Genomic DNA, 72,089 nt, shown 5'->3' on the forward strand with positions numbered 1-72,089 from the left:
AAATGCGCTTATTTTGCGTCATTGTTGGTCTTAATCAAGCCAACCCAATTCCCTGAGAAATCCCACCAAACCCTTGATGTTGCCGGCGATCCGAGATAGCCCTGGAGGGTCTACTCCGGAGTAGTACGCGAGCAGCAGTCTCGTCTTCCTTCAAGACAAGCAGTACATATGATATATCTAATATATAAAATTCTCGTGTCACGGTGTTCGAACTTGAACTCCTCCGAAACGGCTTGACCGATTTTTACCAAATTTTACATGCGTATTCAGTATGTCTGAGAATCGGCTACTATCTATTTTCCATACCCCTAAGTGATAAGGGTGGTCCACCTCCTAAATTTTATTTTTAATTTTTTAGACAATTTTTTTGGCTTTTATTTTATTATGATACAGCATACAAAAATACATACAAACCTAAATTTTCACCCCTCTACGATCAACCCTTATCTTACATTTGTTAATTAAAAACTTTAATTTTTTTTGCAAAACAACGTTTGCGGGATCAGCTAGTAAACTATATATATTTGAAATCTATGCGAATCTTTATAAAGGTATGTTCACACAACCTTGCGCCGCATTGTACGGTGGTATTAACCTTGTCCCATGCGGTTTGCATCAGGCCTTTATGTTATTCGATATCCCTGTTCGACTCTGGTTTAGGACATGTTGTTTATTATTTTATTTTGTTACTTCATCACATTTTGAATATCATTTCAGACAATATTTGAATAGCTGGATATACTTCCACAATAGATTCTCCTGTTTAAGGGGATCTCTCGTCCTTGCCATATCTTGACAGGGACAATTATTTGTTTAATTTATTCACATACCTTTTAATTACTTCACTCTTATGTCCCTCTCAATATCTCAAACTCTTTCGTGCTTATCCATTCCTTATTAACTTTCATACATCTCTCCTTTCCTTTTACCGTTCCTCCAAGACTACTACTTTACATTTTTTACTTCCATTCTCTATACTTATTTGATATTTTGCAGCATTATAATTGATTATAATATTTTTATTATTATACCTTATATCTACATATTTCAGCCAGAGTTTTAAGATATCCAAAGCTGAATATACTTTTGCGATAGATTTCCAATAGGACCTATTTGTTTTTATTTAGAGGTTCCTGTTTTTGTCGACCACTCGTTCTTTATGACAATTACTTGCTTAATTTATTCACATACTTTTTTTCCCACTCTTCTTATGTCCCTCTCAATATCTCGCACTCTTTCGTACTTATCCATTCGCTATAACCTTTCACATATCTCTTCTTTTCTTTCACCATTCCGCTTGGAATGCTACTTTACATTTTTAATTTTTTTTTCGTTTTAATTTCCTATTTTAACTTATATCTATATCACTATATTATATCACATAATTTCTTTATCACACCTCACCTCCTTTTGTTTCCTAACTGTTATCGTGTTTTCGTACCATTTACATTACCTTCGTAGAGTGTTCTAGAAAGGTCTGCCTTCCTCTCTACTCATCAATGAGACAATGTTCCCTTCTTCTATTCTTTCGTGTTACTGAAACTGGTATTCAACCCTTAATGCCTTAAAAGCGAGACCGGCAATAAGGTGCACCACGGTCTGGTCCACCACTGGGACACAGGTTCATCAGACCCTGGAGCATCCTGGAGTCTAAACTTACTCAGCTAACACCCGTACCCCGTGAGCATCTGGACCAGAACTGCCACAGGACTGGTCGGAAGAACCCTGCATTCAGTGCCATGGACCTTAACATGTGGTCTGTCTACCTTTTAGATGGACGCTCTATGTTCTGCTTGCTGATCTATCGTCTCCTCATGAGAAATTTGAGACCCCGGTAGCCATCTTTATCAATAATACATATTTATTCTAAGTAAGAAAAAGACCAATATTTAGCCACTTCCGCACATGCAGTGGTAGTTGTGTAACAAAGTGCGATAAATTTATCAGCGGGCTGGCGGGCGGTGCACTTTGTTGCACGACTACCACTGCATGTGCGGAAGTGGCTAAATATTGGTCTTTTTCTTACTTAGGATGGACTTCCGCAAGGTAACGCCTGACTCCATTAAGCATATTTATTCGTTTTATTATTTGACATAAAAGCTATATTTAATAAAAATTAAAATTGACTTTACCTACCTATTATAGCATGATTGTTTAAAAATGTAACAGTTTAAAAAAGGGTAAACATATAGCTCATTTCACTAAAAATTAAGGTGTAGTACACTCTACTCAAAAATCTAGAAATAATAAGTAACTTAATGATGATATATTAGGGAGACCGGGAAAGTAATGTCATTTCTGTCGATATATTTCACAGAAAATCCGATTGATTTCTACCACTCCGGCATTGATTTAGTATACTAAATGACAAAAGGTTGTTATAAAAATTAATTAAAAGGTGAATATATTGTTGATTAGAAATAAAAATCTTGTTAAAAATGTAGTCGTGTGAATCCCCTAATATTAAGAAAAATCTTTTTCTAAATTCTAATTACCACGTGTTACTAACCTAATAAATTATTTTTTATTATCTGTCATTTCATTTATGTATTTATTATTTGTAAAAAAATTAAATATATTTCAAATTAACCATTTTATACAAAATGGTTGCTAAATAGCTGACAAATGAACTATAAATACATTTTCAATGCTCTCATATTTATAACTGATCACCCTGTATACAATATATCAGATATAGACAGTTAGTATGAGTTTTTTTCATAAAAAAAAGTCACTGGAAATGCGTACACGGATGTGCAGATACGAGAGATGAAGGACGATACCCAAGCGTACAGATTTATAAACAAATATGGATGTCCTGTATGCAATAGCCAACATGACGTCATTTCCGTCTAAAAGGTTAATTTAGTTATTTTGTAATTAACGTTCTAGAACAGAGATCAACAACATGCGGTCTGCTAAACATACTTCTGCGTCCCTCCGGGTATTTAATTTAATTTATTCAATTGATTTTATATCATCAGTATGTTTTTGTAAAATAATTGTAACAAGATGGAGGTATATACTAAGCAGAAACAATTAATCGTGTGTAATTACCTCATAAATTGAAGCCTATATTAAACGGCTTGCATCGAAAAAACAGAGTCGAACTTTCTCATAAAAAATTTCAATTAATTCCGTTGTTTATTTTCCTGTATTTTTTTACATTTTCGCATTTGCAAATTTGTACATGAAATATCTACTTTATTTAACTTTACTCTTTTAATTCTATTGTTTGCGTAAAACTTTTAAAAAAAATATTAAATTGGCCCGTTGGTTAAAAAGGTTGCTTACCCCTGTTGTTTCCTTTCCTTTTCATTTCCTTCATTAACAATTTACTAATTTAATATTTTTCGATGAATGTCAATGTCATTAAAAATAACTGTCTAGCACAGAGTTCCCCAAACTATTTTGTGTCGTAGACCCCTTGCTATGTTTTTCCGTGTTGGGTAGACCCCCTACTTACCTGATATTGATTTCCTGTGAATTTCTAACTGTAGTGAAGTTCAGTGTTAAAAACTTAAAGTAAAAACACATGTTAATTTATACATTTATTAGGTTTTTACAAGTTCAAAATGTATTGCGACCACAAAGCGAATACCAACATCCTACAACTTACACAATTTTATAAGCATATATGATAATTTTTTTACTTCATAGATACTTTTATAAATAATGTAAATGTTTTGATATTATAAAATAAAAGAGTATGATGTAAGTAAATTGGTACTATCAGTGTACGAGTATGTATTGAGATTCACTATCGTGGACTTCCATTTTCATTTCATGGACCCCCAAATTTTTTATCGCTGACGTAGACCCCTTGCAGGTTGTCATAGACCCCTAGGGGTCGATATAGACCACTTTGGGAATCACTGGTCTAGCACCATATCTAGTATAATAGTTCATCTGTACATTAAAAATCACTACATAGCCCAGCATATTGGCAAATGGTTGGCCACATACCGCGCAGAACAGGCCGCTCGGTTCAGGCTTCTAGTATCTAATCAAAAACGAAATTGAGAATATCTGGCTTCAAGTAATTATTAAAATAACTTTGGAATCGTCGTGTGAATTTTAATTCTATTTGGGAGGCGTATGTCCAATATTGGACGGAGAAAGCAACAGACATGTCTGTGATTCTTGCACAGCAACACGCCTCAATTTTATTCTTCTTTTTCACCAATAGATGCCCATTGCAAGTCAAAGGTTTCTTCTAGCAGAGATGTTGTAAATTAAAATATGTTATGGACGTTGAATCTATGGGAGTCATACACCTAGGTGAACAAAGAAACAAATTCGGTTTTCGAAACAAAATGACATAGTGCTTTTCCGCCGTGTACCAGTCAAAAGGTAAGTATAGAATATTTAATGGAATCAGGCGTTACCTCGCGGAAGTCCATCCTAAGTAAGAAAAGGACCAATATTTAGCCACTTCCGCACATGCAGTGGTAGTTAGTAACTCCTTGTGATGCCCCGTGGAGGGGTGAAACACGTGTTGAGTAATTTGGTGGTGGCGGTTGTGTGATTCGCATTGTTTACCGCATACGTATTTATCAGCGGGCTGGCGGGCGGTGCAATTTATTGCACGACTACCACTGCATGTGCGGAAGTGGCGAAATATTGGTCCTTTTCTTACTTAAGTATAGAATAGTTATAGTGTAAATATAACGATGTCAACTGGTGACAAAAAAATCGACCGTGTTTGTTTTTCCGTATTACCATAATTACATATTTAGCAAAAAAATTTCTACATCAAGAATTTCAAGGGACAAGCCACAAGCTGGCGGGCCCTTGAAGTGGCTTGCGCTGAACGATCTAGATGCTCCAGGCAAGGCCAAGACCAACCGGTTCTCAACTATTTATAGTCAGGGAGCCATTGATGATATGATTTACGATTTTTTTATATAGTAAAAGCTACTTATGTGCGCTTTCACAATTCCTATTTAAATAATAAAAGGCTTCCAGTAGGTATCCAACCCAATATCCTATGTATAAGCCTTCAAATGGACTAATAAAAAAAATAAAACAAATCTACAACCTTGGCCTGCTCTGGCTTTGGAAAATTACAAAGAATCTGTGCAAGTTCAAACACTGATTGCAAACATAGCCGAAATCACGAAAGGATTAGCGTGAGATGGGATTCGAACAGCTAGAATAAAGTGACATTCAGGACTTGCTTGAATCGCAAAATGAAGATTTGACTAAAATCGATTTGAAGGAAATGTTAAATTCACAGCCCCTTCAAGAAGAGACTTCAACAAGCACTGAAAATGTGGCAAATTCATTTGAAATATCTATTTGAAGGTTTAAGAATGTCAAATGAACCTTGCATTTCTTTATGAAAATTGATCCGTGTACGGAACGAAGTCATATTTTTAAGAGGCAAATTGCTAATGCGATTGCCGCTTGTCATGGCACTGAAGGAGCTTTTAAAAACCACCAAGCAAGAGAAAATAACAATTTTTTTTTTAATTTCTCTCCGGTTTAGCACGTAACAGTGAAGAAGTAAGTCTCTTGATCTATTTTAACGACGCACTAACAATGTCCAGTTTTTAAAATTACGTTTTGTCTGACCACTTACTTATCCCTACTCCATATTGTAATCCTCAGGTTGTACGCCTGGGATACTACTGCTCTATAGAAAAATTTATTATCATTTGAAACTAAAATCATAACTAATACAAAATTCCTTTATACCGTATTAGATTTTCTTACCACTTATAGTTTTATACGATGTGAATTACAATTAAATTTTTTAAAAAGATTAAATTATAAAACAAAAATATTTTTGGTTGGCTCCTAGACTAAAATGATTTTATAGTCCAACGTTCATTTGTCAATCAGTTCGTGACTATGCAAAAGATGTGTTCTCATTACTCTATTTAATCTTTTTAATTAAAATATAGATATTAATATAGAAACATATTAATGTACTTTGTTCTATATCTTTTATTAAATTCTAACATCCTTTCTCTCGTTGCGAGGTTCCCTAATGCTTTTCTTTATTATGATGATACCTACCCAAACGTCAAACTAAACTGTTTGACAGCTCGTTTATGTTGAGAGTCACCAAGAGTTGAAACGACCTGCCTGGGTCTATTTTTCCTGATAAGCTGAACTCTGGAGCCTTTAAGAGTAGAGTGAACAGGTTTCCTTTGGATGGGCGTGTACCACCTTCGTCTTCATCTACATATGCCATAAGATGAGATGAAAGACAAACGCCTATTCCATTAAACCTATAAAAAATGGTAAGAGAGTGCGCTTTTAAAATTCTAATTAACTAGTATGTCATATATAGTCATATTAAAAATAGATTAATATAATACACTTCACTTGATACAGTTCGATTGAAAATCAGTGTAAAACCTTTGAAGTTTTTTTGCTGACAAATGAAGTAAACATACATACCTTAAAAGCCCTTATATCTATAACCAATCTCCCTGTATAAATACATAAACCTTTTTAGACCAAACAATGCACGAAAATCTTGTTCCACAACAAGTCGAATATCCGTAAACAATGCTATTACTTAATTAAGTTCACGTAACTTGCTTGCGGATTGCAACTTATGTACGAAAAAGAAATAGTAATTAAATTATTTGGAGCACCTTTCATCTATATATATATACATATAAATAAAATTGGAATGTCTGTTTGTAATATTAAAATATACGCTTTTTACTAATCACATATAAATGTGTGTGTACATTTATATGTTATTAGTACATATACCAAAATCATATATTTTTTAAATTTTGTCTGTATGTATGTATGTTTGTCCTGGCTAATCTCTGAAATGGCTGGACCGATTTCGACGGGAATTATACTGGCAGATAGCTGATGTAATAAGGAATATCTTAGACTAATTTTATTTTAGAAAAATTATTAGACTACAAAAATATTTTTGTTAAATACCACGCGGACGAAGTCACGGGCACAGCTAGTATAAAATTAATGTACAACTTCATAAAGACATTACCGATTTCATTCATCTTTTTAGTACACTTTGTAGATGGCTTTTACTAAAATATAATTAAATAATTTTAGATAATATAATAGATTAAAGCTTTTCTTGTTTGACAGTACGCCATGAACTTCGCACGTTTGACAGTTTACAAGCTGAAAACGTATGTTGTCTTTGATTAGCTGTATCTGTCAGTATATATCAACAACAATTTTTTTTTCTACTAGAATGTGACAAGCCAATAATTTATGACAGGACAAAGTCTCTCGGAATTGCTAATCTGTATATATAAAAATGAATGTATCTGTCGGTATGTCTGTATTTGATTAGATTAAAAAACCATATATGAAATGTCGGTGAAAATTTGATAAATTAAAATCAACCATCGGAAACGTTTGTCAAAAATATTTTTTTCATCATTTTTTTTATAATTATCAGCATATTAAAATTGACTTTTTGTTCAGATTTTTAAATACATATATAATACACCAATGCGTGAAAGGGTACATTACATACATACATACATAAATGTCATATAATTGTAAATTTACTTCATATTTATTATATCATATCATATATTAATTTACTTCATATTTCTTTATTCACATGCGTAACATAGCAAAGTGAACCGATACACCTTGTTTTATATACAACTTCAAATAGTTCGTTATTTTACGTACTGTACTGCATTAAACTCATATATTTCAGATAAACATATAACATATTTTAATTTTTAAATATCTTTTTAAAGTAACAAATATTCTAATTATAGTTGGATCAATTGCAAATGGAATAGTAAAATAAAATTTTTCATTTTTATCGACGTTAAACGTGTATTAAAATGGTATGAAAATAGGTTGTAGTCCGGTGAAAGCCTTCAACCTTCTCTATATGCACACTGAAACTTCGACTCGAGAAATCTGCAAATGCCACCGCGTCGGCAGTATGAATCAAAAATATTTATTTTAATTATTTATTTAAAATACTTTTACAATATGTAACATATAATGGCAAACTGAATGCTGATCTTTCACTAGCAGTTAACCGTTAAGCGGCGGAGAGATAAAAAACAATAAAATAAAAAATAAAATCAGATTTAGAGGTAAAATGATCACATAAAACAGAGTTCCCCAAACTTTTTTGTGTCGTAGACCCCTTGCCATGTTTTTCCGTGTCGGGTAGACCCCCTACTTACCTGATATTGATTTCCTGTAAATTTCTAACTGTATTGAAGCATAGTGTTAAAAACTTAAAGTAAAAATACATGTTAATTTAATAATCCTACAACTTACACAATTTTATAAACATATACCATAATTTTTTTACTTAACTCTATAATAGAGTTCCCCAAACTTTTTTGTGTCGTAGACCCCTTGCCGTGTTTTTCCGTATTGTGACCCCCTACTTACCCGATATTGATTTCCTGTAAATTTATTTGTTTGTCCCACATTCTTATTTATAGAGTGACGAATTGAACAAGTCAGTGCAAGGTAGCGAAGCACTGAGACTGCGACTCTCAGATTTTTACAAGTTCAAAATGTATTGCGACCACAAAGCGAATACCAACATCCTACAACTTACACAATTTTATAAACATATATAATAATTTTTTTACTTCACAGGTACTTTTATAAATAATGTAAATGTTTTGATATTATAAGATAGTATGATGTAAGTAAATAGGTACTATCAGTGTATGTGTTGAGATCCACTATCGTGGACCCCCATTTTCATTTCATGGACCCCCAAATTTTTTTTCACTTTCTGTCATAGACCCCTAGGGGTCGATACAGACCACATTGGGAATCACTGACATAAAACATCTGTAAATATACTAATGGATGCTACTTATTACATTTGTAAATAAATATACCGTAATACATGTATTTAAATAAATAAAAAGTTCATAAAAATATAAGACTTTCTAATAGATATATAGTATTGTTTTTAATATCTGAATCCTGAGACATCTTAATTGAAATAAGTAGATATCGAAACCGAGGCCTTGCATTTTCCTACCTAAAACAAGGTTAAATCTACTCATTGCTCTATCCTCTCAAGTAAACGGAATTTCTAAAAACAACAGTGGCGTCAAAATTGAAATTGTAACTCTTGTCTAATATATAAAATTCTCGTGTCACGGTGTTCGAACTTGAACTCCTCCGAAACGGCTTGACCGATTTTTACCAAATTTTATATCCGTATTCAGTAGGTCTGAGAAACTACTATCTATTTTCCATAGCCCTAAGTGATGAGGGTGGTCCCCCCCTAAATTTTTTATTTTATTTTTTATACAAATTTTTTGGTTTTTATTTTATTATGATACAGCGTACAAAAATACATACAACCCTAAATTTTCACCCCTCTACGATCAATCCTTATCTTTAATTTGTTAATTAAAAACTTTAATTTTTTTGCAAAACATCATTTGCGGGATCAGCTAGTATCATATATAAACATGTCTCCACAGAACTTCGTTAACATTTGATAGGCTTCTTTGAAATCAATCAGACTAAGGCTTCGTGGAAAGAAACATATAATGAAAATAATGCGTCTTGCGGCACAATCACGTTTACGTAACATGTAGGCATCCGTTTTTTTAAGCAAATGGAAACTGGGAAGATAATAGTGTACATATTGTTCTATGAAATAAAACCTCTTTCGTTCGGTTTTTATTATGTCAAGTTTTTCTTAATATAACCTTTCGGTGTTTTATTGAAGTGAAAATATTTTTTTTGTTATAGCAACAAGTTTTGTTTCTTTTTCTATTATTATGAAAATTCGCAAATTTTTTTGTGTAAAAACACACAAGAAATCGCAAAAAAAATGTTTATTTATTTCCAAGTTCCTCATTTGCTCTCAACTTATATATGACACATACACATTATCTACAAATATATAGTGAGAAATAGTGTTGTCAAAACTCATGTCAAAATTCGCATGACTAAAAATTAATTATTGTTTATTATCTGTGCCAGCAGACTTTATACAGCCAGAAGCTTTTATCCCGTCGCATTCTAATTAAAAAAAAAATAGTATTATATATTTCAGAGCGATCATTTTATACAGGGTGATTTGAAATATGCATTTTAACTCTCTTAAAGCCCTCTAGAATTGAGATTTGCGATTGTAGGTAGCGGGCTCAATTCTCGGATAATAATTATCATAATTTAAACTTTGTGCATTAATTATATAGGATTATATGATCATAAATAAATTTTCAGGGGACGGGTAGCAACTTCCTCTGATTTCTGCCGCCTGCTAAGCGAGTCTATCTTGGTATATCTCTCCATAGATGTCTTTGGCCTTGCAATTTACATCTATGGCCTGAAACGCCGACAAAACTTTCACTTTCAAAGCTTGGTTCTACCAAATGGGTTATAGATTTTCTCCTTTAAATTGTATACACTTATATCCAACCATCCTGTGTATTAAATACATTATTAATGATATATTTCACGGTACAGATAGAAAACTTATTATTAACTAAAAAAATGATCGATTTTTTTACGAGGCAAAGACTTTTTGATGTTTAGTCTTATCATTATATAGAATACATTAAAAATATATATAAGTAGTCATAGACATGTGTATCGAAGTGGTCCAATTTCTTTATTGCAATCGATTATGTAACACCTAAGTACAAGTTACCGTGTCAAACCATGTGCCTTATGTAACAGAAGCTAAATAATATGCAATTTATTGCCTACAGTCTCGCTTGCGACTGGAATACAAATAGGGGTGTCATGGCCGCCGGTGCGAGCATGCGGTGAAAATTGAGTTTTTATTGTTCGAAGCGTGAAGGGCCATGGCGTACGGCCATTTGTAATTGTGGTTATACACCAATACCTCGCTGTGCGGCGTTTTATTTTACGTTTTATTCGAATTTGCGTCGCTACTTAATTAGTACTAATTGTCACTGTGCGTCGTTAGATTTTCGAGGTTGCGTTGTTTTGGGTTCCAGTCTAATTTTTTATATTTTCTTTTTTTTCTAAAAGATGGCAACACTTTTGTTTCTAATTGCGCTATGCCATCAAAACTCGGGATTCCCCCCTTTTCTAACTAAAAATCAACGCAATTTGAATACAGTTTTATTTTCACTTTGTTTTGCTAATTTTAAGAGTTCAGTTTCAATTACGTAGTGTGTTGTGCTTTTTTTTAAAAGAGAATAATAAATTAATATAAATTTTGTTTGTGTTGTTTCTGCTTACAAAAATGGTAAATTTATTTATTGGCAGAGTTAAATAATTTTTGTTTTTTAAATGTTTACTTTGGTCAATTTTCTTTTTAAAAAGTAGTATTTTCGTGACCCTGGAACCTATCTTCGATCTTTACATGGTTTGCTATAGAAAATCTTAATTCACTTTGCGGCGTTTCAATTTGCGTCGTGTTTTTTTTAACGTAACCACGACGCAAAGTGAGGTATTGGTGTATTTGGTGATGTTTAAAACTGTTTACCTTTATAATAATCTTTATCAATATTAGAATACAGCTTATTTTTAAATAATTAGAAAATAGGCGATATCTCATGGGATTGACAAGTTATAGTGACAGCGGGTTGAAACCATAGCGTGCTGTATTTTTTTAAATGGCTCCCGTTATTGAGGACGTGTCATTCCCTCATCTTATTTTTGGGACAGGGATTTCTTATTTTTCACCATCTTTCTCGGTTTTTCTTCTTAATTTCTCGGTTTATGTCTTTCATCTTTCATATTTTGTATCATTCTCACAACATTCATTAACATTATATTCATGTTTCGCCTCTCGTTCCTCGCTATATTTCTTGAAACTTTAACTTTCTCATTTTCTATATAAAAATTATTTTCTAAATATTTTAATTAATTCAATATATTACTTCTTCATAAACGGATTTGTTATGCTTACACGACTATTCGGAACTCATAGTGCAATAAGGCTGGCTGTTGGATTCTTAAGGCTATGAACTGGACCACAAACCGAAAACCACTTTTTTTTCTTCGAGTAGGATTCTTCCGCTCCGTGAACTCACTTCCGTAGCAGTAAAAGACCCCGCGCTAACAGTAATAACTTAAATAGAAACAATATCATCAGATCATCACCTCCAAGATCTACCGGCCTTGAGAAGTATCCCAGAAGATCATCACAATCATTTATAATATTCTGCTTAAAATTAACATTTACGTCAGTTCATAAAGCGCCATCTAGTGAGAAGAACTAAAAACAAACTCGATGGATTCCGTCATTTTTTTTTGATGGTTGTATTAACAATAAGAATCTTTCAAATTAGAACAATTTGGTTCCATGCATCTTTATGTCTGACATACTCTAAAATAATATACCTTTTGGTAGAGCGTGTGTTTAATATGTTTCATGAATTGATCTATAATGAGAAAGAGTGTGCATGGAGCCTAATCTAATATATAAAATACTCGTGTCACGGTGTTCGAACTTGAACTCCTCTGAAACGGCTTGACCGATTTTTACCAAATTTTATATGCGTATTTAGTAGGTCTGAGAATCGGCTACTATCTATTTTTCATACCCCTAAGTGATAAGGGTTGTTCACCCTTAAAAAAAAATTTTTATTTTTTTGACGAAATTTTTTGTTTTTATTTTTTTATGATACAACATACAAAAATACATACAACCCTAAATTTTCATCCCTCTACGATCAACCCTTATTTTTAAATTGAAAATTAAAAATATTTTTTTTGCAAAACAACGTTTGCGGGATCAGCTAGTATAATATAATAATTACATCGATAGGGATTATTATTTATCATAATTTTACATTGATTTTTATGTACATATATAAGGTTGTCATAAATATATTGTGAGTGTGGTGTGGGTATGTTAGTGTATGAATTTATTGCCTGTAAACTGGTGCACCCATATAAATGTCTTGAATAGTCCGTTTCTACACATGCACAAAACTAGAATCATAATTAATTTGTATGTGGAAGTAGGAGCGAAGTACACTAACCTTTTCCTTCCTGTCCTTTTATTATCATCTGACATCTGTCTACCGTTCGTTTTCCTTTCTTCACTTCAAATTATCATTTTTTTCCAACCCATGGTTTTTTAAACATATCTTCTCTACTGGATTCTATATTTAAATTTATTCATTTTATGACTTTATTTATTTGGTGTTAATATTTACGTTTTTTTTTGTTGTTTTTAATTCAGTCGTAAATAGCAGGTGGGTTGACAAACCCATGACTACTCATTTTAAATAAATTAAATAAAGTTATTTAATTTTTAATATTTACAACAATATACATATTGTATACTTTTATTTATACGTTTTAATATAATTTCTGTGTTATATTACCTTTTTAAATATTAAATTCGTTTTCAATTACAACACGCAAAAAAATATAAATTTAATAAAGAGTCGTTCGAACTATCTAGATCAGTATTTTCCAAACTTTTTTGTGCGTTTTGTGCGTAGAATATTGAATTTATCAGAGGTGTTCAAACCTCTGATAAAGTCAATAAATTGTAACATAATAGATTTTTTTGATATTAATTACTTCTTGCACAAGGAACATCACCTTATCACCTGTGGGTATATCGAAGTGATATCGACCGACCTTGGTTTTCACTGAAAAGTAGGTCTGTGCTCAACCGCCCATCACGTCACGTGATTTGGCACCGGATCCAAAGACGCACTGTGAATTCTAATATGCATCTTCATTCGTAACTGAGTTTATTATTTTTATTTATATTATTAATATCGTTATATCACACAAGACAATCTCTACCGTATAAGTAATGGGATTGTGCAAATATATACGAGGGTTAATCAAAAAGTTCTTAGAAGTGCATATATATGAAACCTTTTTGGATCAAGTTCGATATTCAAATTAAAGAGTGTCTATCACACTATATTTATGCAGACTGTCACTTGTTTTTGTCAGTTCGTTCGCATGTAATAAATTTTTTTGTTAAATCACTCAACTCGTGTTTCACCCCTCCACGGGGCATCTTCAGGAGTTATGTTACACCGACCAGAGTCACCAAGACTCTGTTTTTGGCACTAATTTAATGTTTGTGTCCACCTCATTAGTTTCTGTCGTATGGTGTCACGCCATTTATCCCGAAGGTGGGACAGCCTTATGGTGTCAAGCGTGTTAAAATCAATTGGCAAATAAAACAAAGTGTTGCCTACATATTTATTTATTGAATAAATTACAAAAACAATCGCAGGCGGTACACTCGCATAGAATCAACTTTATCAAATTATTTATTGAATAAATCCTATATCCTTAACGTAAACAAATGAGAGGGCCGACGGTAGCGTGCGGCGGCACTTGTGGCACAAGCACACTGGAATGGTCCGCCAGAACCCGTGGCAGCCGACAACGAATAATACACATCGAGTGCTACATAGCGATACTTCTGTTTTAGTAACGTACACTGTGCAAATAGTGTACATTGCGCAAATAATAAGCTAACATTGCGCCAACAGTGTACTCTTTGCAAATAAGTAGGGTACACTGCGCAAACAGTGTACTCTTCGCAAATAAGTAGGGTACATTGCGCAAACAAATACTCTATGCAGATAAGTAGTGTATGATGTTCAAAAGAACAATGTACACTGTACAAATAACGTACTCCGCGCTTCCAAGTACTGCGCTATTCAAAAGGATAATGTAAACTTCGCAAATAACTAAAGTACATTGCGTAAACTAGTGTACACTGCGCAATTAGTTCCGGTGTACACTCGATAATCACGCTTACTAAATATACATAAAAATTCGCTCCACGGTAACGCCCCACTCGATGCGCATTCGTTGGCGGACTGTACCTACACTAAGCTAACTCCAAACACAATCACAGACTAACAAGCCGCTAACGTAATTCAGGCACAAACACTCTAACACTGGCAGCTCTTAAGGACATCTTCAACAAGCTAACATTGCAGAAGCTTTTAAAATGATATTGGCATTTGCTTGCGTACAATAAATAAGGATACTTTGAAACTCATACAACCCAGTTTTAAATGAAAACATATATATGTATATGTATAAAAAGATTTGAATTCCACCCTCGAGAAAATTTGTCACATCAAGCCATTTATTTCTCACGTACATTTTAATATTCTCAACTCTAAATATACACAAGATATCAATTTGTACATAAATTTATTATAATTCACTTGTTATTAATATAGTAGCCTGTCCCATAAATCAACGTAAGGCCGTAATCTGGAATAGTGCAGCTATAGGATAGACAAAAAAAAAGAAAATTAATAAAAAATAAATTTCAACTTCGTCGTAATAATGTTATATTTTTAGAGGGTAGTACAAGAAAGTGAATTTTCAACACCGTCATTTATAACAAGACGTTGTTTTCTGTGGGTAGTACAATACCCGGCGATAAACATTGCACATCGACCTTTGGAAACAGACAATCGGCTAATTTCGGCTTCGTAGAGCGTTATCTCTGTCGCTCGACTGACAGAACGTATCACACATGTAGTGTCGGACAGAGATAACGCTATACGAAACCTAAATTAGCCGATTGTCTCTTTTTGTATTTCAAGTTAATTAAGTACCTCTATTCAACACGGCCGCTTAACGTTTAAAAATGCATAGTTTGACTAAAAACTTAGCATTTTCTTTCAAAATAATTGCTATGATACAAAATTTTTCACGGTATCGAAAAACAGAAAACTAGAAAGATAGGATGGATAGGATGCAAAAACTTCATATCTTTTTGCAAGACAATATTTTTAAAATGCATAACTTAGCCCCATTTACTTAATTTTCTCGGACTACCCAACACATACCAAACTGTTTAGTCCTTACGTCGATTTATGGAACAGTCTGTACAAATTTAATTCATTTAAACTTATTCTCCGATCATTTAAATTCATAACGCAGATTTTAGTTACATTTAGTGCAAGCAATTATAATTCCGTTTTCAAATGAAAATATTTAATCAACTGACAATAAAAACTAATTTATTTTATACTGTAATGCAGCATGCTTTAAACAGGGTAGACAGGATAGGAAAGATGAAATTAGGAAATGACTTGTATAACTTTTTTGCCATGTGGATATTTGCATGTGGTAGACCTAAAAATGTATTGTAATATTGCAGAACAGTAGGTAATTAAAAAAAATAAAACTAAAAAAAATTCTTACAGAACTGCGGGTAGTTTGAAATTGCAATAAAATTAAAAGGTTTTTTAAACAGTGAGCAGTTGGAGAATGAAGCAATAGAAAAACTGGGTAGTTCAAAGATGAAGCAATGGAACCAAAAAGCGATTTAAAACAATTTACTGTTAAAATAAAGCAATAAAACAAAAAAGAGGTTTTTAAACAATGAGTAGTAAGAGGAAGCCAACAAAAATAAAATAACTGTGGGTAGTTCGAAGATTGCTAGTAATGGAACCAAAAAAATTGTCGCAAAACTGTGGGTACTATTGAAATTATTGAAAAAAAAAATCGGTTTTAAAACAGTGGGTAGTTGAAAAAACTTTCTTTCTGAACTGTGGGTAGTTGGGGAATGCAGAAACACAAAATCTTTATGAACAATGGTTAATTTGTATATGATGCCTAATATACACGCGCAGTGTATATAATATATATTCAAGATAGAACTTTGGGCGTTTCCGAGGCACTAAAGGCTTTATTGTGACTGTAAGAAAGCACATTCTGATATACGCTGAAAAATACAACAATCAAAGACGAGGCAATTTTACTCATTTTTTTGTCAACCCAATATCATACACGTTAAAAACTGAGATATTCAATAAAATATTCTCCTAAATATTTTGGTAGAATTCCGAACACAACCCACTGTATAATACAATGAGCTAAAAGCATTTAATACCGCGGTATATTTACTTTTACTTCAATTACCGATATAGTACATTTAAATAAAAATATTATTGCAATAATATTTCGAGCGAATTCTGGCTCTCATCTTCTATATACACTAAGAAAAGTGTAATCTCTGATGCATTGATAATAAATGCCAAGATTGCATACCGCAGTAATAGGTGCACATATTTTTTTGTTTGGAAACGTAACTATTGTAATCAAAATAATTGCACAATTTATTATGCGTATTTATTTCATTGCAAATTATACCGCGGTAATAGGTGCTTACATACATGATGCTTGCATACGCCAAAAATCACACTTTAGTTTAAAAAAAGAAACATAAATATGTGACCGCATATCTTCTGTGGGTATTATTAAATTCCGCAAAGAAGATTGTGTACTTCGTAATACAAAAACTGAGGGTAGACAACATTTTGCTGTATGAGGCACTAGAGGCATTTTTATTGCATGGAGAGCCAAGCGAATTCATTTCAGAACTTTTGTATACGCTAGACGTATGAAACTGAAAGGTCTTCCAGCGGCGACCATGTGCCAGTAGACGCGTTGTAGATAGGCCAACCACTAGTTTGTCTGACGACATGGTCAAGACCATTCATTGTAGCGACCTAAGGGGGGGTGGGGAGGAAGATGCTTTTACCAGGGCGTCCAGAACATAGGTTCATGAAGATGGCTGAGTTTGTCCATGGATTAGCTTGTGTTACGTATCGTGCGGTAAGCTTGTGATGTTTGGGATGGTTTGGGAGTGGAACAGTGGGTTTTGGTGCTAGTGGATGGCGATGAGGCCTGACTCCAGGAGTTTGTGGATCTTGGCTGCGATGTCCGGGTTGCGGAGGTGGTCCTGCAACGCGTGAGGGTCCTGCTGCATCTGCTCCAGTATACAGCGCATGGCAGGGTCGCTCAGGATCTGCTGGACTTCGGGGTCAGCCATGGCCCGTTTGCGTACCTGTCAGTTTTCCATGTTAATCAAAACTTCTCCATTTTCCCTTACCGACTTTCGGTAAAGGAAAGTGGGTTTTACACAGAGTGTAACATCATAACACAACTTTTGATTTATTACACTAATTTAAGTACAGTCATAGCAATTAAAAAGTTATTTGACCACCCACCTCTTCAGGGTTGGAGTTGAGTTGTGTCGAGCAAGCTCGGTAACCTTCCAGTGCCTCTGCATTGCTGGGGTCCAGTTCCAATGCTTTCTGGTACGCTGTTAAGGCCTTAGAGGGTTGTTGCATACCCTAGAAAAATACACAGAATCAATAACATGTTAAAACGCCAAGTCACTTAAAAAAAATTCTGGTACAAAGTTTTCTTCGTCTCTCAGTCATCTTAAAGACTATGTCATCATCATTTTAGCCTTAGATGTCCACTGCTGGACATAGGTCTTGCCCATCAAAAGTCATCTATCCACCTAGTGGGTGAATGATCTGTGGTCTTCACTCCATAACACAAAGATACAAGTGGCCATGTCCCATCTGCTGGACTATGTCTGTTGTTTTCATTCCTCTATGGAGCTCCTCATTCGGATTTCTTCATCTTACGTCACTTTCTCATGACTGTAGGTACCTACAAAATGTAACCTGGACTTGTAAATATCAAATAAAGATTGTTAGCTCACCTGTAAAATCTTGCCCTTTCTGATCCAGCCTTTAATGAATTTGGGGTCCAGTTTGCAGCACTGTTCACAGTCTTTGAGGCCCAGGTCGAACGCTGCCAACTTGGTGTAGCACGCTGCCCTGTTGGAGTACAGCTTGGCCTCATCCGGGTTACGTTTTATCGCCTCCGTATAATGCTTCACGGCAGTGCTGTAGTCACCTGGAATTGCAAATTCAAGACAATAGTTAAATTTAGTGGTACTCTAGGGATAGTAAAAGGAGTAAGGGCAAGTAAGGGTAAAAATGGGAGGATGACTAAAGTGTGGTTGGAGAAGAATTTATATATATACATAGAGAGAGAGAGAGAGAGAGAGACACTAAAAAAATCATTAGAAGTATTCAATGTACTCCATATATCTCTCAAAAAGCTGGGGGAGAATTTTTTTTATTTCATTCATTTAACGCAGAATATAACGCAGCCAGACTGGAAGAGGCAGAAATAGAACTGATCTTTGGTAGTGACTTGGATGCAGTATCCAGATCCATAGGCCTCCAAGGTTTCATAAAATCTTTTATTAACTACTGCCTAAAACAGCTATGAATTTTATTTACCCTTGTTATAAATTTTGTAATGAACGGACTTCATGCCTTTAGGCATTCACAGTTTACCATTGGTTACTGAATGTTATTTTAAAAGTCAACTAGTTATACAAACATCTAATATATAAAATTCTCGTGTCACGGTGTTCAAACTTGAACTCCTCCGAAACGGCTTGACTGATTTTTACCAAATTTTATATTCGTATTCAGCAGGTCTGAGAATCGGCTACTATCTATTTTCCATATCCCTAAGTACAAAAATACAACCCTAAATTTTTACCCCTTTACGATAAACCGTTATTTTTTATTTGTTAATTAATTTTTTTTTTTTTGCAAAACAACGTTTGCGGGATCAGCTAGTATACTATAATTATAACAACTATATAAATAATTACTTATAAACAAACATTTAAATAGGAAGATATAATATATGTACATATATCTATGTCAGTCAACAGTTTCGAACAGTCTTTATAAACATATACCGATTTACTGACTCACTAATGATGAGGAAAGTCAAAGAAGAAAGAACAAAGACTCATTAGTGCAAAGGACAAAGTGATAAAAGATTAATTACATGTCTGTTATATATTCATCATCTCAAACACTTCAGCCATAGGATATTCACTGCAGGACCTGTTGGCAAGCCAACCTGCGCCTGGTATTCTAACCTTATGGCCACCTGTCTATTTTGTATTGTCTTATACTGTGAACCTGAATAAATAATATAATTTATGTATTATATTGAATATTACCTTTTTTAAAGTATTCATTGCCAAGTTCCTTCTCCTGTTCCGACTTCACCGGATCAATATATGCCTTCTTCTCCTCTTCTGCAATTCTACGCTCCACCTCACTAAGCAGCGTCTTGATCTCCGGAGTTCGGTGTTCAGACATTGATTTCTCAAAGTATGTCTTTGCTAATTTCCATTGTTCCATTTTCTTATATGCGTTACCTGATGATAAAATTAATATATATATAAGACAATTTCTATTGACTATGTCGGTATATGCTTTACCAGGAACCGCAATGTATGCCATCATAACAATATTATTAACAGCGCCATCTATAACATATTAAACTTAAACAACAACTGCTTTACTGACATTAAATAAGCGCGGCACAATACAAAATGTAATTATTAGAGAAACTAGTTTCTTTACATATATAAATAATGCTCCCATATGTGAACAGTCACCATATATGTCTGTAACTGACTTCATCCTATTTTCAGATAAGACAAAGCTCAGACAAAACTAAACTAAAGCCTCCTCCAAAAATTTCCAAAAAGATTTGTTGACGACCAAAACAAGATCATCATCTTGTGAGTGATGTCCTTACTTCATTTGCATTCCATGATCATCATTCTATAACCTTAAGACTCCAGCAGGCATCTCAACTATCATATTCGATTTAATCACCTTTAAAACACAAATATTCTAATCCACAGTACACACCTAAATGACAATTTTGATTAACAAAAAAAGAATTTATTGTCCAGTCAACTTCAAACCAAAATCAAGTAATAAGGTAGACAAAAAATCACCCCAGTATATTGATAAATATGTTTGACATTTATTTAATATGTACTTCAGAACCAAATTCACCTACGTAGCTCAAAGAATCTCTCTTTGAAAGGTGACAATGGACGGAAAAGCAACTGTTGGTGATTGGGGTCGATAAGTTCTCAAGTGGTGATTAGGACCCGGTAGACAATGCGTGGATACACCCCCCACTAGATGGATCAACGAGATAATATGGATCAAGGGAAGATGCTACACTCTCGAACTTTGTAACCTTACAGTTGGTGTCTATAAACTGACATGAATAAATGAATTCAAATATGGAACAACTGCAAATATTCATACACTTTACAACTAACCTCACTTAAAACAGAATCGAAAAACAGTTTTATTTAAAAGAGAATCAATTTGTTTTCTTTATAACATATTAATCATATGTTAAAATATTATTCATATATACAGGTTGTTCAATAAATCAACATGAAGCCAATATCAGGTAGCAACTGACAGGAAAATTAATTAAAAATTTGCAAATACACAAAATTTGTCAAATTTTGTATGATATATAAATCAAAATGATATATGTATGTAAAAAATATGTGCTTTAATAAACTAGATAGATTATGATTATGTCTAAAATTATTGTAATCCGAGAATAAATTCCTGCACATTCTTCTTTTGACCAGAGACTTCACCAGACTTGACTATGACATTGGTCCAGTGGAAGACATATCTGTGCAGCATTTATTGGATCATGGGCGCCATTTGAGAACCTTCGAATGCATGAGCAATATGCCCTACCTACTGTCACCCTAATGGGCTTGTTCTGTGGATCATCACATTTCCATAGCTATCTCAATTTTTTTAATAATGGCTTCTTACATGGACCCAGTAATATCATTACATATAACTTGTTTCCAACCATCACATTGTATGGAAAGCATACAATACTTGGAGCTATTCACATACCTCGTTTCTAGTTTAGCGAACCTATCTCTACACCTAAAATTCTCTTGTCCTAAACTCCTCTTTCTACCTTACCAAATTTGAAACAACAGCTTTGGAAGCCTTTTTCAGAAGAGAACCAAATGTTCACTTTCAACAAACCTAAATCCTTCGCATTATAGACTTCACTATTACCACTTATTTGCCAATGGTGGTGGAACTATCCATGAGTCTGCAATGAAGCTTCATAAAAACTTCTATTTTCAACAAAAAAAAAACTTCTTGCATTTATAGCTATAAAAGAGGCAACAGCGCATAAAAGGTTGAAGAACTATGATCTATATATAACAAAATATGAGTAAATGAATCTTACCAATTCGTGTGAATGCCTTGGCTATTAATTTGAAATCAGCCCTATTCTCTCTACCAATATCAATTGCTCTTTCGCATTCCTTAATACACTTCTCATATTCCTTCTGCTCAAAATACACAGCCGCCATGTTTGTGTAGAAAGTTATATCTGTAGAATCATACTCAATAGCTTGCTGGTAATGTTTGATTGCGCTATCAAAGTCCTTCTTCTTGTAACATTCATTACCCAGGTCTTTCTCCTGCAATGCCTTTCTTCTGTTCTCTGGTACATCTTCGTATTTGGGCTTCGGCGGTTCCTCTTTCTTTGGTTTAGGAGTTGGCGGCTCGGGTTCCGAAGCTGGTGGATCAACATCCATAGGTGTACCTAATTCTATTCCTAGGATTACACTAATTGCTGATATAATGCGAGGATCAGATACATTGCCTTCTAATAGTTTTTTGTCAAACGGATTTACAGCGAGTTTCTGTGGAAATAATAATTTCTTACATTAATACATGTCCAGTTTTATGTAATAGTATGTTAAACCAAAATTTTAATTTAACTCATGTAAAAAAGGTTACATTGAATATATTTTTGACTAGGTCATTGAAGCTTGCATTTCCATTGATTTGGTTCAAGGGTTAATTACTTAATATAAGCATTGACAATTTGAATAATTTTAATGTTTAACCCTTTGCGGTCAGATGTTGTGTGACCCTGCAGCGCTTCGTGTTCTGCCATGCCCTTCATCAAGTTTTACTGTCTATCACAGTAGTAAGCTAAACAAGATAACTTAAACTCTACCATACAGGAAGTCTAAAGAGGGCCCTGCATCTAGAACTTCACAGTTTCGTTTAAGTCTTCTTCAACAGACCATGGTATACAGTTTACAGTGATTCTACAGCAAGAAAGCATTTTCAAATTCTACATTTTTACAATTGATTTTTTTTTTTCGTAAATAATATTGCCAAGGAACAGTTTTTTGAAAATTTTACCAATCTCATTTTATATATCCACTAATTCATAAGTATAATACATCAGTAAGATCATGTAAGTGACTAGTAAAATCTGAGATGACTTGTTGAAACAAAACCATGAAGAGTGTTTGGTCCACAAAGGGTTAAAATCATTGTAGTGTTTAATCATATCTATTTATAACAAGCAGCACTATAAGTAATGTTTATATATTACTAGCAATATATACTAAACCAGGGGTAAGCAACATGCGGCTCCATTAAACATGTTTAAGCATCCTACCAAACAAATTTAATTTTCTATTGGAGTTTGATAAGCAATAAAGATTGGAAATTTCAATTATTGATGATTTTCATCAAACCATGTCTCTGTTGATCAGTGATCAAAAATTACCATTGGTCAAGACTTAGCGTTGCTTGATAAAAAAGCTGCATATATATAGCTACCTCTATAATTCAAGATGTTATGTATGTCTTGATTAGTTAACAACAGTCCTAAATTTTTCATTCATAATTTATGAGTAAAATCGTTTTTCTGTTCTGCTCTTATTTGCTATAATTTTGCATAAAATTTGAACCTTATTTTGTTAAAACTTATGTATTTTTTTAATTTTGATATTATAAATAAAGTTCTTGAAATTTATTAAATTTGTATGCTCTATTCACATTTTAAATCAGCTGTTTACTTTATAAAACATTTTTCTAAATTCTTTATTTAGATTTGATTCTTGTCTAAATTTTAATAGAGGAAAAGAGATATTTATCTTATAGCCCTATTATACATTAAAATCACACTACATAAGGTGTAATCGAAAGATATGGTAAATGAATTTTTATACCATGAACTACTGCATCTATGTCCATTTAATTGAATATATTTGAGTCTTATTCACTGAGATAATCTGTAGCAAATTTGAACTAGTTACAATTTGTCTATCAGCTTCCATAGTAAGAGGAGTGAGGTTATACACCCTATATTTGTTGCACATACACTTTTAAGTAGGGAAAACATGACAAAAACGCTCATGACATTTAAAAATTAGTTTATGGTGATAATGTGATGATTTGAAGACTACAACTGATTTTAGCTATTCAAAAGCAAAAATGAACATGTCAAGGAGCATCCTTCAACCACAAAAAATGTTTCAATCAAACAGGTGATTGATGATTCGGGAGGTGTCTACAATGTTTCCGTACCGATGTAAGAAGAAAGAGACAAAGAAAATGGGCCAAGGAATCCTTCCATCACAACAATGCACATTGCTACTGATTCACAAGTTTTTAGAAAAAAACATTTTATTTGTCCACACCCTTCTTACACTCTAGATTTAACACCATCCAATTTCAGGATCTACCCAAAAATAAAAACTGATAAGAAACTATTTTGACACATTTCTTACATTGAAAGAGCTATAACAGAGCAGTTGAAGGGCCTTCCAAAAGAAGCATTTCAGAAATGCTACCAATCGTGGAATCAACATAGAGATAATTGCATTGCTAGCCAATGGGAGTACTCCAAATGAGATTCATTAACATTTGATGCAAAATTATTACTTTGCTTGTAAATAAATTAGTCGCCTTATTTTTTGATCATACCTTGTTATAGGAGAGGAAAATATAGTTTATTAGCGACACTCACCTCTACTATTTTAACATATTCTGGATCCTTTAGCCACTCTCTGGTCTGTGGATTAGCCCTTAACTTCTCAAAGACCTCCGTCACTTTGGATTTACTGGCTTCAGCATGTTTTCTTACTTCGGCGAGTCCCGTAACCAACTGCTGGTTACCCGGCTCCAGTTCCAAGCCCTTCTCGTACACGGCTATAGCTTCCTCGTGACGCCCTAAATACGCCAGTGCACTACCTTTCCTGGAGTACCCTTTACTCCACGAAGGGTTTAGTAGAACTGTCTTGTTCGCGTCTTCAAGCGCAGCTTCATAGTTCTCCGCTTTAGCGTGTGCCGCTGACCGGTTGCTATACAAAACGTGGTTGTTCGGATCCAATTTAATCGCATCGCTGTAAAACTTCACAGCGCCTTCGAAATCACCGGACGACAAAGCTGCATTACCCTTTTCCTTCAACTGGTTCACCTGGAAACGATGATTTAAATCATTTTATGTGCATCATAGTTTGAATAACACCGCCGTTTTGATTCCGACATAACCTACCTGTTCCATGATTGTGCACTAAATTATATTATAAATAACAATGTGACCGATAACACTAATTGCTTGTTTGGTATATTAAGAAACGGTTTCTCCCTTTGTTCGACTAGCAAGACGATCAAACGTAAATGAATTATGAATGAATGAACACTGACACTTCAAATTCGAGAAAATTCTCGTCCGAATAATACTCATAGAACGCTACTGCGGCTCGCAGCGTTCCGTTTCACTTACACTTTTAGTTTTTTATACCATAGGCATTTAAGTTATAAAGGAATTGTTAGCTTCACATATGTATTTATAAATTTGTATACCATTTTAAATAAACTTTTGGTAACTTGTTTTCTAAATCAAATTTTATTTTCAGGGTCTTTAATATTTTCCACTATTTGGTATTGGATAGAGTAAAAATCAGAAAATAAAAGAACTTATCTCATTTGTGAAATGATAATGACGTAAGGATATATTAAAATAAAAACATTACGTTAAAATAAATTTGTCGTTTGAACTGTACGGAAGCGTTTTCTTTCATTATTATTTCTGTTACTATACGAATCTGCCAGTTTTTGAATTGATTTCTATTTAACCTGTTATCTGGTGTTTCTATGTGGGTATTTTTTAGACACCGTCGTTGTGTATCGGACAATAGAGCAACAACGATAATAAAATGATAGTATTTGTCAACCGAAAAGACGACATTACGTTTTGTATACTTTTTAAGGAAGTAGCTATATGGAAACTCTGTAACAGTAAAATTTCTATTTAACGCTTTACTTAATCGGTCTTGCGGATAAAATATAATAATAGGTCTAATTATATTTGTCGCAGCCTCTGTTCATAAAATTGAAAGATAACGCGTAAGTAATTACAAGTTTAGGCTTGAAATCATTTGAAAATATTAAAACATCTCGTTAGATGGATTTTGTAAATCAAAATGTTGTGTAAACCATTTTGTTCAGGGTGTAAATTCATTTAATTAATGTGTTATTTAATTTTACAAAGTGCGATTTATTATTTTATGCTATTACGACATTTAATTTATAATAATTGTTAATGTAATAATTTTGCTAATATTTTTTTTCTGATTTTCAATTCAAGTTCTATGAGCGTTAGTACGCTTCATTTAATATATGGCAAGTGAATATAACAAATGACATTGTCACAGATTACAGAAGGAAAAAAAGGGGAAGATAATGAACGCGGCTTTAAATTTTTTTATCTGTCATACACTAGTGTCACGCTAGTCGCTATTTTGTGTTGGTGATTGTAATTGGAGCCCGGACATTGTGGGAAATACCGTGTGGATAAATCGATGGCGGATTGATTGTTTCTTTGCGACGTTAATTGGCGGGTCCTGTCTGTGACTCATCGTATTTCCCGTGCACTCGTCACTATGGACACCGACGATGGTGAATCCTCCAGCAGTGGGCCTATGTCGAGTCTGAACAGCCTCTTCTCCTTCACCAGTCCCGCTGTGAAGAAGTTGCTCGGCTGGAAACAGGTAACATGAGAAAAGAAAAGCCTACACCTAGTCATTTTTGTTATCATTTCCTAACTTATGTTATTTTATTTCACTATTATCACTAATGATTTCATACGCAAAATTTACGTATCTGTGAAAAATATTACGAAATTTTCACATATATTTAATTAGTAATAGATATAATGTATGTAGTGATGGATGTATCAAAACAGTTCTTTCACAGTTTACATTAATATTGTAATAGAGAATTCCACTGTTTAGTAGATACATTTCCTTTAAAGTTTTATCTAATACTGTTACTTTTTATAATGCCTGAGGCATTTTTAACATTGTGTAAGAGCTAACTTTTTAACTGCTAATAAATCTATAGTGTGATATGATTTTTAAAGCTTTATACTTTATATAAAGTATACAATATACAGTAATATTTTTGTATTGCCTGGAGTTTAATCAGTTGTAGATATAATATTAAAGACCCAAAAGTTTGACACCCAAAAAGCCAACTATAATAAATACGTATTTGTAATAGATTTGTAGACATTTAAAACAGTCCACTTTCCTTTTATACAGACAGAAAATAAGTGTCCAATGTTCTATGGTTTCAATACAGTAATGTAGTAACAAAAAATTATAGATGGTAGTGGGCGGTATAAAGCGAAACTGGAAAATCATCCTAAACAATACCCCGAGCAGCTGATAATACCTTAGCCAAAAAGCTGGTGCAGAGGTATTGGGGTATTTACTCTCACAGTTCATTGATTTCTAACATGTCTGAGTATTTCGACTGACTGCATGATACAGAGGAGTGAAAAAAAGTCTGAAAATAGTTAAGATTATAGATATATTGTATTATTCCTCTGTCTTGAGTTAAATCCTTCACTATTAAAGATTGTAACCTTTCTTGGATAATTGTGTTGCTTCATATTACACCATCTGTATTGGTGTTCAGCTGTGTGTATTCCTTCTGCTACCATAGTCTTCTTGTCTTGTCTCTGCGGGCTGGTTTCAGCAACTATGTGGCACACACATTTTGTAATGGGGTTAGCCTTACTCAAGCCAACCCAACTCCTAGAAGAATCCAATCAGACCCTTGATGTTGCCAGCAATCTGGATCCTGTGGAATGCAACCACGGCACACCAAAGTAGTTTGTGGGCAGCAGTCTCATCTCTTCCTGGCAAGCCCAAAGGACCGTCATCAAATGTATATAGATATTTGTTAAAAAGACCATGACTGGTTAATATCCCTGCCACCGTGTTCAGCGAGGGTCATAACAGGAGTAACAGGATGTTGGAGTGTTGGCAGCTTAGTGTTGTTTAGGTCTGACTAGACTAGCTCATGAGGCTGCAGCCGTATGGTCCCTGCCTAACTAATATTCCGAGGATCAAAGCTTTTTTTCAAGTTGTCACTTTGTTTCTGTCTTATTTATTTTTGATTTAAGTATGTCCAAAAGGTGCCTTTTACAAAATAAATTTTATTTAACTAACCATTTTTAAATTAAATTAGGTTTTGAAACTGTTACTGCATTAAACATTATTGTAAAGATACTAATATAATTTTTGTAGCAACTAAATATTTTTTGTGATACCACCTACAATCTGAAGTGTCTTTTGAAGGTAGCACAATAAAGGACATCATTTGAGAATGGACCACTTTAGATTCGTGGTCAAACAGATCCTATAGAGCAGTGTTTCCAAACATGGGGTCCACGCCCCACAGGGGGGCAATTTGATAATTAAGAAGGCCAATTAAAAAATGGACTTGACATGACTCTAACCCTTTAGCTTTGGGTTATTTAAATGCAATGCTAAATATTGGTGACAAATTTAACAAAGAAAGCAAATTCTTAAAAAAATTCTGTAAATAATTATTAGGTATAATTTTGTTTGACATTACCAAAACATGAACTGGGTAATTAGAGTTGTCAAGTGAACATCATTGTGGATTCACCGCAGGGTGTGCTAAATGCAACAAAGTGCAACCAAATGTGCAAGAAAACTACCGTTTCCATCTTCATATTTAGCTGAATGTGGATTTAGTGCTGTAAATGATTTACTGATAAAGAAAAGAAGGCGTTATATAGCACAATGTGGAGACTTGACTAAGTAAATTGGAACCTAATATAAAATCTCTGTGCAGCAAGCATCAAGCGCAAGGATCGCACTAAATGAATATAGAAAAATCAATATTAAAATTATTTTGAATTTTATTTTTTCGTTATATGTTTTGAAAAACTTATCATTTATATTTCTTATGGGAACAAATCAATTTTCAAAGGTAAAAATTATGTATGGGGGCAAAAAAATTATAATGTTAATGTTAAGGTGGGGCATGGCCTAAAAAAGGTTAGGAAATACTGCCATAGAGCTTCTCTATGTGCCAGTCACTGATAAGTGGTGATTAATATTTTATATAGATATAATGAGGTTTTATATATTATGTGGAAAAATTGAAGGCTTTCGTGGATTACAGAAGCTAAGTTACTCTAAAGTAGTTTAAGATAAACATCTTTAGCACTCTACCATCTTAAACTAGCGTAGTCAGTGGGTGAACAGTATTTGAAAACAAAATAGATATACCTGGGTATCTAGTGACATTAATTTCAATCTTGAGGGGCCAGAAAGGGTTTCCTAATGGTTGATATGACTGGAAACTGATTTTGGGTCTTGAAAAGCTCTAAAAACACATTGTTGATAAGGAAAAGAATGTGTTTCTTATAACAAACTTTTATGTGACTATGTTTTGTTATGTGTAGCAATGTGCTATATAAAGTCATTAATATTTTAGTATGAAGTATATAATTTCTCTATTTTCTTTTACTTCTTTAAATTGATCAACAAGTCAAGCATTTAAAAGATGAAAATCTAGAAGTTAATAAGCCTAGATGAGTTATTGATGGCTATTGCATTTAAGCGTTAAGTAAGTTTCAAACACGTTTTGACTTTTGCATTCTGTCAGTCTAAGATGGGCTTGCTTAAATTTGTTTAGGAGTCCCAGGGTTTGTTATGTATTAACTTTTCTTACTTCAAAATTAACTTAACAAAGTTTATAATCATGAGTCAAAAGTAACATATTAGTCTTGGTCTAAACCGGTTTGATAAGTGAATGTAGAACCTATGTTTACATTGTCAAATTGAATGTATTCTTGACTATAGATACAAATATCAATATAAAAATAGAAAAGAAAGAGAACAGAAGATGCTTAATTTTATTAGGAGACAGTGTCGCATTAATTCAAATTAGAATTGTGGTAACTATTTATAACTAAAAACCTAGAGATATACTGAAAGATGTTATTATCTTTGCTTTATGGATATTTATTAAATACCTATTTTTACTGAAGGCTCACTTCAGTACTTTGAGTCATACAAGAAAATTGAAGTTTTTTGCCAAGTAAATAGTTTCGAATCAATTTAAATAAAATGTTTATTATCTAAAAAAATTATAGATTATGTATTATTTCATTGCACTGCACTCAAACGTAATGTATAAATTAAAATGATGACAGAAGTAGGTAGTAAAGTAGAGGAGTAGTGAACAAAAGTGACAATGGCTTCCACATACAAGCATTGTATGAAAGAAATTCCAAATGAGAAGAGCAACAAATCACATGATAGTTGACTACTGCCTAGGCCAGATAGAACCATTTATTGACTCAAATTTGCTTACAACCGTAAAAATAGGTATTCCACATTTGATAATGTAAAATGAAGATTTCTATGGAGATGATTGTTTATATATATTTAATTACTTTGCAGAAACCAATGTATGTTTTGAAAAAGTAATATTAAAGTTTTATATATATGTGTGTAAATATATATACATTGTTCAAATTTTTAATGAGTCAAATTGGGTCAGTCTGCAAATCTAGTGTTAAAGAAGTTGATATGGTGATTGCTTGTCAATATAAATAGTGATAAATTATAAATAAATACCTTAATAATGTCTTTAAAAACTTTGTGTGCGAAATCCTTCAAGGGTTTCATTGGACAGATATCTATACAAATAAATTTGGAGTGTCTGTTTGTAATTGTAAAATAACAGCTTTTTACAACTGCATATATATGATACATATACCAAATTTACAATTTTTTAATATTTATCTGTTGGTTTGTTTGTTCCGGCTAATCTCTTAAATGGCTGGACCGATTTTGATAGAACTTATAATGGTAGCTGACTTATTGAAAAAATTAGATACAAAACATAATTAAATGTGATGCAGTATAAAAAGTATAGGTAATCAGGAATGAAGATGTAGAAGTAAGGCAACGTGGGGAAAGAGAGAATGAATTTGTGAAGAAAGAAAGGAAATAGATTTAAAAAAATCTGAAAATTTATAAATAACCAAAAATATAACAACCCTGCATAACACATTGCACGGGAACAAAAAAAAAGACCAGAGAGAGAGAGATATGACATCATAAAAATATTGAGCAGCAACTGAAACCTCCCTAGGAAATTGTAGTGAAAAGTGGAAACAAATGCAGGCAAATGAATGTTGAATATACAAAAAATTAAACATTATTATTTAAATGTATTTACTGAGTGCATCACCTCTCAATCTAACCGAGAGATGTGACTCATTTCAAGCTGTTGACATAAACTACCATATTAACATTGTTTTACAAGTTCATTATTTGCATTATTTATCTAATGCAGTGTTTTAATTATCTGGATAGAAGATACCTATGTTTGTTTACTATCTACAACTGTCTTAGAAATATCCACATCAATTTTTTTTAAACTGTTTTATTGTTTCTTTGTATCTAATGAAAGCTGTTAGATTTTGACTGCCTTTGTCAAAGATCACAATGGTAAACCTTGGCTAGAACATCGGTTCATCTAGAAGTGATTTTACCACTTCACGTCTCCAATAGATTCATTCGTTACTTTGCGGAAGTCCATCCTAATTAAGATTCATTTATGTATTTATCAGTGAGCTGGAGGGCTGTGCACTTCATTTCACCACTGCTGCTTAGCAAAAGTAGCTATATATTAGTCCTTTTCTTACTTCACGAAATAATGATTGCATGAAAAATCTTTGTATGAGTTTGTTCAGAGTGTGTTTGGAACCTCTTGTAGCCTTAAGTTGAAGAATGCTATTATAAGAGAGTTGATTCTATTTTATATTTATATTTACATTGTTGATTTATTTTAAATGGGCTCTTCGCCTATTAACACAGTAAATGATCTAAAGTGGAGTCACTAATGCTACCAGTAGTGTAATGAATTAAAACAAGAGAAAGAGTAAGAAACACATAATTGAGACAAATATTAAGATAGAAATGTGATTATGAGTTTAGTTTATATATCTACATTAAAGAAAGTGGGAATCACCCAATCAACCAATAGTACGCCAAATATTAATCCCTAGTGCTGTCTCTATCGCACCGTACCTTCCACACGCAGACCTGTGCGGGTTTACTCACCTACAAGTTGTACTACACAAAATATATAGATATAGCAGCAAAATAAAGAGGCAAAAGAAGCAAAGGAGCATAGGAACAAGCCAGAAGAGAACCAAGAACCAAATTGATTACCAACAATCAACTAGTAATATTGAATACAGTGTTTCTTATATCTTTGACGAACTTTTACTTTTCTATAGATGTGATGTAAGAGATATAAAGGGGTGAATTGTATAGCTCCTTTGTCACCAAAGAATATTAAAGCCTTTATATCTATTCCCAATCACATTGTACTAAGTTAACCCTTAATAGCCTGATTTACGAAAGTGATTTTTTTTAAATATTACTGTGTTTACTTGAGGGTCTAGATGAAGGGAAAAATAGATTTTTTTTTAATTTCGTTGGAAAAAATATTATACAACAGTAAAATTCGTACAGCCAACCTATAAAAAAAACTAAGAGTAATGTGAACATTCGGTTTAAAAGATTGGTATTAAAATTGAAACTCGAGGCTATTAAGGGTTAAAATATACTGGAATGTGACAGGCCCACAACTACTAGCAGTATACAACATCTGCAGGGAGGGACAGATAATAAATAATTTTAATGGGTAATTCGAATTTCGAATATGTTTTTTTTTCTATTAACATTACGTCGTTTATTGTTTCTGATACCAATGTTTTTTGGTAAGGGTTTACCATACATCAATTGACAAACAGAAAATAATCTACAAATTCACTCCGTTTATATCTATAATTAAACATCCTGTATATTAAAGTTTTAACATATTATTAATGTTATTTTCAGGGAGATGAGGAAGAAAAATGGGCGGAGAAAGCAGTGGACAGTTTAGTTAAGAAACTGAAGAAGAGAAAAGGTGCGATAGAAGAGTTGGAGAGGGCGCTCTCCTGTCCAGGGACACCTTCCAAATGTGTCACAATACCAAGATCTCTAGATGGACGGCTACAGGTTTGTAGAATCATAAATTTAGAAAATTATTTATTTGTTTATATTATTTATTCAATATTTTTTATTGTACACTTCAGAAAAGAAATATGTATGTAATTAAAAAGAAAAAATACAATGGGCGGTCTCATCCCACAAGGCAATTTGATATAGACAACCTTATCATATTATTTATTTAAACAAAATTTCAAATTTAGTATTTGTATGATAATCATTTAAGTTTTTGTGCATATATTATTTATACATTAATATAATTGACAAATATAAAAAAAAAACACTTTCAACATCAACAATCAACAATCAATAATAATAATGTTTATTATTTAGTATAAGCTACGAGTAAAATTTAAATCTAAATTCAAAATTCAAATTTTATTCTAAATAAGTTTAGTTTGAAGAAATCTTTAGATCTAGTTTTTTGAGTGTCTAGAAATCTTTTCTACATTATCTATCATTGTTGTCTTTCAGGTATCCCACCGCAAAGGTCTCCCACACGTGATTTACTGCCGAGTGTGGCGCTGGCCTGATCTCCAAAGCCACCACGAGTTGAAGCCCCTCGAAATATGCCAGTATCCGTTCAGTGCTAAACAAAAGGAGGTTTGCATAAACCCTTACCACTATAAGAGAGTCGAAAGTCCAGTTCTCCCGCCGGTTTTGGTGCCAAGACATTCGGAGTTCGCCCCTGGACACTCCTTACTGCCTTTCCAGAGAACCACGGAGCCAGCGATGCCTCATAATGTATCTTATTCGGGGTCAGGGTTCCCACCTTCAGCCTCGTCAGAGCTTCCAGATACACCACCACCAGCGTACTCCCCGCCATCAGATGATACTGAACCACCCGGGGAAGTGGCACCGGTATCTTACCAGGAACCACTTTACTGGGCCTCCGTGGCTTACTACGAACTCAACTGTAGGGTAGGTGAAGTCTTTCATTGCAACTCGCATTCGGTGGTCGTTGACGGGTTTACTGACCCATCTAATAACAGTGACAGGTTCTGTTTGGGGCAGCTGAGTAATGTGAACAGGAACTCAACGATAGAGAACACTAGACGTCATATAGGTAAGGGGGTTCATCTGTACTACGTTGGAGGGGAGGTTTACGCAGAGTGTTTGTCTGATGCTGCTATATTCGTGCAGAGTCGCAACTGCAACCACCACCACGGCTTCCACCCATCCACCGTCTGCAAGATACCACCAGGGTGTTCTCTGAAGATATTCAACAACCGCGAATTCGCCCAGTTACTATCTCAGAGTGTTAATCACGGATTTGAAGCTGTATACGAGTTGACAAAAATGTGTACCATTCGAATGTCATTTGTGAAGGGATGGGGGGCGGAGTACCATCGTCAGGACGTGACATCCACACCCTGCTGGATCGAGATCCACCTTCACGGACCGCTCCAGTGGCTGGATAAGGTTCTCACTCAGATGGGGTCCCCACATAATGCCATCTCGTCCGTGTCTTAGCCAAGCCTACATACGAGACATCCCCACCGTATCTCCGCATAATCTCACAAACAAGTTCCGTGCATTTTTATAATCTGTTTTGGAACCGTGACGGAATGTCAGCGATAACGTCGAAATTTCCTCGTCATTTGATATCATCATCATGCACACTCAAGGCATAGGTCTTCACCCCAAAAATCGCCACACCATGACCTGGTCTTGTACTTCCCCCGAGAACCTTTCGTCTCAACGGCCATCGATTGCACGAGCGATGTGCCACTGCCATTTCAGACGGGCAATTCTTCTACATCACCATTTGAGATACTATCAGTATAATATCAGACTTCTCATATCCTCATGGCGGTCGTGTAACCTTGCATTTATTATTTTTAATTAAAGATAATTTATGTTAATACATTTATAATTATTTTCTTCGTCGACTATTCCGTCGCGGTTGTAAACCTATATTTTTATTTCTCTGCAAAAAATAATTTCAGATATTTTCAAACGTATATGAAAAAAAAAAGATATTTTTTTATAATTCCAGACACATCTGCAACATAGCACTTGTTCTTGAAACTTAGCTCAAACTATGTGTCCAAGTAAATAAATGTAAGACGTACAGAAATATTTAGTGTTATATGTAATTATAAATAAATTAAGGGAGTGAATATACCGCTGAATGTTTATGACAAGAAATAAGAGATATTATTCGGTGTATATAATGCCTTTTTTTAGTGTTGAAAAAATATTTTTATCACTGTAATAGAGGCGTAATAGACGTCCTCTCACGTCGGACGTCAAGTGTCATATGTACATCATGTACACAGATAACGTACAGGTTTTTTTTTTTTTAAATAAGACTTGTTTATGGTCAGTTTGACAGCGAAATTATAATTTAATATGATATTATTAGATCATGCATTATAAATACAAGTATATTATACAAATTTTTGTGGCGCCCAATGATGTGATAAATATATATATTGGTCATGTAAAAATGTGTGTATAAAAATAATTATATATACAAAAAACGTAGCTCAAACTTTAAAAAAAATGACAATTTAAAAACCAAAATCGTGACTAAATTGCGTTTAATAATATATGTATGTAAAAAATAATTTTTATAATTGGGTACAGTCGAGTACATAATTGTAGAATTCTTTTTTTTTTTGTTATGAAATCGTTTTGAATGTAAAATTTCTATGGATTCTGTATATATTGGTGGAATTGACTAAACAGTTAAAAGGGGCCACAATATTTTTTTTATTTCTTCTGTATCTAGTTTAAATAATGTATGTGTTCTTTGATAGGTGTAAGTAATTGTGAATTTATATTATATATCGGCGTGTTGAGGGTGCTCGATTTTGAATTGAGAATTACAGTACCCGGCGATTAATGTTGCACATCGACCTTTGGAAAGAGACAATCAGCTAATTTCGGCTTCGTAGAGTGTCATCTCTGTCGCACGACTGACGAAACGTCACACATGTAGTGTGGGACAGAGATAGTGCTCTACGAATCCGAAATTAGCCGATGGTTTCTTTTCAAAGCTCGACGTGCCATATTTATCGCTGGGTACTGTATATTTCGTATAGTTATTTTAGTACAGTCGGGTGGAAAAATCTTTCTGGGACTTATTATTTTTATCTACCCAATAGTACGCATGTCATTACTAATAGCTGATATCTTTAATGTATTTAATTAGGTTATTTTTTTTGACAATAAAATTATTTGTTACTTTGTTGCTTTTGTTCGCGACTGTACTATAGCGAATTGTGCCATCCGGATTGGTTTTCCTGTGAATAGTTTTGGCGTAATGGAGAAAGCGATGGAAGTTTCAATATGTGGGTAGTTGGTTTGAAATGTATTTTAGTTATTTATTATTATACGCGAGCGTGTGTTAAAACCAAATCGGGACGTTGCGCTTGTTTCAAATAAAGATAAAATTGATCTCAAAATGTATGATAAGATTTCTTGTAGTTCCTTCGGAAGATTGAAAGCGCATCGTCTCCTAGCCCAGCGCTGGATCAATACACGCAATGTATATACAAAAAATGTATCCAAGTTTTATATACACTGTAAAATGTAAAATTCAAACTAAAAGTAATTGTCATACATGTACAATCGCGATGAAAATTGATTTGGAATTTATAAATATATACGACACTGTTGATTTTTTTTTAGTTGATTTGTCAAACATTATCGCGATGCAATCAACTACCAACGCCATCTATTGGCGTTCTTACTTATATATTTACTAAATCCGTAAAATTACGTGTCATCTTACACTATGTAAAGTTGTACACGTTAGTATATATATATTTATATATATCGCATGCTTTATAAATTATAATTTAATTATTCAAGAGATACCGTCCAGTCATTAATACGGGCTTTTATAATTGATTTTCTGGAATGTTCCATGGAATGTGCCTTAAATGTACATGGCGTATTCACACAGAGACATTGGTCATGTCAAATGTTGCCCACTGTAGGGCATAGGCCTCCGCCAAAGGCAGTCAAGCATTCAGACCGATTAGATCAATATAATGGAATGCTAAATGGTAATTCTGTCTAATATATAAACACTTCTATATGTTTGTTTATATATTTATATTTAACTATTCCACATATAGTCTTTTTATCTTATGAAGTAACAATACATTGATGTGAAATCATAAGTAATTTTTTATAGTAATTCAAATGTAATGGAAAACTATTAATACATGGATTTATAATACAGGGTGATTCTTTCAATGGGTGAATGTATGGCTCTATTGATGTAAATGTATGAAACACCCGATTCAAAATCAATGGTTTGAATAAATAACGATGTAATGATGATATAGTAAGAAAAAGCTTTTTAATTTCACAGTACTACAATAAAGTTAATTATTGTTTAATGGTCTATCTGTGCGAGTTATTGGTCTATGTAACATTTTTTCATTTTTCAATCAACCTGTATATTCGTTGAAATTGACGGTCTTTCGATTCATTGGCTATTATGTGGGATTGTATTTGAACTAAAGAAAACCTTATATGCTTTATTATTTTATATGGAATATGCTATATTATATATGCTTTCTATTAGTTTTTAAAAATACAACAGTGCCTTTATACAGTTGGTAAAGTTGGTGAGAAGTTGCCTTATTTTTTTTTTATTTTAAATAACAAATCATATTTTATTTTATTTTAGTAATATAATAGTGTATAAGGATGTAACACCAATAAGCATTGAACCGTAATAAAGTGTAATTTTTAAAATATATAAAATTAAAATTAAGATATATATATATTATATTATCAAGGCTTTTGATGGGGGCATGTGGTAAAGAAATACATAAAGTTGCCATAAAAAATCCATTATATATGTTAACAAAATTTTAGGGATTTATTTTGGATTATTTAAAATTATTTTAAATAAATTTAAAATGATTATGGGATAATTAAATAAAAAAAATATATAATTTTAAATTTTCGAAGTTGACAAAAGATGGCAAGGGTGTAAAATAATTAAGAAGATGCTAGAAGTAGCGTGCCCCCAAAAAAAGAGTAGACAAAAAAATGTCAAATATTTATTTCAATGATCCATAACTAAATGTGCTTTGTCGAGAAAAATGTACATTTATACAAAAGAGTGCCTGAGTATTTTGGCCTTTGAATTAGAATAAATTCCAGTATTTGAATTACAATGTACACAGACCAGTGACAGAGGAAATAAAGCAGTTGGAACTTGCATGTTCAGAGTAATGTTGCTTTAGTGCCTAAAATGTTAACATAATTTTTGGATTACAATGTAAAATTTGTTTTATATTTCTTAAGAGAAATTTTTGATATTAATTGACTATATTTGTAATATTTTTCTTTTTGTTACAACCGAATTGGACGGTAGATATAAAATGAGGGTAGTTGGAAACATGAACGACAGTTGAAGTTTTTTTTTGGCAAAGTTATAAAATATAGTGAAATGTTTTCGTTTTTATTTTAATTTGAATAAAAATTGGTTTTCATATCCCTATGTAACGTATTCTGTAGTTTATATAAACAAATGTGAGTGTACCATGGTGCTACCAAAACGGCAATGTTGCAAGCTTTGATAATCTGACGGAATAGAGCAACCTCCCCCTCTGCGTGTATACCTAAGGCACGGTACAGCGGTTTCGGTAGCACTGTAAATTATAAATTGTATATTGCAGTAACTGTTAAACATGTGAGCAGTCATTCACGAAGGCGCCACCTAACAATGTTTAGTTTAGAAGTTGAACTACCTTCAGTTTGAAGTGATAAACTTATTTATCATTGTATTCAACTATTAAAGAGGTTTGTGTACTGTAAGGTATTAGGAAAACAGAGTAAGGAGCGTTTTCGTGAATGGCGTTAGCTCGTTGGTTTTTGTGGGTAGTTGTAAAATTTTTTTTTACGCATTTCCTTTGAATACGCATTGTATTGTTTTCTAGTATATTTCGCGATGACACTTACATTAATTATTCACATTTCAGACTACCCACATATGAAAGATGTGTTGAATTATTTTTTATCTGTCGCTATATGTTATACAGGGCGTTTGTGGAGCAACTGTCACATTATTTATACACGTTGAAATTGTTATGGAAGCAAAATTGGTCGCGTACATCTTTGGTATACATGAGTCTGTACAGCCAGAAGTATAGACAATATGATAGTGGGTTTCCCGTTTGTCTGTCTGTATGTGATTGTAATCGATTTTAAAATTGTACAAATTGGATATATATAGGTTTTGATTTCGGCTGTATGACGGCGTGGTGTATCGATCCCGCGAATATATGCACTTCGTCTACTATTGTTATAGGTTAGTGTTAAGTGTAATAGATGCCATTGTTTGTGAAATTTTTATTAATGATATTTTTCTCCGTTTAGTATATAATAAAATTTCTTTTATTTAGAACGTGTGTGTTTTATTGATTATATGGGCTGTGCCGTTTGGCATGACTTAGTGTACGCATATACAATAAAGTTCTATAAGATATTTTCGCCTTACATCGAGCCTCCGTCGAGCATGACTCGGCGACCGCGCCCTCCCAGCTCGCGTTCAAGCGAGTATACAAAATCAATGCCGGAGCGGTAAAATCAGTCGGTTTTGTTGTAAAACATGTCGACAGAAGCGACATTACTTTCCGATCCTCCTGATATTATAGAAATTAAATCAAATCATATAAATTATCAATCTTATATTATCACTTATATTGGAACACAAGTCCAGTAAAAGTATCACAGTTTTAATATTTTTTTAATGTCTATTAACAATTGTTTTTTCTTATTTCACCTACCTTTATTAGTACGAGGGTGAAAGAAATTTCCAAGCGTAATCTCGAAATGTTCCAGCGTGATTCGGATAATTTTTGCCGTCGTCTTGTCACCATGGATGAAACGTGGGTCCACCATTTTGATCCTGAAACTAAAAGACAAAGCATGTCTTGGAAACGACCATCCTCCATCCATTAAGAAATTTCGAGTTGCTCCTACCGGTGGCAAAGTTATGGCCTCTGTGTTCTGGGATAGTGAAGGAATCCCTTTTATTGATTACATGCCAAAAGGCCAGACGATTACTGGACCCTATTATGCAAATTTAATCCCGAAAGTGCGTGAAGCGATTAAAGAAAAACGTCGTGGAAAACTGTCGTTGGGCGTGTTGTTCCTTCAAGATAACGCTCCTGCTCATCGATCGGAAGTTGCGCTCAACGCAATCCACTGTGCTGGCTTCAATCTCTTTGACCACCCACCATATTCTCCGGACTTAGCCCCAAGTGATTTTCACTTATTTCCAAAATTAAAAGAGGAAATTCGTGGAACAAAATTTCACGATAATGACGCGGTTATAGCTGCTGTAGAGGACTTTTTCGAGAGTCAAGAAAATAATTTTTTTTCACAAGGAATAAGGAAGTTAGAAACGCGTTATTCTAAATGCATTGCATTGGAGAGAGATTATGTAGAAAAATAAAATATTATTATTTAAATCTTTGCATTTTTTAATATTGATTCCAAGAATTTTTTGATTCACCCTCGTATATATATATACATGTTTTATACTTTTTTATTAAAAAACCTTATGTCGCAGATTCACAACATTATGCATTTACTTTTAAGTGGTATGTTCCAGTATTTTATCATTATGCATTTAAGGGGTGCAGGAATATAAGGCTTGAATAAACATATACAATTTACTCTTGATTCTTTATTAAACATGTAAAAAAAATTTAAATAATATCTTTCGACATTGCAGCCTATATACGTCCAAGGCATTGACCTATCCCAAAGATATCTATGGTGGGATATACCATAATCGCCATTTGGCAGGCGGTTTGGCGATCACAGTGGTGTAATGGTATGCAGAGGACATTGCTTCCCAACCTCTGAAATATTCTTTGTGAGCAGTGAAATTGTAACATAATGCACAAAGTGTGAATTATATAAGATTGTATCTCGCTGGGTAACAACTAAAACTATTTCTTTGGTATAATTTAATCACATGTTAAAGGCTAATTAACAATTTAATAGAGATTCTATGATGAACATTTCCATATTCCTAGTTACTACTCTTTAGAAAGGAATGTCAAACAAAGCTGCAATAAAGTTAAAAATAATCACTTGTTAAACTCTGGTTAACGTACAAACTCGTTCAAATATCGATAATCATTGTTTAATCTATGATTAAACATGTTGGTTCCATTTTCCGTGAGTTTAATTTTTCTTATATAGCTATATATCTTATATAGTATATCTTAGATAGTTAACGTCAAAATACAGATAAGAATTAAAAATTATAATCAATGCTAATAAAACTTTAAAAAAATACGTTGCGAAAAACTTGTGAAGTCTTTCAAAATAAATTTATTAATATAAAACGTAACGTAACATTTCTATTTATTAGTGCAAATTCAAAGATTAGCACAGGTGTAACAAATCTGTGGTTCTGAAACATTTCTAGCTCTCGATAAATGTATCCGAGCTAGCTTTTAATTTGCTGTCATCATATTTATAATGAATTATGAAAAGAAGTAAAATAAATATGCTTAATTTTGAATATTTATCACAAGGAAGCTAGATTGTCTGTTAATCGTCGGCTAATCAGTGATTAATCATAAAATCAAATCAATATTATTATTATTTAGACTTTATAGCAACTTTAGTCACGTTAAATAATGATTAACAAATGATTAACTGTAAATTGATTTTAGTACATATTTCCTTTCGATCGAATTTAGAACATATTAGGGTAATAAAAACCTGACTACAATATATCAGTCAGTTTTTTTGCATGTTTTTGCTAACGTTGTTGATGTGGATTAAAAAAAAAATTATAATTATAAGTAAGAAAAGGACCAATATGTAGTGATAAGTCATTAAACGGTGGTAGTTGTGTAATTCGCATTGTTTGCCGCATGCGCATTTATTAGTGGGCTGGCGGGCTGTGCACTTTATTGCACGACTACTGCTGCAGCGCGGAAGTAGCTATATATTGATCCTTTTCTTACTTAGGATGGACTTTCGCAAAGTAACGCTTGAATCCATTAGATATTTATAACTCCTGGGTTGAAGCTAAGACAACTGGGTAAGGAAGATCAGACTCCAGATTCGATTCGCCGCCTATTAGATCCTTTAGAGAAAGTCCACTGAGGTCGTCACTAATTTCTTCTCCGATGACATCGAAGAAATTTTCCGAACTCATTCTCACGTCTCCATTAGAGAAGGACGATGGTAACATATCTTCTGTTTTGCTCACACTGTTCAACTGCGAAATTTAAATTTCATTTCATCATATAAACTGCAAGGGATAGGCTTCCAATTATCACCACGACTTGACCCACTCTTAATTGTGGTTTTTTATTGCTCCCACTAGTGGGGATCTCTCGTCCATTCCCGACTTAAATACGAGGGGACAATACGTTCTTAGTAAATATTTCACTGACTGATGGTCATGCAACAATATCTTCTAATATATAAAATTCTCGTGTCACGGTGTTCGAACTTGAACTCCTCCGAGACGGCTTGACCGATTTTTACCAAATTTTACATGCGTATTCAGTATGTCTGAGAATCGGCTACTATCTATTTTCCATACCCCTAAGTGATGAGGGTGGTCCACCCCTAAATTTTATTTTTAATTTTTTAGACAATTTTTTTGGTTTTTATTTTATTATGATACAGCATACAAAAATACATACAGACCTAAATTTTCACCCCTCTACGATCAACCCTTATCTTACATTTGTTAATTAAAAACTTTAATATTTTTTGCAAAACAACGTTTGCGGGATCAGCTAGTCGAACACATAAAACTTAGACAAAACCAAGAAATAAATACAAATTGCACACAGTAAGAATTGTAACAATATTTATGACAATACTATTTATTTTTATGTATTACATGTAAGTTTCATTGTGTTTGTATAGACATACATTTTCATACATCTATTGAGAAGCTATAGAATCCTTATCTTTTATTTTTTACAAATAGTAATTGTGAAATATGTAAAAAATATTTCTTAATTAATTAAAAGTGGTAAAATGATTCAAACTTACTTCAAAATAACTTTGCTGACCTTTGACGTGAGTTTGTATAGGATAAAGTCCACCTGGAGGATTATTTAAATGATTTACAGGAAGTAAGGATGCTGGGGGGTGATGTGGTAACTTAGGTTGCGTGTTATAGTAGTTCTGGTGTATATGGTTGATCTGAAAGTGGTTCTGCTTCATCATTGATGAGTTCTGAACGACGAAGTTTATCCGAGATGGACCTGGTGCATCCATTGGAGGTAGTCCATCTGGCCACGTCTGCAAGAAATATATCATCATCATCGTCTGTTGGACATAAGGATATAGGTTCTCCAGGACCTGTTGGAACGATCTTAATTTTGTCTGTCTTGTGGTCTAACGTCTTACCCTGCTGGTGTACCACTTCCTTAACCCTTAAATCCATAATGATCAATAACTGCAACATACCACTTAAACGTAAAAAGAGTACTACATTTAAAAGTAAATACTTAGTGTTGTGTATTTGCAACATTAGGTTCATTACATTTTATTTTTTATTTTTCCCTGTATTGTATTGTTATCTGCATAAATTATGTTTTGTTTAAATTATAAACAAAAGTCATGCATTTAAGGGTTAAGACTCCAGAAACACAGGGCCTCAATGGTCATCTGTTTTATGATATGTCACGTGTCTACTGTTCATTCAACTTCCAATCTCCTTATTTCTCTCTCCTCTTCATAAACCAGCGTTTAAAATATCTCACAGAATGTCTTATAAGAGCTTGAGAAGGTTACATAAGAGTAGGCTCTTTATAAGTAATGTGTACAAATGTCTTTGGTACAGAATGACCGGGATGGTACACCTCGGTACTTCCCCGATTAAAACTTAACTTCTTACCATTCCATGGATTCATAGAAAACATGATATAAATCAGAGTTTAACGAAATAGATCAAACTTTGTGTATAATATGTATAATAATAATTGATTTATGTACTAAAAATAGACAATAAAATAATTATTAGGTAAATCCTCGGGAATATTTTAATAAAAAATGTTTTTTTTTTACTTTACGTTTGAGTTATCAAAACTACCAATTTGTTCAGATTTTTATTTATATATGCATAACACAGCAACCTGTGAACCGGGTACGCCTGGTCTAATCTATATAATAAATAAAATTGTAGTGTTTGTTTCAAATATTAAACTAAGAAAGGGACTAAGATATAGCTACTTCCGCTATGCAGCAGTAGTCGTGCAATAAAGTGCACCGCCCGCCAGTCCGCTGATAAATGCGCGTGCGGTAAACAATGCTAAACACAACTACCACCGTTAATTCACTCAACACGTGTTTCACCCCTCACGGGGCATCCTCAGGAGCAATGTTACACCAACCAGTGTCTTCATTGCACGACTACTGCTGCATAGCGGAAGTAGCTATATATTAGTTCCTTTCTTACTTAGGATGGACTTCCGCAAAGTAACGCCTGAATCTATTAGATATTTGAAATATTAAAATAACCGCTTTTTACTACATGCGTATGAATATATATACGGTACATATATCAAAATTGCATTTTCTTTGAAATTTATGCCCGTTTGTCTATTTGTTCAGGGTAATCTCTGATAATGCTAGAGAAGTTTTGATAGTACTTATATTGACAGGTAACTGATGTAAGAAGTAACTTAGACTACCTTTATTTTAGATTAAATCTTAAACCAAAAAAAAAAACTTAGTAAACTAAATTTTTTGGTCTTTTTCCACGCGGACAAAGACGCGGGAACAGCTAGTCTTGTAACAAATTTGAAACCTTATTATGGTCATCAGAAAAGGCTTGATAGGAATAGACTTCGTCTTGCTTGCTTACTTAATCTACTAATATTTTTGTAAAATTTTTTATCGTATAAAAAACTAAAAATATTTTTTACACGCATATTACACTATATAATATATTAACTATAGTAATGGTAGTTAAAAATAAAAATTAAATACAAATAGCAAACATTGCTTGAATAATTTTCTAAATATAAAACTCACCTTGTTGGGAATTTGGTTCAATGTTTGTTCTGCCGGAATAACCGTATATCTGGAATCTGTAAGAAAAATATTCTCCCTTATACGTTTTGTTTTTTATTTTTATTTGGCTCCTGCTATTGGAGGCCTCTCGTACCCCTAATTTGTTGGGATCAGGATCTTTGTTTACAAATAAGTTTCAAATTTTTATTTTTTTTCTTCAATCACTTTCATTCTTCTCAGTTTCTTTTGTTTTTACCTTTTTTCCTTCACAATATCTTTCATTTTGTTCTTTCATTCCTTCTTGCCTTCATCGCCTTCCTTCCATCATCTTATTACACTCAGGTGGCTAAGTATATTATTTTTATTATTTATTATTACTTATCCTAATTTTTTTTATACCACAGTTTTCTTATTTTTGGGTTTGACTTTTTTAATACAGACTCTGTGTTTGGCACTAATCGGTGTAACATAACTCCTGAAGATGCCCCGTGGAGGGGTGAAACACGTGTTGAGTGATTTAGCGGTGGCGGTTGTGTAATTTCCATTGTTTACCGCATACACATTTATCAGCGGGCTGGCGGGCGGTGCATTTCATTGCACGACTACCACTGCATGTGCGGAAGTGGCTAAATATTGGTCCTTTTCTTACTTTTTTAATTCAATACTTATATTTGTTCTTTTTCTATTTTTAGTTGATTTTTTCTATTATTAATTGACTAGTTATTTGTGCAGTTTATTTTGTACCTACTTATCTATACTGTTTTATTTCTTTTGACAGTATCAGTCACCACCACCCTTATATATGTTAGAAATCCGGTTTTTGGTCAATTCAAGTAACGCGGTATTAGGTGTTTTTTTAATTTTAATATTATTTACAATGGCTTCAACGAAATAAACATTTCAAAGTTCACTTACAAGTTTGTAGGAACGTCGGTAGCGGTTTCTTCATTATGGAAGCCAATTTATCTGCAAGCAAGAGTTAGGTTATTTTTATTTAATCCATAAATAAAGTTTTTATTTATGAATTTATTAATGCATTACTAAACAGTATGTTACATTCAAACAATTAGTTATACATGGTGATTTGTTTCAGCTGTTAAATGGTGTGAAAATACAGAATATTTCTTGTCAAAATACAATGGTGCCGAAAATATTAAATAATATAATGATAATATAGCAATAAAAAAGTTTTCTAAATTTGAAAACTACATATTAAAATTAATTATTTACTATCTGTCCGTGCAGACTTTGCAAAGCCGAAAGTCATTGGCATGTCGAATTTCACTAAAAAAATAATGTAACATATTTCATACTGAACAGTTATGATTGTGAATAGTTGTAAAAGCGTTTTGCTAACAAATGAGTTATACATTAACCTTTTTAAAACTTTTAGCGCCTATAACAAACAATCCGGTATAATATATTAAAAAACTAGTTACGCAAGTTTCAAATATCAGATACAAGATGGCGTTCGGACCGATGTCACATAAAAATGTGTCGATAGATGGCGCTAGCAGTCATGCAATAGTTAAATGAAGGTACAGTACCGGGCGATAAATATTGCACATCGACTTTTAGAAAGAGAGATTGGCTTATTTCGGCTTCGTGGAGCATTATCTCTGTCGCACGATTGTCTCTTTCAAAAGGTCGATGTGCAATGTCTATCGCCCGGTATTATACTATAACCAATGGTGTTGATGAAAAAGATTATTATTATTAATTATACTACCCACAGAAAACGTCTTGCTATAACAGACGTTGTTAAAAATTAATTTTCTTAGACTACCCTCTAAAAATATAACGTCTTATTACGGTGTTCAAATATTTTTATTGATTTCATCTTCATGACCTGACGTTGATTTATGGGACAACCTCGTATATTAATGTGCCGATGTGCAATATTTATCGCTGGGGATTTAGACGTACAAAATAACTTCACCAGGTTTAGCAGTAGATATATATACATTTTTAATAACTCGATATACGTGCATAAGTTGTGTATTTTGCGATGTCTATGTTATTTTTTTAAATAATTATATAAGGAATTAACATTAAGATGCGTTTACGTTTTGGATTGATGGACACGGACCAGCAAGCTTAGGACGTCAACCCTGAAGGTAGGAAGACTTTTTTAAGGTCACCAAAAGCGCTGGATGCTCAGGGTAAATCTACGGAGCAGGCCTGTATCTAGTGCACGCCCTGTGTTAAACAATAATGAAGTTTCACTGGTACAATAGTTTACCTTTAGCCTTAGATTTGTTCGTTGGGATGTACTCGAAATACTCAGGTGCACTACGCTCATCGCTCGATATTTGCTTTAACTGGAAATTCACCTGGACAGAGTTGGTGCAACAAAATGGAACACAAATACACTGGTAATTGTTTGTAGGTGTTAAAATTAAAAAAAGCGGAAAACCATCCTAAGTAAGAAAAGGATCAATATTCAGTCTTCCGCATATACAGTCGTAGTTGTGCAACAAAGTGCACCGCCCGCCAGTCCGCTGATAACTGCGCATGCGGCAAACAATGCGAATTACACAACTTCCATCGTAAAACCCCTCCACGGCGCATCTTCAGGAGTTATGCTACACCAACCAGTGTAAAATATTGGTCCTTTTCCTATTTTTCATCACCTTCCTTTCCCCGTTCTCATTTCTAGATCACAGATCACGGTATCCCAGTTTATTTGACTCTTATAAATATATCTTTTATTTTAATTTTTATTACTAATTATAATTTTTGAATATTATTAAGACCCTATATTTTAAGTAAAAATAAGAAATATTATATTTTAGCAAGTTTACCTTTACTGGCGTGGTGATGTTAACATTGTGGTATGGTGGAGTGGTGAAGGCTATTGCACAATTCTGGTGCACAAATAAATCAGTGGCGACCTCCTCCCATTCCACTCGACCTTCCTTCCTCTCGAAGAACACGACGGCCGTGTCATCCGGTTTTACCTAGACGCGTTATACGAGGGTTACATGCTTATGTATCTTTATTCAAGTCGACACACTATACTGCCTTTTTAAGAAAATAATACTCTATAGGATTCGGAGTGAGATGATTGGGAATTGGATGAAGGGTACTTCCTACCAGTCCTGTTGGAAATATATGGGGGGATTTGTCCAGATGTGGACATCCTATTGAGATGATGACGACATATTTCTTGCAAAGATAGCCAGTTGATCTACCTTCAATAGTTTGACCTGGACCCTGGCAAACGCAGCATAGCACTTCCACCCTTGGACATCTTATGGCTTAAATGGTATTGAACATGGTGCTGTATTTATCATAGCATGTTTGATGGTAGATACCCCACCAGGTGGACCGAGGATATGGTCAAAGTCGCAAGGTCTTTCGATGTATCATAAAACTGGCCATGGTGACCAATTTTGGGAAAGGCTTACGTCTTGCAGTTAGAGTTTATCTGCTGACATGGTAATGATTATGTCTAGTTCCAGGAGTGGAAATCTAAAACGGATAAAATGGGAGTTTACCTTCTTGCAGAGCAGGATCATGGATGTGCCTCCGAGTGCTGATCCAGTGACGTGAGATATCCGAACAATGGACAATTCGTGGACAGTTTTCTTGTCGCGTATGACCTTGGAGACCACAGGCGGGAGAGCGAAACTGGGTTTTCGATTCTCATCTAGAATCACTACTTGAAAGCAGAGCCGGACTGCGTTCAGGTCGATGTTCTTTAAGTGACCGTAACTGAAGCCATCTGGCGTACAAACATATTTTTTACTTCAGAAGAATCAATATCTTTAATGATTTAGATATGGAGAAACTTAGGAGTAGACTTCTTCTTAATTAAATGTAACACTATTGCGTGAAGTAAGCCGCAATTGTTCCATACGGAACACTAATACCGAATATTTGTATTGACGCAATCACGTGAATATTTACATGAATTAGTTACAAAATCCTGAGATAAATATGGCACATCTACCTTTGGAAAGAGAAAATCCGCTAATTTCGGCTTCGTTTATTCGCTTGTGTCCGTTCGAACTACTGGGTATAACAGTTGTTTAACTTATGTTGAATTCTTAAGATTCAAAAATATTTCTTCTTCTTTTCAGCCAATAGATGCCAGATGAAGACATAGGCCACTTCCGAATTCGCCACAATGACCGGTTCTGCTCTGCCCATATCCAGCGATTTTCTTCGACCTTGATTTTGTAATCGGTCCACCTAGAGTCTACCCGTGTCTACCCACGTCTACCCGCATCTACCCGCGTCTACCTGCGTATACTCGCATTTACCCACGTCTACCCGCATCTACCGGCTCGTGTTTACCAATGTAAAACCTTCCAGCCGTGCCCACTATATATATATACTTACTGTTGAAGGGATCCACGCGTAAAGACTTGCGCGCTTTAAGCATCTCTTTCACCTCATTACGAGTTGTACTCTGGATGCCTATGTTTCTGAACGTAACTCTATTTCTACCACCGCGCAAATCCACTTCGATCTTGCAAACTCCCTTCTTGATCTCCTCTTCAGATCTGTAGAGCTCCCGAGCTACCACTCCATGGGGATGAGGCCTTTAAGAATATATTAATTCTGATGAAAATTTCCATACCTAAATATTTTAAATATGGAAGGATTTTTGGAAAAATAAAAAGGCTTACAATACCAGTGAAATCATAAACGGTACTGAAACCTGGTCACTTCCATGGCTTCAGTAACTTAATAGATCACGAAAAGGGCTATGAACGGGATTTTTTTTACCATATTAGATCTGGGACGAGGAACCGACATGGTCCAGCAAAGTTAAACTGGCAACAAGTGGAAGACAGGTTACTAAGGGATTTATGTTCCTGAGCGAAAAATAAAGATCCGCGAGTGCAGCATAAGACGTCACCCATAAGCTGTATAGATGAACTTGTTTCATGAATTGTGGAAGGCCAATGTACGCCAGTGGACTTTCTGCGGCTAAAAAGATGGAGATCATAATGATGAAATGGTAAAGACAATGTATAGCAGTAGACATCTTATAAGTGAAATGATGATGTAAAATAGAAGTAAAGAGCAGAAACCTGTAAGGGGTGTCCTTGGTGACGCAGGAGACCACGATTACCGCCTTCCCACTGCATCCGCTAATCTCAATGGTGGGGTAGGTGTTCGTTTTGACTCCAGGAATGGAACCTGCCCAACGACCTTCAGACTTGTAGCGAAATCTGTCACAGAATAATAACGGTGATGACAAGAGTAAAGTTTCTCTATTACATACTAGATGGCGTTAATTGTATTTTATCACGCGCTATCAAAATTCAAAATGAATTGCGACCACAAAGCGAATACACATCAACATCCTACAACTTTATAAACATATATAATAATTTATTAACTTCATAGGTACTTTTATAAATAATGTAAACGTTTTGATATTATAAGATAGTATGATGTAAGTAAATAGGTACTATCAGTGTATGTGTTGTGTTATTTTCATTTCATGGACCCCCAAATTTTTTTTCACTGACGTAGACCCCTTGCAGGTTGTCATAGACCCCTAAGGGTCGATATAGATCACTTTGGGAATCACTGGTGTAAAGTTTCTCTATATCATACTAGATGGCGTTAATTGTATTTTATAACACGCTATCGTTTTTACGGAGCCGGAAACATAGGTAACTTAGTCAAATATTAATTTGTGTGTGCTATGTAATACAGAATAGATTTATGCCTCTCAAACTAAAATTGCCAACAATTGCCCAGTTCTTAATTTAAAATTTTTCACCGGTCTGGTCGGTAACGAGGTTGGTTTGTATTTAAAAGGGAATGCCAAGCTCCTGTCATATTAGAAAGAAGCGTTGAGTTACGGAGGTAATTACTTCTCCAAGCGCTAACGAATTGGAAGTACTGTTATCCAATAGCAACCGACCAAGTCGAGGAGCGAAGATTCTGAACGGTTTTAGAGTGTCAGCATATATAACCTTTTCTATAAATATTTAAGTGGCTTGCGAAATATCACTGACTTACCTGTGTGCACTGACAGGCTGAACAACAATGCGTACATTCGGGCTACCAGCTTCCGGAAGCGTCTCCGAGTCGCATCCAACGTCTGATCTAGCGCCCGATATATTCAGAGTCATGGTTATTCCCCTTTTTTGGCTAGACACTAAAGACAGCACGAGGGTATTCCCAAAAACAGGAATTGTGTGAATCAAGGCCTGAGAACAATGAAGAAATTTACCAATTTCATATAGCTTTATAAATTGGTCGATTGCGATTGTATATACATGGTGATTGATTATAGATATAAAAGTTTTTAATGGATGAATGTGTTGGCCTTGTGGCAACTCCGTGCGCATGCGCCGTTCGACAGCTACTGAGAATCGGCTTGACATTTGATATATTAGATGTTGTGCTGCTAGCCGGTCTAGGCTTTGTGCAGCTTCATCGAAATTGAGCCCGTGGGAACAGAGGTCCACGTCCTAAAAATTTTACGCTGGGGATCGTGCCTCAGTTACGACGAATACGTCCACACATGGAGAACTATACCTGTATAGTGTAGTGAGTGGGGTGTAGTGTATGTAGCACGAAGCGAGGACTACTCGACGGTCGGGAGAGATACGGGCCTCTCCGGACCGCCCTCGCTGGTTAGGCGGACGCGGCCGCCGTGTCATGTGTGGGCGTGTAGTGCATGACATGTGCATCGAGACCGCCGGGGCTCGATGTGAGGCGTGTGTCCTGGTGTTGATACGGGGCAGCGGATATTATTTAAATTCCGCTTTAAGGGCGGCGAGAAGCGCCGAGTGCTCCGCAATACAGAGAAAGCGCTCCGAGGCACTGGAGGCTTTGCGGAGTTTCGCGGCGAGAATGCAGACCTCGTCGAGGTCTGTATTGGCTAGATATTGTGCGAAGGGTTTTGAGTTCCTCGGCAGGTGAAGGGGAGGACCAGCGTCCCGCGCGTACCAGCTTCTTCGTAGAGCGTTATCTTTGTCGCACGAAATACAACTGAGAAAACGTCACATAGGTAGTGTGGGAGAGATAGTGCTCTACGAAGCCGAAATTAGCCGATTGTCTCTTTCCAAAGGTCGATGTGTAATATTTATTGCGGGGTACTGTAGACACATTGTGAGATTAGGAATTCTGATTGACATGTAATAAATTCAAAGGCTTTTTACATGTCGTTCCTGTGAATTTATGTCTCCAAAGTGACATGCAATTGGCCGATCTGCGTTTCAAATACAGAAGAAAAGCATTTTCCCAGTCAATAAAAGGATAGTCGCCCACTAGCACTGCTTGTCAATCCGATGAATTACTGTGATCAAAAAGTAAGTTGAAATTGGGATTTAAAATTCCCGGGCATTAAGAAAGAGAGGTAATTTTCTATCCTACGTTGCTAGGACTGTCTATAACAGTGATTCCCAAAGTGGTCTACTCGTATATCGACCGCTAGGGTTCTATGACAAAATGAAAGGAGTCTATGTCAGTGAAAAAAAATTTGGGGGTCCATGATAGTGGATCTAATTATCTATCATCTATCTATCAAAATTGACGCTAAATGTTAATAATTTATTATTAAAGCATCAGGTTCATCCTTCTCACTAAAAATATTGACTTATTGCTTATGTTATTTTATTTATAGTTTATTTAATGTTTGTTACGTATATTTTACATAACAGATACAAAATTTTATTTTGTGTAGTTATAATTTAAATTCAATTAATAAATGTATAAATTAACATGAGTTTTTACTTTAAGTTTTTAACATTAAACTTCACTGCAGTTAGAAATTTACAGGAAATCAATATCAGGTAAGTAGGGGGTCTACCCAACACGGAAAAACATGGCAAGGGGTCTACGACACAAAAAAGTTGGAAAACTCAAGTCTATAACATTTGCCAAGCGTCTGTTTGTCAAAAGTTGTAATATCATTTGGCTTAGCCCAAATCATCTTGATGGATGTTCTATGTCTCAATCGAAAAGCGTCGAAAAAAAAATTATTGCAAGATATTGTGAAGGATAAACGGAAAGAATAAAAGAAATTGAGAAGAATGAAAGTGTGTGTAGAATAAAGATAAAACATGGAAAAAAAATAATTTGTAAATAAAGTCCCTGTCCCAAACAAAACGAGTGGTACGAATAAAAAAAAAATAAAAATAAAGCGTCGATTGGTCGATGTCATACTGCATTGGTTTCGCAACCACTCCGTTCGTTTGATTTGGCTTCTGTCTATTCATTAAACGTCTAATGCAGGGACTTCATTTTGACACGATTGAGGATATAAAAGTCGAATCGGAATTTTTAAGACCTAGAATACAGGTAGAAGATCAGGGGCAGCTCTAGCTCGTGTGCAATGAAACCCTGACGCCCCCTAGGCCTGACCTCCCCCGCGGCTATAACTATTAACTTTGGCGTCGTAACAAGAAAGTTTTTTCATATTCCAACAAGCGATTTTATAAGTAGGTATAGCTTACAGTATGGTATTAATTACGGCCTTTCTTCTTATGACGGCAGAATAACACTCATTGTTTTTATGCCTGTAGCACATCTCTTTTGCCGCGGCGCTCGTGTGCATTGCACACAATGGGTTAAGCCGCTCATGTAGGAGATTGTTTCGTGAACTTAAAAAAGCATTGGCCAAAATACTTTCTATAGTTATTTCAAAGAACCAACAAAGAAATTACATTCAATTAAAAAAATCACATTACTTTATTAATCTCAGCAGTAATTTTCGTTACATTAAAATATTCCACAATCTGTTTGTGACGTGAGAAAAAGATTTCATTATCATAGCATATGTCCGCCATATGCCATACTATAGCTTAGTTGGTAAAATCCATGTCGCCGATATAAATGACGTCAGTGTATTTTTTGGTGTTCCAATTACGGTGGTAAACGTTTCGTGGGAACTTCTTGTAGTTAAAAGTAAGAAGTAGTGTAAAGAGTAATTTTAATAAAAAGGAAGTTCAAGTACGCAAATTACTTTATTATGATGTAGTCTTTCGGATTCCGGAAATGCTCGTGATAAAGACTAATTAATAGTTCAAGTATACTAATTTATTTAACGTACACTAAATGATGATATCACTAATCAGATATTCACATTATTATCACCGATGGAAAACTCGGATCACTTTGAATTGAGGGATAAGGGCATCCTCAGGAGTAATGCTACACCGATTATTGCCAAACACAGATTTTGACTCTGTCCCCATGGAGTGAAACACGTGTTTAGTGAATTAACGGTGGTAGTTGTTTCGCATTGTTTGCCGCACGCGCATTTATCAGCGGGCTGGCGGGCGCTGCACTTTATTGCACAACTACTGCTGCATGACGGAAGTAGCTATATATTGATCCTTTTCTTACCTGCCTTCTTTTTAACAAATCCATTTAATATTTCATATTTCCATATATTTTTACTCGCGTTTCTGTTTGTCACAGTGTTTACAAAGTCCCTTAAACCATTTCCTAACTTAAGCCTTAATAGCCTAGAGTTTCAATTTTGATACCAATTTTTTAAATCGAATGTTCACATTACTATTAGTTTTTTTTTTATAGGTTGGCTGTACGTATTTTACTGTTTTATAATATTCTTTCCAACGAAATTAAAAAAAAATCTTTTTTCCCTTCATCTAGACCCTCAAGCAAACACAGTAATATTAAAAAAATCACTTTCGTAAATCAGGCTATTAAGGGTTAAGCCTTGGGTTCGTAAATCATGGTGTCTTTTCAAGATGCCCTGACATTGTCCAGTGTTCAACATTATGGTACATCATCGGTTCATCTAACCACGCAGCGCCCACCTGCTCGCTACTACTCAAGAACTTTTCGACCCTCAGATGAGCGATTCTTGGAGTAAAATCTGTGATGTTAGCTCTTTTATGAAGTTCCGAGCACAGCTTTCACAATTGATCTGAGTGACCTTCAGTCTTATATGCCCCATCGTAAATGACCACGTCACAAAGCCACAGGTTATTGTCGACAAGTGACATTTTTAAAATAACCTTTAAAGTTTTACTTGCACATAACTATTAGGGGGATCGGAAGTAATGTCGCTTTCGTAAGTTAAATTTACACGACTACATTTTTAACAAGTTTTTATTTCTAATCAAAAATATATTCGCCTTTGTTATCAACAACCTTTTGCTATATTATATACAACGTCTTCCAAGTATGTAATGAGCTACTAAACGACAATAAAATATCGACATAACTTTCTGGTCCTCCTAATAAATTATTATACAATAACTCTAGCGCTATTTTTGATGCATTAGTTTGAGAAACACTTCACCGGAAGTCGATTTTGAGACTACTGGTGAGTAACTATTCCTCACGAGTCTTCATGATAACCAAAGTCACCTTCATCACACAATCAGATATGGGCTTCGAAAATTTCGTACATTGATATAATTCGTAAGTATTTATTTATTACGTTAGTATCTAAGAAACGCATTGTGTTATTAAATCAACGTATTGATTTCTAGAAAGTTATCTGATGCATTTGTACCTGCCACTTGAACCTTCGTATTTTATTGAAGAAACGACATACTTCAGTTCGATGCACGCGCCTCGCAACTGAGAACTTTATTCTAAGTCAAATGAAAATGGCTTTTCAATACAATTCTTCTTTCAAATCGCTAGTTAATTAATATTGATGACCTAAATATTTTGACCACCAAATATTGTAAATAATAAATTAGATTATTATAAACAATAACCATTGGAAATACTATTATTTCATTTAAACATAACATTCACCAAGGAGTATTGTATCAAAATTTAAATGTAAATAATTCGAAATTAAATATAATTAGTTACAAACCTGTATATTTTTGTTTTGGAGATATTTTAATACACAAACTTTAATAAAACTTATGACACAAAACCAAAATACGCGCGACATCAACACTCCGGCGTTCAAACTGACGTTTATCGCAAAATAATGTGACAAAAGTCGCAGTCAACATTCAGCCTTATCGTATGGCCACCGGAATTACCCATTTCGTCATATTTTAATAAACTTAACACGTATTTTGTTAATTTAATCTGTTGTTTCTTAAAACTAATTATCAAATTTAATTATGAACATTAATAACATCTAGATTATTTTGTTTCCAAGAACTGTCATGTCCGTTTTGTTGCCATTTACTACTTTTGTTACACAATATATTTATATATGTTATAATGCAACTGGAATGTAATGAATTTAAGAATATGATACACAAAAAGTTGAAAATAAATATATTTTCAAATTTCGAATACGAAATGGTTTTAATATATTACAAAAGAAATTTTCATTATTTCCATAAATATAACATATTTGTCTGTATAACGTAAAAATTGTCATTTTTTCTGTATTTTAAAACTGAACAAACATACTTGTTAAACATTGGATCTGGCGCGGAGAAGAGCCTGTACGCGTTTTGGTTCTTTGGCCAGTGGTTGGAAGACTCTAGGGAGTCTGTTTTAGTAATAGGTGAAAAGTACGAAAGGTTATTTTCGGTAAGTTTACCTTTCCTTGGGAGAAGAATTGGAGATTATATAGGTTATAAAGGAGCTGTATAGGATTATGGGATTATATAGGAGCTGGATCGAGCAGCGAGTTGCCTCACAGCACAAAACACCGCGCCGGGGCCCGACGGAATTTCGGGTCGGGTCCAAGTACTCAGTCTGGTGTCTTTGGCGGACAAGTTGGCGGAGCTATTCATGAGCTGTCTCCGCAGAGCCACGTTCCCCACGACTTGGAAGGTGGCACGTTTGGTCCTCTTGAGTAAAGAAGGCAGTGTCGCAGAATATCCCTTTGTGTACCGTCCCATATGCCTGCTGGACGAGTGCGAAAGCTGTTCGAAAAGATACTTGCCGCTCGTATCGGAGGGAATCTGTCTCGTGTCGGTCCTGATCTCGCTGACAGCTAGTTTGGCTTCCGATGACGGTCGAACTCCCTTGGGTTACTATCATGCGCATCCGATCCTTGTCGGAGCAGGCCATGTCTTGGGGTGGTGTAACGTTGGCGATAAGCCTCGACATCGTTAACGCTTTCAATTTACTGCCCTGGGATGCGATAAGAGAGGGACTGATCCAGCACGAGGTCCCTCCCTGCCTGCGAGGCGTCATCGGTGACTACTTGCGAGACAAGTAAATCGTGTATATGGTCCTAGATGGAAGGAGGAACCGGAGGGAGATCAAGCGCGGGGTGCCGCTGGGAACGGTCTTAGGACCGCTCCTGTGGAACCTCGCGTACGATGCGGTTCTGCGAGTCAGTCTCCCCGCTGGCGTGAGCGTCGTTTGTCACGTCGACGACACGCTGTTATTCGCCAGTGGGGACAACTTCAAGAGGGCCAGGGAGCTCGCCGAGCTTGGGACGGTTGGGGTTGGAAATAGCGCCAAACAAGACCTAGACGCTTTCGTTCCACTAGTTTCGTGCCTAGAACGAGGGAACCTGCCGACTCGCGCGTTCGCGTCGGTCACGATGTCGCGGTGGGGCGGTACATAAAGTACCTCGACCTCACTCTGGACAGTTGCTGGAGCCCCTGGGTTGAGAGGATAGCGGGTGATCATCAGAACTGAGGTCACGAGCGGAACATTCCAGTTGTAGGATGATATTCGCACGTAGTCGTCGCTCTACCCGAGTAGAGCTGTGTAGTGTTTATGTTGTGTATATGTGGCTTGAGACGGCAGCGTGGACCATAGGCGAGTAAAGGATGGATCCGGATACAGGCTCGGTTCGCCCACGCTGTTCGTTATTGGTTAGGAAGCGGGTGGCCGCTCCATAACAACGGGTGTTGTAGCTTATTTTAAGCGTAGCGATATACAGATAAGCTTAAAAGTTCAAATCGTTAATTGATAATTTCAGTAAACATAACTTTATTTAAAACAAAATACTCGTGCGTTATCTCTGTGCGAGATAATGTTATAAATTTTTAATTCGGTTAAAAGCGTACAGTGTCCGACAACCAATATTGCACATCGACTAGTTCAGGCTCCAACTATCAAAGAGCTTGGCAACCCCTGGTCTTTATATTAATATTTATCTTATATTGTGAGCGTTAATATTTATTAAATAGAAAGATATTGACAGTGTTATTATTAGTAAAATATTCTAGTATTTATTTTATAACTTCACAATACACTACAACTATTCAGGAAAACATTAGCTCTGGGAAAAGATTTCGCGTAAAAAACTCTAGTAATGTTTTTATTTAGTATGATTTATGTATTTGTTTGACCTCTGTTATTGGGGACCTTTCGTTCAACCGTATCATGGGAGCGACAGGGTTTTATTGCAATTCAATGATTGTGTCACTTATATTTATATTTTTTTTACTCTCCTTTTTTCTGCCACAATCTCTGTAATACATTCCTCTATTTTTCTTCACAATATCTCACATTCCATATCTAGTATGATGGAGTTTGGCGTCCACTGTAATATATGACTGGTTGGTTATCGAATATATATCGTGACTATGACGGTGTGCCGCCCGCCCCGTTGCTATAACTATTAACTTTGCCGTCGTAACAAGAAAGTTTTTCATATTCCAACAAGCTATTTTATAAGTAGGTATAGCTTACAGTATGGTATTAGTTACGGCCTTTCTTCTTATGACGGCAGAATAATACTCCTTGTTTGTTGCCCGTAGCACATCTCTGTTGCGAAACTAAGCGGCGAATAAGGATAGTTCATGTTTCGTCTTGTGTTTTAAGTTTTATGGACAGCGAAATAGAAGCGAAATGTATCGAATTTCTGTCTCGCTGCCCATAGAACTTACAACACGAGGCGTTACTCTATCGCGGTTTTGCCGCTCGAGTTCCGCAACGGTAGTGTCTTTCATTTTAACCTAAAGATGAGGTTAAAAAAATGACCCTGCCACACTATCGGCGCCGCGCTGTCTGGCCGCTTCTAAACGTTAAATACGTGAAATAAGGTTTATTTCGAGTAAGAAGCAGAGTGCGAAGAGAGAAAGAGGGAAAAAACATCTGTGCTCCTCATCTGCAGTCAGAGACCTAGACGCCGGGGGGGGGGGGGGCTGCGCCCTTCTTCAATTTCCCCTTTGCATGGCCTTGGCGATAGATTTGGGATGATCCGCCGCAAATAAGGAGTTAAGGTGCTAGGCCACCACCGCTGAAACTACGGTAGTATGCGAAAGTGTTTCCGTAGTTTTAACAAAAGGCATTGAAGAATGCTGAGGGGTTTTAGCCAGTAGGAGTCCGGCATAACCATTGCCGTTGTATCCCATGCAGGATTTCCTCACAAAAAAAAGGTTAGCATTTCCAGTTCGTCACGTAAGTCTATGACCTGGAATCTGTGAATGACGTGCGAATTATCACACACAGCACAGCTTTGTAATGTCACTTTTTTTTGACAGTGACATTTTACTCCCACCGTTCAGCAATATAGGCTTGATTATGAAGGCCGGATTTTTTTCGCGCATTTTCGACGATCGCTTTTGAAATTGATTTTGTAAACATGGATGACATCTAGATAGTTTTTTTTGAATATAAAATCATCGCTTAATTATAAGCGGGTTAGCACAGTATTCCTGTACATAAAGACTATATGTAGACTGTTTATTTTGTTTTAGTTCCAACACTTTACAAATAATAGCAAACTGTTAAACAACAATTTTTGCTAAAATATAACGACAGGAATTTATAATTAAAAAGGGGTAATTAAAGCTAATTAATTAAAGATTTACTACTTATCACTAAAGTTAGTAGATACATGGGTATATATAATACTATTTCCCTGAGTCATAAATTAAAACCATCGCGATTAAATTGTTAAATAAGAAATATATTATACCCTTTAAAGATATATTATGATCATTCAAACATATACAAAGCTTTTTTATTTTATAAGTACAACTTTAATTAAAAATATTTGTTAAAAAAAATTAATCTTTTTTTATTATAAGTCATATATTAGTAATGGCAACATTAGCAGCTGACTTTTGTCTCATGACATTCCGAAGTGACAGCTGTTAAGATTATGTTTTTTGTTGAATGAGTGTACGTAAACATTGCCGATGGTGCGGATTATAAATCGTGTAGAGTAGTTGTGTTAGACACAATTTAGTGTAAATTTGTTTTTAAAAAATTGTATAAATCTGTTTAGTAATAGAAAAACATTAAAAAATTCAGTTTCCGTAATATTATAAGTTTTTATTTGTGCATGAAATTTTCATAAGTTAATGTTTTTTATAATAATATAGAAAATTGTTAAACAAAGGCGGGGCGATAATATTAAATAAACCGTGAGTATTGTACATTATGTTGATTTATTATCAATATACCTACATTGTAAATTATTCAGTATGTGATTTGTTTACATTGCTGATTCAGTGCGGTCTCTTTTCGTACCCGGAATGATTAAGGCAACGTCTCAAGTCATTGGTATATAATGTTTTTATTAATAAGGATATTTTTATAATTATTTCAAAATATTAACATTCTCGTCGGTCAACCTACCTACGATACGTGGTGGACAACTTTTCAGCCACAATTGATTATTATGTCATACGATAGCAAATACATCGATTAAGTCATTGTATACGGAAAAAAAATTATGTTGAACATTAAGGAAATTGGCAAAAATAATGCCTGATTGCACTTATTTGATGCTTAGGATTGAGAGAGCTGGCAAAGATGTGATTGATCTTACAACCATTCTAAGGGGATTGTATTACTCTGTTTTATTTCTTTGATCAGTCCTTAACAAGAGGGGATTTTGGCTGATACTTTACAATGTCTACCTTTTCTTCTATGAGTTTTCTTCAATTACACATGAGTAGAATATAGACCAAATTATCCCAAGCAAGCTGGTCCCTGTAAGGAAAAGATACCATGACCCTCTAGTTAATATTGTGAATGCAACCTCAGACTCCTTTTTCTAAAGCTGGCTGGTAGTAATAGACTGATGGTTATGTTAAAAAAATTAAATTACTTTATAGATGTCAATGTGTTATTATCATTCAGATTTTAAATTTATTGTTCTAAATCTAAAATAAATTTCCTTGTGCCGAAACGGCCTATCATTTATTGCCCACAGTGGAACTGGACATGTGTCTGGCCCAAATGTTCACAGGGCATGAGGGATTCTCAGAGTACCTGTATAGGTTTAAGCTCAAAGAGAAAAGCGTACTTAGACAGCAAAACCATGTAACAGGTAGTGTGGTGAGGAATGTGGGTGAATTGTGTATGAAGAATGTATGCTGAATGATAGAAAATATGAAAAAAGAAAGAGAGAATTTAGATGTAAACAGGTAAGGATAAGAGAGGGTAGGTAAATGTAGGAGAGTGTATATCCCTGTACCCTAAACAAGATGAGGCAGTAATATTTTTAAAATAAAACTAAATCTAAAATAAATGATATCTGTTGGAACATATACATTTTATTTATGTATGTAGTGAACATACAGAAATTGGCTTAGTTCTCCATTTGATTATATATAAGGGAGGTATTATAAGTATATTCACTTTATTAGATATGCAATGCAGTTTATTTTTATATTATTGAAAAGATTTCAAAATATTAAAAGTTAGGTCAAAGGGGAAATAAATACCTGAAATCTTGGGAAAGAGGGTTTTGCAGAAGTTAAGCGATGAAATATATAGCATAAAGAATGGAGAAGGATGGTGAAGAATTGGAAGGTTTTCACAGAGCTGGAGGAGAACCATACCCAGTGCGGAGCTCCATCGGTAGAGTGACAAATAATAAAACAATTATATAAAACATTTTTTTTTCTTTTTTTAATAAGGGCTTGTTAATTATTACCAATTGTCATAATATTTAGATTATGGAATCTCAATGTACAAGGGTAAAAGGTATTTTATGTATAAATATATAAAATCTCTTTAGCTCTACTGTTCATGTCTGGCTGGTTTTGATGATGACATGTAACTTTTTGGTGAAAGAAGAAAGGAAATAAAATTAAATTTCAGCCCCTTTTTTATTTCTGTCAAAATTAGTGAATTGCCATATTGTAATTTTTTAAAATAAAGGAAAAATGCAATGTATTTGGGTCAAAATGTTGTGACATTTTTGAACCATAATGTAGTGTAATGCAATAATAAGTGGTAAAACAGCATAACATAGATGATGATCATTCCATACCTAGATAATAAGTCTCGGCAAAGAGGATAAATGAATGAATGGTTGAATGAATGAATGTATGTAATGTAATTATCACTTAACTGTTGTAGGCGGCTTATATCATATACAATTAGGTCAACGCCCAGTATGATTGCATAACAGAGAAATAAATTATACTTAGCTTCATTCTATATTCAAATTTATTCAAACAATAGGTGCTTATATACATTAAGAATTTTATTGTTATGATTGTGCAAATGTAGAGATATTTCTTTGTATATGAAATGTAAATTATCATTCAATAAGTTATAAATTCTTAACATTACAGTAATACCCCGCTTTACGCGAGGGATACGTTCCAAAGAAAATCGCGTTAACTGAAATTCGCGTATAACGAGGTTTATGATTAAACATAGTCAGAAATTATTACAAAAAAATACAAATCATTTTAATCAATCACTAATTCTAGGAACACTTTATGCAATACATACTCTTATTTTTTACGGAAAAACACATTTATTGTCTTTTGGGTAACGTTTTGTTTACGTTCTTGTAAAATATGTTCATAACACCCAACACTGTTTTTAGTTGTTTGACAGATGGTCACCATAGAGAAGTTGATGACTACATTATATTTATATGCACTCTTTCGCGTAATTCGAGGCATTTGAGGGCGAAATTTGCAATTCGCGTTATAGTGAAACCGCGTATAACGGGGTCGCGTAAAGCGGGGTATTAGTGTACTTTCAATTTTTAAAGATCCGATCAGGTATTTTTTATATATTTTTTTAATGACACTTGTTTTCGAGGGCCTCTGGCTTCCCCTGCCATGGGTGGGGCAAGTAGTTTTTCAATTTTTGTTCTATATTCTCTTTCTTTCTTCACATTATTTTTTATACATTCCTTTCATGCTTCACATCTGTCATTCTTCGCTTACAGATCACTTTTTACATCTCTTTCCTTCATCTACATTCCTCTATCAAATTTTTTACATTATTTATCACAGACTATATTTGGCATTATGTTACTAAGTTTTCTTATTAAAACTTTACTCTTAATACTTTTTTCTCTATGCTGTATTTACTGAAATAAGGTGTTAGGAGATCAATAAACAAACTAAAGTTACTCTTTGATAAGTTGCAAATATTCAAAGAATCATGGAGGTGGCTATGCTTGGGATAGACCAGTGATTCCCAAATGGTCAATATCGACCCCTAGCGAAAAAAAATTTGGGCGTCCATGAAATGAAAATGGGGACCCACGATAGTGAATCTCAATACATACACTGATAGTACCTATTTACTTACATCATACTATCTTATAATATCAAAACATTTACATTATTTATAAAAGTACCTATGAAGTAAAAAATTTATTATATATGTATATAAAATTGTGTAAGTTGTAGGATGTTGGTATTCGCATTGTGGTCGCAATACATTTTAACCTGTAAAAACCTGAGAGTCGCAGTATCAGAGCTTCGCTACTTTGCACTGACTAGGAAATCAATATCGAGTAAGTAGGGGGGACTACCCAACACGGAAAAACATGGCAAGGGTTCTACGACACAAATAAGTTTGGGAAACTCTGGGATAGACGAATGACAGTATAAAGCCAGCGAAATAGCAAGTTGAAGTACCAGTGGTCAGACCATAGCAGCCTTAAGGTTTTGGGGTGGAGACTGTCAACAAGTAATCATAGCGGAGTCCACCTTTAAGGTGGACAGATGACTTTGTTAAGTAGAAGACGCATGCAGGTCCATTCCAACCAGCTTTTGGAAATCTACAGTGGAGATCTATGTCCAGCAGTGGACTTTTGGCTGAGTCGATGATGAACTCATTGTGACCGCCGCCAAAATTTCTTCATCATCAGATAGACGCTCATAAGCCATTGACACAACAGTGACTTTCCGCACCTTTGACTAAATTATCGGTCATTCTAGTGAGGGACCTGCCTACACCGCGTCACCATCATTTTTTAAAGTGAGAAAAGGACCAATATATAGCTACAATTCATATGTTAGTGATATTGATATATTCTCGTGCTCTCTCGTATCTTTTAAATAACAATTTCGTTTGAAATTATTGAGTACATACAATGCAATTTAAACCATAATATTAAGATATAAACAAAGATAATATAAATATAAACCATAGTCTTTGATCCCTGTTTAGTAATGGTTTTATTCTTACTTGTTTTTTCATTGTTTGACTATAAATCATTTATATGTTCTCAGTGAGATAGTTATAAGGTAACAACTGTAACTAATTTCATATTTCTAAGCTTCTAAGTTTGTACTTTCTTACTGTCTTTTGTTACTGTCTATATCTCCAATAAAGTAAATGAATAAATACTTCCGCCAATGCAGTAGTAGTCGTGCAATAAAGTGCACCGCCCGCCAGCCCGCTGATAAATGCGCGTGCGGCAAACAATGCGAATTACACAACTACCACCGTTAAATTACTCAACACGTGTTTCACCCCTCCACGGGGCATCTTCATGAGTAATGTTACACCGATTAGTGCTAAACAGAGATAATTTTTTAGTTTATAGATCTATTCACTTTTTTAATGTAACTAGACATTATTTTAAAGACATTAAAACCTCATTTTATAATGAAAAATATGTTTGTGACTTGTTGATTGTTTGAGGATTGAAGTAAAAAGAAACAATGTCAGTATTGTTTTTAATTTTATGTCGTTAAGGAAAAACCAATCCATTATGGAGTTATGACTCAAATTGTCGGCGGCATATAAACAATTCTTTTTCTATCGAGATAAATCTTATCGTTGAGATTTTAGATAAGAAAGTTAGGCAATCGAGGTGTATTTGAATCTAATATTTTTGATAAATCAAATAATGTTTTAGGCTATTTGTTTCTGGTATAGAATGAAATAAGCAGACTGACCAAAAATACGCCTTTTAATGTCCTAGAGTTTGGGCAAAGAAACTGGCAGCGTTTCTGTCCACAGCTGCACTTTCCCTACTGTTCTCACTGTTGTCTTGTTGTTCACTTCTCTTCATGATGTAGAGTGATTCAGAATGCTCCAAGTATCAGCTTTTATACCCGTCAACAATATTGAATCGGGCATTCTAGAATGTAATTATTTAGATTTGAAAATTTGAAATTAATGACATTATCAATTTTATTGCCAGCCAGCTGCTGTATGAAACCTCTTTAGTCGTTATAAAACTATAATTTGGATACTCGTTCTAATGGATCTTAGTCATACCAATTTCTTGAAGCTTTTCTAGATATTTTGTGTGTGTCATTTACAATATGTTATGTAAACGTGACTGACTGTCCACTTGGAGAGAGCTTCGATGAATTTTCGATATTGATCAGATGCTGTAAGGATATCTAGTGGTCGCGGTCACCCAGATAAAATCCTATGGCATTTATTTATGAACTTTGTGAATCTAAACGAAAATATTCGTCGAGAAATCGCGCAGAACAAAATGCTTCGTTTTAAATAGCGTGTGAAATTTAATGAAATACATTTGAATAATACACTGTTTAAAAAACAAAATCCGCATTTATATTCCATCGTTGAATGCTATTATTATAACTATGTTTTAAATATAATAATTTTTATTTAAGTTTGAAAACAGAAATCTGTTACCGGACATACTGTATCAAAATGAAAAAAATTATATAGTTTGTTTAAAAGTTGCCATTTAAAAAACACGATGGTATGCTTAATAAATTTAACGTGGTCTTCGACAGTTTCAAATGACAATTTCATCTTACTTTTTGATCATAGTAGTATATATATTTAATAAGAATATTCCAGAACTAATGGCGGAATATTTATTACATTTAAAAATATCTTACAGAGTAATATAAAGTAAATACTTTCCCATATTACTTTTTTATTTTTCGTACGAAGACTACGTGGGCAGCCAGATTTTTTTTTGTGACAAACAAAGGAGGTTTTAATGTGTCTGTCAATATCTTGGTACGCAAATATTAGACTAATACCGAGGGTATAAATGATTTTAAAAACTCTATTTGGCATCGTACTTGCTTTATGTAATGTGATCACAGCGATTCGGTACACCATACTTCATCTACAACGACAAACACGTTTAGCTGCACGTGGTCATATTGCATTAAAATTAGCGTTCTCACACTATCATATAAGATGACTAATTCATTTATTTATGTTTATTAAAAACAATGATATTTCAATGCGTAATTAATTGACAGTTTAAAACGAGTTTGTGAACAAATATGACCTCACGTCGCAATGAAACAAAGTTCTATTAGAGTCTGTGGGAACTCACGACGCACTAGCTGAAACAGCGTGCATACATTGTCGCATTTACCGTGCTAATATAAAAAAAAAATATACAACATATTGGCGCGAAAATAAGAAAATGCAATGAACTGTCCTATAAACATGACAGGTTCCAAATTCAAATGTATTATTGTATTTATTTTTAACTATAAAAGCATTTATGGCCAGACTATGTGTTGTAATCACGTTACTTATTATTTTCTAAATTCATTTATAATTTACGCAGAACGAAGCAGACAACCCTGTCAATTTTTTTTTCTCACTAATCGTAATTATTTTGAAATGATTAACCTTTAGTTTTTTTTTATAAATTTATTATGCCAGATGCATTATTAACAAGTCTAGCTTAATGTATTATTTATCATTGGCTAAATCGTGTTAGGATAGAGAACAAGAATTTGGGAGGATTAATTAAATTAATGTTTTTATATCGCATCATTTATATTCAGTTATTTTTTTTTTGAATTTTTAAGTTTTTTTAGCAGCTATCGCTGGCGTTCGGTGTTATAATTATTGTTACGCATACAAATATATATATCTGGACCATATGTTATCTGTGGTGTTTTTTGACAGATTGAAATTCTTTGCCGCCAAATGGCGAAGACCTTTTACGTAAGTTATCTGTGGTAGTTATTATGTAGGTCGTTATGATAATTATCTGTGCATGTGTTTATTAAATATAGAATGTGAAAAAATATTTTGACGTACATATACAAGATATTATATATGTATTTATGTGACACTATATAAAGGATGAATGGTTTTAGGTGTGAAATCTTTAAAAGGGTGAATGTTTAGCTAATTTGTCGCCAAAAAAACTTAAAAGTTTTTGCGCTTATTTGAAATCACTTTATGTGAAGAGATCATTTTGATCTTTAGGGACAGATGGTAAATAATGAATAATTTTAATATAACGATGGATGTGGCGAGTGACCAGGTGTCATGGCGATTTTGAGGAGGGAAGAAGGGAGATAGAGAGACTTATGTCTTGCTGTACGTGTCTATTAGTTGATATGATAGTGATGATAATTATATCATCAAGTTATTTATTTAATAGAATCAGGCGTTAATTTGCAAAAGTTCATCCTAAGTAAGAAAAGGACCAATATTTAGCCACTTCCCCACATGAATTAGTAGTCGTACAACAAAGTGCACCGCCCGCCATTCTGCTGATAAATGCGTATGCGGCAAACAATGCGAATTACACAACTGCCACCGTTAAATCACTCAACACGTGTTTCACCCCTCCACGGGGCATCTTCAGGAGTTATGTTACACCGATTAGTGCCAAACATAGAGTGAGCTCAGTCCGTCGCCGCTTTGTTATTTATATGCCACCTCCTCCCCCACTACCACTCAAAGTCACGTGACCGGTCACGTGGGCTATTTTTATTATACCCTCTTTTACGCGTAAGTTATATTTGCGATTTTATTGTTTCTGAAACCCTTTTTTTGCATATGTTGTACTATATGTTGATTGACAGCAAATGAGCTACATATACAACCTTTTAACCCTTAATAACCTAGAGTTTCAATTTTGATACCAATCTTTTAAACCGAATGTTCACATTACTATTAGTTTTTTTATAAGTTGGCTGTACGTATTTTACGTTTGTAGAATATTCTTTCCAACGAAATTAAAGAAAAAATTCTATATTTCCCTTCATCTAGACCCTCAAGCAAACACAGTAATATTAAAAAAAATCACTTTTGTAAATCGGGCTATTAAAGTTTAAATTTTTTTTTGATTTTTACACCTCTAACAAATAACCATGTTTTAAGATGATGCGCTGGTTAAGATTAAATTTTTATCGCTATGTGAAACCGATTTCTTGTGACTAAAAATGGGAAAAAATGGTCCTTCAATAATTTTGACTTTTAGAAAAACAATAAATAATTGTGTATATCTGTGGTTATTATGTTTAATAGGTGTCATTTATTTATAAGTATTATAATCGAGCAATATTACGTGTGAATGTTTCTTTTTTTTTAATTTAATATACCCATATCTTGTTTTTGAGACAGTGATATATTAGGGGGACCGGAAAGTAATGTCGCTTGCTAAGTTAAATTCACACGACAACGTTTTTAACAAGTTTTTATTTCTTATCAACAATATGAACCTTCGTCATCAACAACCTTTTGCCGTCTAGTATACAACATTTTACAAGTACCAAATGACAATAAAAAATCAAATATCTACGTGCGCAGAAACGACATTAATTTTCAAATAAATACATTTAAAAAACTTTTAAGTTAAACGGTTTTTTGATACCCATATTGTGGTGGTTGCGGAAAAATATGTACATACTCCGCCATATTGGAACGGCGTCCATCTTGAATTTTAAATTTTGACATATTCATCGTGTTTTACTAGTGTAGCCCTTTCATTTGATACCCATAATGAGGGGGTTAAGGAAAAATATGTAATCCGCCATTTTGTATAGGCGGCCATCTTAAATTTATAATGTTATTGATTTTATTATATTGTATTGTCATCTAAATTAAATGTGTGTACCAAATTTCTGATCAGTCTGACAACGGGAAGGTGCTTAAATTTCAATTTCTAATTTTGATTCAAATAAATTCCGTACGGGTAGAACTAAATAAAACCGTTTGAAAAATATTTCTCTCTTTCTCTTATCCATCACTATATCTTTTATTTTTTCCTTTTTAGTTCTGCACATTATCTTTCACTCTCGCGGCATATTTTCACATTGCATTTACGCTTCATCTTATATATTTCGCCACACTCCGCAATTTTTAAAGGAGTCGTAAGGTATGTATGTATATATGTATGCATATATTTATGTATATATATAAAGACCTCTAGTCTCCCGTGCTATATGTGAGGCAGGGAGGTTACATTACGGGTAAATGACTTTTTTAGATTTTTTCAATTTTTAAGTACACACTCCTTTTTTCACGATATCATTTATGCCTTTCATTTGTCTTCCATTTGAAAATGCCCCGCGGAGGGGTGAAACACGTGTTGAGTGGTTTGGCGGTGGCGGTTGTGTGATTCGCATTGTTTGTCGCATACGCATTTGTTAGCGAGCTGGCGGGCGGTGCACTTTGTTGCACGACTACCACTGCATGTGCGGAATTGGCTAAATATTGGTCCTTTTCTTACTTAGGATGGACTTTTGCAAGGTAACGCCTGATTCCATTAAATACTTTCATTTGTCTCTCACTTGTTCTATGTTTTCTCATTTAAAAAGATACATAAATAGCATTTCTTTTTTCTACATTCCCTGATCACAATTTCACATATCACAGGTTTTTATAACACGTTTTACAATTAGAATTAAAAATCAACAAACAAGTGAGAAAAGTACAGAATGATCTTCCAATGATATCATCTCCGTATAATGATTTGTAAATTGACTTGATATTGCAATTACTATGTACATATATATTATTATATTAATTCAATTAATATATTTGCATTTACATCGTGAGACAAGCGCGTATCGTGCTGTTCAATGTTATTTTATATTTATTATTATTGACAATTGTATTTAATGGCAATGTGTATATAAATAATACACGTTTGTATAAGTTGAGTGTCTTGAATAATGCCAGTCAGTACTCGTATATTATAATACGCCGCCGGCGAATAGCAAATTTCAGATTATTTTCCTATATAAATTGATCACATTTGTACATGCTGATTGGAATATTAAAGAAAAGGACCAATATTTAGCCACCTCCGCACATGCAGTGGTAGTCGTGCAACAAAGTGCACCGCCCGCCAGCCCGCTGATAAATGCGTATGCGGCAAACAATGCGAATTACACAACCGCCACCGTCAAACCACCCAACACGTGTTTCACCCCTCCACGGGGCATCTTCAGGAGTTATGTTACACCGATAAGTGTCAAACACAGAGAATATTTGTAAAAGATTTAAATTCGCCCTATTTAAGATTTTAAACTTATAACCAATCAGCCTGTATCCGTGAAACTTCAATCGAATTGGACTTTTCTAGCACTTTGGAATCCAATGAAAAATAATAACTTGCTATAAATCACTGTAAATATTACGGGCCGCGGCTTAGCCAGCCCTGGTATGATTGTATACACAATAAATGTAGATAATAATTTATTGATAACGTTAAAATTGATATTTGAAAGGCACGTATGAGAGTTAGGTGTTAAATTGTCAGGGTATGTTAGACTAATTTCGAATATGGGTCGTAATTTTGCGTATTCTCTTAACGGTGAAGTGAAAGATACTCGATACTCAAGGGAGTCAAATTGACAACGAGAATTGAAATTTTCGAAAAGAGAACTTTAAAATTTTTTATTTATTTTCTATAGCGAAGAACTTATATGTAGGCTCGACTTGGGATATGTTTTACACGTTTTCGCTTTTACACGGTTTTCTAAATAAGTTTTTATTTTTTTTATTTTATCGCACTCTACTAAATGATACTGTGATTGAACACGTGTGCTGTGTACACATTTCACGGGGAATCCCGAGCTTATGCGCTGACTTGCTGCACACGCACACTGTATCTGTTTTTCTTCGCATAAAATTAAAGTTTTATTTATCTACGGAAAATTGTATTTGAGTGAAAGTTTCACAGTTTCAGAAAGATTTAATTTTACTATTCGTAAATTGCAAGTGAGTGCATAATTTAGATTGTTATAAATAAAAAAAAACAGTGTTTCCGTAATATATTAAATATTTTAGCTTGTCAATGCATTTTATTTTTATTTTACACCTAAAACTATTGATAAAAATCACAACTGTTGAATAGCAAAATTATGCATTTTCTGCATGCTTTTCGATTTACACGGTTTTGACTTGAAAATTTTTAATTTTCGATTTACACGTTTTTCTCAGGAACATATCTACCGTGTAAATCGTATTTTAATTTGTCAATGCATTTTATTTTTATTTCTGTTTACACTTTAAAAATATTGAAAAAAATCACAACTGTTAAAAAGCAAAATTGTGCATTTTCTGCATGCTTTTCGATTTACACGGTTTTGACTTGATAATTTTTGATTTTCGATTTACACGTTTTTTTCAGGAACGTATCTACCGTGTAAATCGGGGGATAGGTTTACACTTAGAGACAGTTTCTAGTAAATACTTTCATATTTCACATTCGATACAAGACTAATGGACTCCACTACACTTAAAAATATTTGTACTGTCCATGTTAACTGTTCAGAACTGTTTTCTGATGTAAATTTTGGAATTCCTGCAGCTAGAACGCGTTTTAGATCTCTCTTTTTTATCAACGGCTAAGACAAATATCGGTAAACGTGCAACCTTATATAGGATGTGTGACCTTCACAATTCATATATTAGGGATATTGATTAATTCTCGTGCTCTCTTGTATCTTTTAGAAGACAATTTCATTCGAAACTATTGGATATACACAATACAATTTAAACCTCATTGGAATGTGACTGCTTGCTGTGATTCGTAATTATTACTGTCTGTTCTGTAGAATGCGCTGGATTATTGATCCCTGTTTAGTAATGTTTTTGTTTCGTTTTATTATTGTTCGACTTTGATACATTAAATGTTCTTAGTGAGATAAATATAAGGTATCGATTGTAACTAATTTTATATTTATAAGTTTGTAATTTCGTACTGCCTTTTGTTACTGTTTATGTCCAATAAAGTGAAATAAAATAAAACATGTTGATATTTGTTTGGGACTCTGAAATGAAACTGCAAGATGAAGGAAACAGCCATAAAAGTGTTTGAATAAGTAAATACATTTAAAAAACTTTTAAGTTAAACGGTTTTTTGACACCCATATTGTGGTGTTGAGGAAAAATATGTATCTAGTCCGCCATATTGGAACGGCGTCCATCTTGAATTTTAAATTTTGACATAATCATCGTGTTTTACTAATGTAGCCCTTTCATTTGATACCCATATTGAGGGGGTTAAGGAAAAATATGTAATACGCCATTTTGTATCGGCGGCCAT

At 34.2% G+C, this 72,089-nt stretch overlaps 3 protein-coding genes across 3 annotated transcripts; 1 reads left to right on the forward strand and 2 right to left on the reverse strand.

Moving 5' to 3' along the window:
• Window positions 1-14,500: 14,500 nt before the first annotated feature.
• On the reverse strand, window positions 14,501-25,148 carry Stip1 (Stress-induced phosphoprotein 1). Its single transcript, XM_068776372.1, has 7 exons — window positions 24,955-25,148; window positions 24,427-24,876; window positions 21,835-22,297; window positions 19,748-19,948; window positions 18,416-18,612; window positions 17,910-18,035; window positions 14,501-17,746 (listed from the first exon to the last, which is right to left on the reverse strand). The coding sequence occupies exons 1-7, from the start codon at window positions 24,961-24,963 to the stop codon at window positions 17,567-17,569; spliced, it is 1,626 nt and encodes a 541-aa protein (XP_068632473.1). The 5' UTR covers window positions 24,964-25,148; the 3' UTR covers window positions 14,501-17,566.
• A 985-nt stretch (window positions 25,149-26,133) lies between these two features.
• On the forward strand, window positions 26,134-35,328 carry Mad (Mothers against dpp). The gene is made up of 3 exons (XM_068776256.1): window positions 26,134-26,452; window positions 32,648-32,809; window positions 33,275-35,328. Exons 1-3 carry the CDS (start codon window positions 26,345-26,347, stop codon window positions 34,271-34,273), a joined length of 1,269 nt encoding a protein of 422 aa, XP_068632357.1. The 5' UTR covers window positions 26,134-26,344; the 3' UTR covers window positions 34,274-35,328.
• Window positions 35,329-41,810: 6,482 nt separating this feature from the next.
• Window positions 41,811-50,883, reverse strand: LOC137932802 (embryonic polarity protein dorsal-like). Its single transcript, XM_068776478.1, has 10 exons — window positions 50,771-50,883; window positions 49,828-49,968; window positions 49,130-49,332; window positions 48,283-48,509; window positions 47,587-47,742; window positions 47,025-47,115; window positions 45,698-45,748; window positions 44,804-44,859; window positions 42,893-43,126; window positions 41,811-42,023 (listed from the first exon to the last, which is right to left on the reverse strand). Exons 1-10 carry the CDS (start codon window positions 50,881-50,883, stop codon window positions 41,811-41,813), a joined length of 1,485 nt encoding a protein of 494 aa, XP_068632579.1.
• Window positions 50,884-72,089: the final 21,206 nt, after the last annotated feature.

This window comes from Battus philenor, unplaced genomic scaffold (assembly GCF_028537555.1).
Source record: "Battus philenor isolate CCGP_79_NKW_IND1 unplaced genomic scaffold, ilBatPhil1.0.hap1 SCAF_12, whole genome shotgun sequence".
NCBI lineage: Eukaryota > Metazoa > Arthropoda > Insecta > Lepidoptera > Papilionidae > Battus > Battus philenor.

Bases quoted from the DNA above. Each gene is read 5' to 3' on its own strand.
- Stip1 (XM_068776372.1), bottom strand. The intron at 22,298-24,426 runs GTGAGTGTCGCT...TTATTTCCACAG, and splicing joins AATATGTTAAAATAGTAGAG to AAACTCGCTGTAAATCCGTT. The intron at 17,747-17,909 runs GTGGGTGGTCAA...GAAAACTGACAG, and splicing joins TCAACTCCAACCCTGAAGAG to GTACGCAAACGGGCCATGGC.
- Mad (XM_068776256.1), top strand. From the start codon at position 26,345: ATGGACACCGACGATGGTGAATCCTCCAGCAGTGGGCCTATGTCGAGT. The intron at 26,453-32,647 runs GTAACATGAGAA...TGTTATTTTCAG, and splicing joins AGTTGCTCGGCTGGAAACAG to GGAGATGAGGAAGAAAAATG. The intron at 32,810-33,274 runs GTTTGTAGAATC...GTTGTCTTTCAG, and splicing joins CTCTAGATGGACGGCTACAG to GTATCCCACCGCAAAGGTCT.
- LOC137932802 (XM_068776478.1), bottom strand. From the start codon at position 50,883: ATGACTCTGAATATATCGGGCGCTAGATCAGACGTTGGATGCGACTCG. The intron at 49,333-49,827 runs GTTTCTGCTCTT...ATATTCTTAAAG, and splicing joins ACCAAGGACACCCCTTACAG to GCCTCATCCCCATGGAGTGG. The intron at 42,024-42,892 runs GTAAATCATTTA...TAAATTTCGCAG, and splicing joins CCCCAGCATCCTTACTTCCT to TTGAACAGTGTGAGCAAAAC.